At 48.9% G+C, this 71645-nt stretch overlaps 1 protein-coding gene and 1 long non-coding RNA gene across 3 annotated transcripts; both read right to left on the reverse strand.

Moving 5' to 3' along the window:
- Window positions 1-6912: 6912 nt before the first annotated feature.
- Window positions 6913-50425, reverse strand: FAM174B (family with sequence similarity 174 member B). Of its 2 annotated transcripts, XM_055417737.2 has the most exons (4): window positions 49882-50425; window positions 23527-23658; window positions 9404-9610; window positions 6913-7051 (listed from the first exon to the last, which is right to left on the reverse strand). In XM_055417737.2, exons 1-4 carry the CDS (start codon window positions 50226-50228, stop codon window positions 7048-7050), a joined length of 690 nt encoding a protein of 229 aa, XP_055273712.2. In that variant the 5' UTR covers window positions 50229-50425; the 3' UTR covers window positions 6913-7047. The 2 variants fall into 2 exon arrangements, with proteins under 2 accessions (XP_055273712.2, XP_055273713.2); XM_055417738.2 differs by lacking the exon at window positions 9404-9610 and having other exon boundaries at window positions 6914-7051; window positions 49882-50417.
- Window positions 30846-36619, reverse strand: LOC148774575 (uncharacterized). The gene is made up of 3 exons (XR_016035666.1): window positions 34348-36619; window positions 32791-34131; window positions 30846-31006 (listed from the first exon to the last, which is right to left on the reverse strand). It is a non-coding gene; the product is annotated as an uncharacterized LOC148774575 (long non-coding RNA).
- Window positions 50426-71645: the final 21220 nt, after the last annotated feature.

The following is a 71645-nucleotide window of genomic DNA, read 5'->3' on the forward strand; positions in this document are numbered from 1 at the left end:
CACACACACATACACACACAAAGCATTCAAGTCCACGGCCACGCAAAAGTTAGAGCATCATGAGGGAGAAGCTGACCCGTGAGCACTGGCTGGCCTCGCAGTTCTATCAACAAGTACGTGGGGGCAATGTCAGAGTAACAGCCCCTTTTGAGAAAAAGAGTGCTGTTTGCTTCGGGCAGAGGCAGCAAGAGAGGGTATGATCAGGGCTCGTGGAAGGAGGTGAGGTTCCCCAGAGCCTGGGGGAGACCCTCCCAAGGCTCAGCGAAGAGGGTGGACTAACTGTCCCCAATAAGCAGGGGATGCTTTTGACTGAGGGGAAGGGATGGGAGGAGAGCACACAGAGGGTGGGCGAGGAGAGGAGTGTCGGCAAGACTCCACGCGAGGCTGGACGCTGACCGGGGGCCCAGGGGACACTCCAGTGACAAGAGGAAAGAAGGTTTAAAAGCAGCAAACGTCTGAAGCCCCGTTAAGTGTGTGCACATGTGCCTGTAACAGACAGGGTCAGCCCTCCCCAGAACACCCGCCCCTGTTCTTCCAGAAAGTCAGAGCACTGCCCCTGAACATTTTATATGATGCAGTCTTAATGGCATCTCACACCCAGGGTGACCTGGTAAATAAATACAGCAGATGTGCAGAAGGCAGAAACCAGGAGGCCAAAAGGACCCCATGGTCTCAAGCCCGCAGGCGCCCGAGAACAGAGCACAAAGGGCGCTGGCCTCTGAGATCCTGCTGTCTTAGATGCCAAGGGGGCCCGGCCAGCTCGGAGAACAGACCCCTCTGCAGAAGTCACCATGGAGAAGCAGACCTTGAACTGGATCTGAACTGGAAAGGGACGGTGTGTGGCTCATCCAGGAACCACTGAGGAGGTTGGCTGGATGCAAACAAAAGGCTGGGCAGGCGCCTGGGGTGGGGCGGGGGAAAACGGAGGGCCAGGAGGGGCCAGGAGAGGCTGTGAAGAGTCTCTCAGGCTGAGTTAAAGAGTTTGGACTTTTAATCTGTTGGCAGCAGGGAGCCGCTGAAGGTTTATTGACCAAAGCAGCACTTGGGTCCACTCACTCCTTGAGAAGAAGGCGGATAGAGCCCAGGGGCACCCAGGGGCCGAGAGACCAGTTAGGAAACTAGCTAGGAGTTTAGGGTCCCCGGAGGAGGGACCCTGACCGGAGCGGGGGCTGTGGGTGGGAAGGATGCTGGTGGGGGGAAACTCAGGATGCCCGGAGACGCGGCAGGACCGGTGAGCCACCCGGTGGGGGGCGGGAGGAGAAGAGACATTGAGCCAAAGATGACTCGGCTGGCAAGAGGGCCTGGGAAGGTAAGGGGGCGCGCCCAGGGGGCCCCAGAGAGAGGCCGGCGGGGCTCTGGGGAGCCAGCTGGGAGATGCACCTGATGAGTTCACGGTCGGGGAGAGAGAGATTGGGGGAGTGCTTCGGGAGGCTCAGGCTTTTTTCCGGAGCCGACTTGCTGGCGACTGACTCCTCTGCCTTCTCAAGGGCTTGGAGGTGGTGTGCCACCTTGCCCTTCTCTGAGAGCTGCGTCTCATTGGATGGAGACATGTGCAACCCCAGACGGCCCCATTCACACCCCCCTCCCCAGTTCTCAGCAGCTGCATGGAGCCCGAGCCAGGCAGCTCCTCCCCTCTGCCAGTGGGTCCTCCTGGGAGTCAGGCTTGGGGGCCCCCACCCCACTGTCGTCCCCCACGCCCGCTCAGAATCGGCACAGCCACCCATCCACCTGCCTGGTTCTTTTATGCCCCTTCAGACCCACGCTGCACCGGGCGCTGGCGGGGCGCCTGCGGTTCAGCGCGCCTGAGACCTGGCCTGTCATCAGGGACTTGGCAGAGCACTGGGCTCCAGGGAGGACCCAGGCCACTGCCTCCAGATGACCTGGCCTGCCAGACCAGGTGAGCCCTGCGGGACCAGGTGAGCCCTGCAGTGGGCGGCTGGCTTTTAACCTCGTGAGCGAGACACCCTCTCCGACTTGGAGCTTTTCACCTGTAGGTTCTGAGAAGGAAACTCTGTAGTACTTTTTGAAGTTTTTTGTTTTTTCCCCCTGCTCACCAGGAAGAACCCAGATATCCATGTGCGTTGACAACCAGCTCTCCACTCAGACTAGTTTTAACCCTTCCTTTGACATCAGGGCCATCTTACCTGGTACCCAGGAAACTGGAAACGCTGCCCCTCCAAGCAGGATGGTTCTGTGCTCACAGGGAGGGACCTGCCGCCCCTCCAAGTCCCCGCTTTCCCTTCCAAGCACGTCGGGCAAGCCCCTGCCGGCTTTCTGGCCTCCAGTATCTGGGACGAGGGACCATCGGGGGCGGGGGCAGGGTGGGCATCGCGGTAAGGAAGGGCTGTGGTGGAAGACAGGCCAAGGCCTGGCGGGCGATGCCCGGCCTGTGGCCTAAACCTGAGGGGCCAGAACTCAGAAGGCCCGGGGCGGTGGCGCCTGGGCGGGGCACAGGGAGCCCACCATCTAGCTCTCCGGGATGAGACCTCGCCCGGGAGCGAGGAAAGGCAGAGTCCCAGGCCACAGGCCTGCTCTTTGAGGGCCCACATGATGAGCTCCAGCGAGTGCATCGTGGGGCAGCCTCGGCGCCCTCGCCCACCGGCCGGGCGGCTCCTCAGTACCAGGAGACGTGCAGCCGATCGCCGCAACGGAAGCTGAGGTCGGCCGGGGGTGGGGGATGCAGTGTCAGGGTGTCGGGGTGCCCCCACCGGCCGCGGTGCTCTTTGGGCCGGCCAGGTGAGGTTCGGGGCTGAGTCTTGGCGCCTGACTGCCTTTGGGAACGCCCTGACGGTGGTCTCCCTCCGGGCACCGCGCTGTCAATCTGAGGTGTGTTTTGTGTGCGTGTGTGTTTATAGGGGGGTCGGAATCCACCCCCGGCCCCGCGGGCAGTCGCCACAGCCTCTCCAGCCCCCAGCACCCCCGCCGCCCCCGGCCTCCGGCTGGGTCTTGCTTAGGGTTCTGGGTACAGACGCTTCGGGCTTGGCGGGAACTTACCCCGTGGAGGAGAGGACCGAAGCTCCCGCCAGCTCCGGAGCCCGAGTCTCCTCAAGTGTGGACCGACACGACCCCAACCTGAACCGCCGCCCTACACTTCCCGACGTCGTCTCGCTCCGCGGCGTTCCATCCTGGGGCGCGGACTTTGGGGTCAGCCCATCCCAAGGGTGACCATCAGAGCCGCAGAGGTAAGCTGCAAAACTTTCAGCAGAAACCTCTGATGCAGGACGCAGCCGTGCGCGACGGAGGCGGTATTCCATGTCAGTGACGCCTAGATCTTCCGATAGACGTCTGAGGACACGTAAGACTGAATCCTGGCCTCCCTCGACGGCCGCTTCCAGGACAGGGCAGGGGGCGCCAGTGCTCCGGAAACCCCCTGAGCCCCGGGACCACCGGGGACACGTGCTGAGGCCACACCCATGGCGGTTGTGCGAAGCCGGGTAGGGCTCTGATGAGTCTGCTGAGCGCAGGTCGGGAGCCAGGGCAGCAGCTGCCCTTTGTGAGCTCCACTCAGTGCCACACGGACGGTCCCTGAGCTGCTCAACCAGGGTGCAGAGACAGCCGAGGGCCAGAACCGCACCCAGCCGGGCCTGGGCACGAGCAGAGATGATGCTCAACTGCGATGAGCCAAGCTCCCCAGTCAGGTCGACCTCATCCTTCCCCAAGCTCCAGGCTGAAATACCAGAAGGGGCCTAAAAGGGAGGAAAGAGGAGGAGGAGAAAAAGAAACTAGCCATAGTCTGAGCTCTCCTTGGGGTGCAGTTCAGACCCCAGGGGCCTCACTCCTTGTGCTTGGCCAAGGGGCCCTTCCTGTCCTCTGCTTTCACGGGTATCAGTTAGAGATGGAGTCCCTCGGTGGTGCAGTTCTCCAAGATATAATGCCAAGTCTCTTTTTAAAAGTGTTAAATATTTGTGGACACAGGGAAATGCTCATAATGGTAAGTGAAAAAATCAGGTCATATGACCCAAATGTGTAGAGAAGAGTTGAAAAGGCATAGAGGTGTGAACAGAGCTGGCTCCTTCCCTTGTCAAGGCTTCGGAGGCCCCTATCTACCCCCCAACCCTGCCACACCTTTGTCATCCCTCTAGGTCACCATGTCTGGTCTTCCCTTCAGACTCAACTTCCTGAGCCTTCCAGTTAACACAGAGCCCAGCATAAGTGGGTATTCAATAAATGTTTGCAAATGATAAATGCAGATAAATGACCAAAGGGAGAGGAAGGAAGGGAGGGGAAAACACCGAAATGCCATTCGGAGTTATCTGATACCTTATTTTATCTTCTTTATAATTAACAGTCTTCCAAAATGTCCCGCATAAAAACATTTCTTTTATAATAAATTCACTTTTAATCAAAATTTGCTTTTTAAATCAGCCTGAAATGTTTTTCTCATAACTTCCAGTCCTATTTTTTAAGTGAATCCAGAAGACACCAGACTAGGTTGTGTCTCTACAGCATTCACACCTTTCAGATCTGATGCTGGACATGTGATGGGGCTTCCCTGGTGGCTCAGATAAAGCCTGGTAAAGAATCTGTCTGCAATGCAGGAGACCCCAGGTTCAATCCCTTGGGTCAGGCAGATCCCCTTAAGAAGGGAATGGCAACCCACTCCACTGTTCATGCCTGGAGAATTCCACAGACAGAGGACCTTGGCAGGCTATAGTCCATAGGGTCACAAAGAGTTGGACTGATGGACTAACACTTTCAATTTCATGCACTTGTAACAGAATGGGAACCGGGTCTTCGGGATCAGGGTACCCCCATTTAAGGACACCTAGATTTCCACCGAGGGAGGAAAGCAGAGATGCTGGGGCTGTGGGATCCTTTTGGACCATGGGCCCCTTTCACCACGAAGTTGGCCCCTCTGAAGTGCCCAGGAAAAGAGCAAAAAGCGAGAGGAAGACAACCTACCAGGTCTGACATTCCCTCCAGCCCAACTTTGCTTTTCCAAGGCCCAACTCACCCTGCTTTTAAGAAACAGAACTTATCTTCATGAAGGAGGGGCTGGATAATGCAGGTAATGGAAGGGTCCCCCTGTAGCCTCCTCTCCCCACCCACCCTCCCTTCTCCCCACTGCCCAGGACCCCACTCCCCCCAGTTCCGGTCGACACAAAGGCCAGCCTGCCTACCTCACCTTGACGCCTCTCCACCAGCGAGGGGTGCGCAGTGGACAAAGTGGGGCAGTGTGCCATGCCCCCGGGATTTTTTTCTAAACTCCCAGGACCACGGACCTACCCGTGGTCCCCCATCTCTGCCCCTCCCAGCCTCAGGCCCGCCTCTCTGATCACAGAAAGGCACCCTGCTAGACTCCCAGCTCAGAAAACATCCAAGGCGATGCACACAGTTCGCGCCAGAAGGGTTTTTAAGAGCCTGTGGTGCCAGAGCTCTGGCATCCGGAAGGTCATCCTTGGGGGCTGCCTCTGCCAGGCCTGGTGGCAAGCACGTGGCGTTTATGCGTCAGGCAGAAGAACCAGCTTCTCCGAGGATGGAAAGGCAGGTGGGAGCCATGGCTCCAGTTTGAAGGTTCTGAGGGCACACAGCTCCCAGGGGACCTGGCCCACTGAGTCACCCCCGCAAGGACACAGTGGATGGGGGAGACAAAGCTGGCCCAGCCCTCCGGCAAACAGGGCGGAGAAAGGGAGAAGGGAGGCCAGCGAAAGCAGCGCGGTCACGGGAGGCACCAAGGGGCAGCAGGCCCCACCTTCAGGCTGGCCGTCCCCGAGCATAGCCCTCTGTCCCCCACAGGTCGGCGAGTCAGCCTGGCGGGCCCAGCGGGGCTCGGGGGCCAGGGGACCCCAAAGCAGGGCTGCCCCCTTCTCAGGAAACTGAAGAATTTGAATAGAGGAGGCAAGTGGGAAAAGCTGGAGTTTTCATCCCAAGCGGTGGAGCAGCCAATACACAGGCAAATATGGGAACCCTGCAGAATGCCAGGAAAGAGGAGATAGAAAAAATTTGAAAACATCCTTTCAGAAAGAACAGAGTCCCTGGGCCCCCAAAGCACTGCCCAGAGACTTTAGCCAGAAGGACATTGGGAAACAGGAGGCCTCTAGCGTCCTGAGAAGTCAGCCTGAGGCCCCGCTTCCAGAAGCCAGCAAGTGTTGGGCACTCAAGCTGTGGGATAACCCACCACGTGGACCCCTGGCCCCACCTGCGGGAGGGGCCCTCCTGCACTCAGCACCTGCGTCCGGGTAGGCTCCTGGACCAGCCTGGCCTGGACCAACAGTAAACACAGTCTCTGGCAGGGGTTTTTTAATCAGCCAACCAGCTCACCATTCAAATTAACACAGTGATTTTTTTGTTTTAATTCCATTTCTAAGATCAACAACATAGAACAGTGACAGGGCAGAGAAACAACGGATATTACTAACTGAAGACGGGTGAGCACTTTCTCTTCTCTTTGGAGATGGAGAAATTATCTCACGTGTATACACACACACACACTCACTCACTCACTCACAGCAAACACAGGTAGAGGTCTCTCCCTGATATTCAGAATTCTTTGTGAGCTAGCCATGGCCAATTCTGCTGAACCCTTTGGGAAAAGGAAAGAAAAAGAACCACAAGGACTTGTTTACACCTGCTAGGAGCTGAGCAGCTCTACGCCCCGCACTCTAAAACTTGGACGCAGCCACCACCAAAGACAGGCCAGCGATCCAGCAAGCCCAGAAAAACCAATGTCTGAAACGTCGCTGATCCAGGACAGCAGACTCTCAGAAACCCTTAGGTCCTTGGTCACTTCTGATCTCTCTCACTTTTGTCGACAGAGTTGCTTTAAAATTATTTTTAAAATCAGCCTGTTTCTTCCCCTCAGCAAGGCAGAAGCCCTCTTGGGAGGAAAGGGAGGGGTGATGCTTTAAAGGGGTGTCCAGAGGATGGTGTCCCCTGCAGTGACACACAGAGCCGATGTTGCACACACACACAGGAGTGTGCCGCAGTTGCACAAATAATGTTTGTTTTGGTTCCAACACCTCGGATGGGACAGCTTCCAGATCCTTCACACCCCGAGCCTCAGCTGACCAGCTTGCCACAGGACACCAACACACTGGTGAACAGGTTTTACCTAAAAGAAGAGGAAGAACGAGTCAGTGGCCTCAGGAAGAGCTGCGCACCCACTGCGACCCCTCCCTACCCACGGCCATCCCCCAGGCCACACTATCACTGTCGCCGTGGCAGAGCAGATGGCACCCCTCTCCATGCCCCTCCAGCAGCGCCTCCTGAGCAGCCACCCCCACCTCCATTCCCATCACACTGAAAGCCATCTTTTCAGTTCTTGAAAACTCCACCCTCCTCAACCCCAGGACCTTTGAACGTGCTGCCTGCAATGCACACCCACTCCTCCAGGTAACGCCTTCCCTTTGCTCAGCTCCTAGCTCAGCATCCTTTCCTAGGTCCCCACACAGACCTCTGTACACAACCTCTCTTCTGCTTGTAACACTCCTTCCTAGCACTCCTGCAGGTATTTATACCAGCGCTTGGAGAAGGAATTGGTGGTATTCCACTCCAGTATTCTTGCCTGGAAAATCCCATGGACAGAGGAGCCTGGTAGGCTACAGTCCATGGGGTCGCAAAGAGTCGCACATGACTGAGCAACTTCATTCACTCACTCAGCAAGCTCTCCCTGTTTAGAAGTCCAGAGAGTACTAGATATTTTTGACTTTTCAGGTCCTTTAGTTTTTGTGGCAGCTACTTGACCTAGCTGCTAGAAATGCTTGGCATAGCTGAGTTTCAATAAAACCTTATTTGTAGATGCCGAGGTTTTGAATTGCATTTAAGTCTTACATGTCATGAAATGTTACTCTTCTTCTGATTCTTTTTCAACCTTAAAACTGTAAAAATCATTCTTGGCTTGGGAGTCGTACAAAAACAGGCAGTGGGCCGGATTTGGTCTGGGGGCCATAAGCTGCTGGCCCCTGGTTTCTGGATTATGACTGCTGGTTTATGTAATAATCTGATTCATGTCTGTCTCTTGCTTAAACTGGGAGCTCCGTGCAGATGAGACCCTTGTCTGAGCTTGCTCAGCTTTAAATGCCAGCACCAAGCACAGCATCGGGCAACTGTAGGGGGCACGAGATATTTGCGCAATGATCAAGGAAAGTTGAAAGACTAAAGCTACTCAAGACATCATCCAAAGACTTACAAAAGGAGGACAAATCTGAGAGGTGTCCCTCTAGTAATGCTTGAACGTGGGCATTATATAATCAGGGCTTCCCAGGTGGCTCAGCAGTAAAGAATCCACCTGCCAATGCCGGAGACATGGGTTCAATCCCTGGGTCGGGAAGATCTCCTGGAGAAGGAAATGGCAACCACTCTAGTATTCTTGCCTGGGAAATCCCATGGACAGAGGAGCCTAGTGGGCCACAGTCCATGGAGTCGCAGGAGTCGAACATGACTGAGCAGCTAAACAGCAACAATTATATAATCACATGGAAAAATAGTGGGGACTTAATAGAACTTATAAAATAATAAACTTCTCTGCATGATGACGTTGTTGTTCAGTTGCTAGGTTGTGCCTGACTCTCTGCGACCCCATGGACTGCAGCACGCCAGGCTTCCCTGTCCTTCACAGTCTCCCAGAGTTGGCTCAGACTCATGTCCATTGAGTCAGTGATGCCATCCAACCATCTCATCTTCTATCACCCTCTTCTCCTCCTGCCTTCAATCTTTCCCAGCATCAAGGTCTTTTCCAGTGAGTCAGCTCTTCGAATCAGGTGGCCAAAATTTTGGAGCTTCAGCTTCAGCATCAGTCCTTCCAATGAATATTCAGGCTTTATTTCCTTTAGGATTGACTGGTTTGATCTCCTTGTTGTCCAAGGGACTCTCAAGAGTCTTCTCCAGCAGCACAACTCGAAAGCATCAATTCTTCAGCACTCAGCCTCCTTTATGTTCCAACTCTCACATCCGTAGATGACTTCTAGCAAAACCACAGCTTTGATGTTATATGATCCCAAATATAAATATCAGGTAGCTAATTGCTGAAAGATATGGACATCCTATTTTTAGGAAATGCACACTTTATTTGGGGGGAAGGGACATGATACACGTAACTTATCTCAAATGGTTCAGAAAAAAATAATCTGAACACACAGAGCCACCATAAGGCGAATGCGGCAAAGTATTAAAATAGGAAAATCTAGGTAAAGTGTATCTGGGTGTTCTCTATACTCTATTTGTTTTGCAATATTTTTTAACTTTGAAATTATTTCCAATTTAAAAAAGGGGGGTATCCACATATTGACCACTAGGGTCCCCTACTCAACAGAGTAGAGGAAGAGAAAGATAAACCCCCATGGCCATGTCCGCACTGTGAAGGCTGGCTTTCTTAGATCACCCACATGCCCCCTTCTCTGGTTGGGGAGTGGGCGGCTCACTCCCACTGACTGACATCCACGATCCACAGAACCCAGGCACTCACCCCCACTCTATAGACGCAGCCTGAGGACCTCCCAGCGACCCTGACCCCACCATCGGGCCCTTCACTGCATCCGGCTGCAAGTTCAGTGTTGAGCGTGAGGGGCAGGGGCCAGGACACTGGAGATGGAGCAGCAAAGGTTTCCGAAAACAAGAATCGGACCAGAGTAAAGGGACCCGATTCCCAAGAGCTATCCCTGAGCAGACGTGCCTGTAAACAGAAGCACACGCCAGTGAGCCTGCTGAATCTGGGAAAAGCAGACCGTCAGCACTTGCAGAGATGTGAACTTTACCTACCGCCAATGCGCTGAAAATTCCCTTTCACTGGCATCCCCAAATTGCCATTTAGTTGAATTGCCTCTTCTGGATGCCCTGAGGGCCCACCCCCTGATTCTCTGATAGGGTCTCTGCCTGCACCCCATCCCCCGCCACATGCACCGTGTGCAGCCGCTGACATCCCTTGTTTATAGGAATAAATACCCATGTGTGTACACACACACAGAGCCGGTGGAACTGGATCAGGAGGAGGGGAGCCCACGAGGAGTCAAGCACATCTGATTTCTCAGGCTTCCTCTCCAGCGGAACTAAACCTCTGGGGCTGCTCCCGGACAAAGGAAACAGACTCGCTCGCCCACCCCACGGGGAGCTCTGGGGGTGCACACCAGCACCCCAGAGGTCACTGGCTCTGGATCTCAAGTCTGAGCGCTGTGCTCAGCTGTCCTTCAGACTCCAGTGCTACCAGGACTTGGGAAGTTCTGGGGAAAGCCAACATGGGGTTTGGGGTGAGGAGGCTGACCGTAAAGTCCCCACTCTCTTCTTTTCACCCCGCTTTTTCTCTGAGGCCATGAAGCTTTGGGGTGCTCCCCTGGGGAGGGCCCTAGGTTCACAGCTGTAGGTCACCTGGTTAGCTCTGCGTGCTTAAGTCGCCTCCATCATGCCCGACTCATTGTGACTCAAGCTCCTCTGTCCACGGGATTCTCCAGGCAAGAATACCAAAGTGGGTTGCCATGCCCTCTTCCAGGGGGTCTTCCTGACCCAGGGATCAAACCTGCATCTCTCATGTCTCCTGCATGGGCAGGTGGGTTCCTTCTGGTTGGTGCCACCTGGTTAGTCCCACATCTGCTCAAACCTACACCTGTTGACATGCCATTATTTCTTCCTCCAATGCCCTCACACTCCTCCCTGACCATTAATCGGCTCCGGGCTCGCTCCCTGGTCCTTCCTACCCCCTGTAAGCTTCACCTCCACTGGGAAGAGGTGCCAGGGAGACGAGCCCCTCCAGGCAGCCCACAGAGCCCTGTTCTTTCTTCCTGGAGGCATCGACCAGGTCCCCTTGTTAGAGTCTGTGTTCCTGCCGTCTCCCCATCTCAGCTCAGAACCTGCACTCACCATGATCTGGGCACTCGTAGAAAGTGACGAGCAGAGATTTCCAGGAGGGCTCTCTGGGTCCCTTCCCTCCTCCAGAACAGCCAAACCACTGCTAACATCCTTGCTTTGTCATTAAGAGCAACAAGAAAGGGGGTCCATTCTGACCCCGCCCCCACCCTCCCTGGAAACTCCAGGTGAAGTGAAGGCATGTTTAGGCACCATGAGCTGTGTTTATTCCCTTCAGATTTGTAACTATCCTGTATGACCACGCTGGGTTATAGCCATCCCAGAAAAGGAGAGACACTCCCCAACTTGTTCCTGTCCCATGCTTCACAGGAAGCTCATCTGCGGGTACAAAGAGCCCTCCACAGGGGAGCAGCTGTCTGGGAACCAGGATGCCTCAGAAAAACGGCACAGCAGCCGCGGGAATAAACGATGGAGAAGCCGAGGGGGGGACGCCGGGCTGCATGTATGAGACGGGCAGACGGGAGGACCCCACCACCCCATGCCAGGGGCCCCGGGCAGTCCCCCTGCTTTCATCCCACCACGCCAAACACAGAAAAGAACAACCCAGCAACGCGGCAAGCCTCTACAAAAGCTCTGCTGGTTAGGACTCTGTGCGTTCTTTCCCTTTTCCCCTTCTTATGCCTGATTCTCACACCGCACTGTAAACCGTATATGTACGTGAGCAGGGCACTAAACCAAATTCACTTAAAGAGATAATCGTACGAGGTGAAGTAAGTCAGAAAGAGAAAGACAAATACCGCATGGTATCACTTGAAAGTGGGATCTAAGAAAATGACACAAACAAATTTATATACAAAACAGAAACTTATCCACAGACAGAAAACAAACTTACGGTTATCAAAAGGGAAAGGGGAGAGGGAAACATTAGGACTCTGGGATTAATATATGCACACTGCTATACATAAAACAGGGATCCCCAGGTGGCGCTGGTGGTAAAGAATCCACCAGCCAGTGCAGCAGATGTAAGAGATGTGGGTTCGATCCCTGGATCAACAGAAGATCCCCTGGAGAAGGAAATGGCAACCCACTCCAGTATTCCTGCCTGGACAATTCCTGAGACAGAGGAGCCTGGCGGGCTACTGTCCACGGGGTCGCAAAGAGTCAGACACAACTGAGCACAAAGGTATAATATATAAAATAGATAACCAACAGGATCTGCTGTACAGCACAGGGAACTGTACTCAGGGTTTTGTAATAACCTATAAGGGGAAAGAATCTGAAAAAGAATAGATATGCATATATATGTGTAACTGAATCACTTTGGCTGTGTACCTGAAACTATCACAACATTGTAAATCAACTAGACTCCAATAAAAAAGAGTCACTGAGCAGGAAATTTTCATAACCACACAAATTCCTGTTTGCACAGTCTCCCTCCTCATAGACATAACACTCAACTAGTTTTAAGGGGCACAATACCTTAGCTGAGAACTGCCCCCAGAATGCCAGTATTGCAATTCAAAGAAACAAAAATGCCTCCGGAGACACTCATTTACATATAATACGTAAACTCAGCATTCTGCAAGCAAGAGGGCTGGCAGAGAGTTAGTCAGACTGCTTTGGGGATGGCCTCTGAGGTTGTTTCAGGTCCAGGTAGAACACTCTGGGGGAATCCACCTGCCAATGCAGAAGACGCATGTTTGATTCCTGATTCAGGAAGATCCCCTGGAGGATGAATGGCAACCCACTCCAGTATGCTTGCCTGGAAAATCCCATGGGCAGAGGAGCCTGCTGGGCTACAGTCCATGGGGTCGCAAAGAGTCGACATGACTAAGAGACTCAACAACAACAAGGATGCTCCAGCACCCTTGGGGAGCCTGCAGGTCCTCGGGTCCCCTCTGATTCCTTCCAGGCCCCAGCAGCTCAGGGTACCCACTGCCTCTGCAATTGTGCCCGCGCTGACAGTCCAACAGCCTCACTCCTCGTCCTCAGGAGATGAGGGCTCTTGGGTGAGCCAATGGGCCTTCCCAGCTCAAGGATTCTAGAAGTCATTGCCCTGAGTGCACTTAGCAGGGACTTAGCTTTGTCACTGACCTAGTGTGGCCATGGGGACCCAGGTCCCGGACCTCAGTCTAGGATAATCAAGTCAAATCTGTTTTCTCCCTCTCCTACCACAGCCTCCAGGGGCCTCTGGCTGCAAACGTTTTGTTCCAAAGATAAGATGATGCTAGGCACAGCTCCCAGAGGTGCAGGGGACATCTCGTGCATTTCTAATTATATTCCCTCCGATAGCCCTATCCAGGAGAGGGTGGGTGGCAGGCATCTCTGGAACGCACATCGGCACTCCCACAGGTCACATCTTTTCCAGATTTAAGACGCAGAGGAACTGAACCCTCCCTCCTGACCCCAGGGAACCAGTCTGGCGGGAGCCATGTGTTCTCCAAGCAGTGCGCCGTTGGGCTGCACTGGTCACAGCTGCCGGTGTCGCCTACCAGATGGAGAAAGAGTAGCATCCACCTTGCCCCTGGGGTCGCCCAGAGGATGTCACAAAAGGCCTCAGTAATAAACTGGGGAGGCACACAGGACCATAGCATCAGCCACCATATACACGAGGCCAACCAAGCTCAAATGCATGCAACTAGGATGCAAATGTCTTTTGAAATAAGGAACCATTTCAAAACCCCAGGGTTCTCTGCACTCCACTAAACCATCGTTTCTCTCTTCCAATTAGCCTTTTTAAGTGCAGAGTTGGAAACTCATTTCCACAGACTCTTTTCCCTCCCCATATGTGCATGTACGTGTGCTTAGTCGCTCAGTCGTGTCTGACTCTTTGCGACCCCATGGACTATAGCCCACAAGGCTCTTCTGTCTCTGGAATTCTCCACGCAAGAATACTGGAGTGGGTAGCTATTTCCTTCTCCAGGGGATCTTCCTGACCCAGGGGTTGAACCTGTGTCTCTTACATCTCCTGCACTGGCAGGCAGGTCCTCCACCACTGCACCACCTGGGAATCCCCCTTTCCTCCCCGCACCTGGCCCTAAACGTTGGGGGCCTAACCTCACATGTTGTAACATCTCGATGCCACGGGAACCTGGGAGGAGGGCTGCCCACGGAAGCCTTGCCCTGCCTGCCTTCTCTCCACCCCACTTCCTGCCTGGCTGATGCTCACGGGCTCCAAGTCAGGAGATGTTATCCTCCAGCTGCAGGTGTAATACAAGGCAGGGTACCACCTTAACGCCCAGGGGCCAAAAACACAATTTTCCTCTTTGTACTCATTCATAAAACCAACCAACGTCATGATTCAGCCACATCTGATTTAAATGTAGTCTGTTTCCCAGGGGGGACCAAAAACTTTAGCTGAGCTCTGTTTAAATAGGAAAGATGAGGACCGGTGAGCAGACCATCATGAGCAGACAGAGAAGGTCTCAAAAACACTAAAGCCAACATAAAACTGGCCTTAAAATCCTCGTCCTTTCAAATGTATTGACCTGAAAAGTGGTTTGTGACATGGTGTTCAGGTGGAAAACTGTTCCAACGCTGCGTGTGTAACACAGTCCTATTTCTGTAAAAAAAAAAAAAAAAAGGATTCCACAGGCATGTGCTCACACACACTCTAGTGGTTACCGTTGAGTAGTGAGATTAAATGTCATTCTATTTTCCTTTTTTAAGTCTGTGATCTCCATCCATACATTACACGTTGAGTAGTGAGATTAAATGTCATTCTATTTTCCTTTTTTAAGTCTGTGATCTCCATCCATACATTACACGTTGAGTAGTGAGATTAAATGTCATTCTATTTTCCTTTTTTAAGTCTGTGATCTCCATCCATACATTACACCTGTAATAAGAAAAGCTACATCCCATTCTTTGTGTTTTCCAATGACCGAAAGTCTCTGAGCCCGAGGACTAGAGTGGTCTCGTGTCAGGTGACTCAGCCCTGAGCTCACTCACTTTCTCAGAAATAGCACTAACTTCTCAGAGGAACCACTTGAAGTCCATCGTCCTTCACAACAAACAGGGAGGCAGGGTAGTGCCTGACACTGATTAGCAGAGCCTGAGAGAGGCAGCTGAAGTAGATATGATTACAGAATAAATGCTACCATCAAGGCAGCTGAAAACAAAGGAGCTGAATAGCCAATGGTAGAAGTTAGAAAAAAAAAAGAACAGAATGCCCTCAAAGAAAGCTTCAGGAAGAGAAGCAGAAATCAACTGAAATTGAAAACGATAATAGAATAGAAAGGATCAAAGAAATCAAAAGTTGGTTCTTTGTACAGATGGATAAAATTAAATGTACAGCAAGACTGGTCAAGCAAAAGGAGAAAAGGCAAACATAAGCAATATTATTCTTGGAGAAGGAAATGGCAACCCACTCCAGTACTCTTGCCTGGAAAATCCCATGGACGAAGGAGCCTGATAGGCTGCAGTCTATGAGGTCACGAAGAGTCAGACACGACTGAGCGACTTCACTTTCAAGCAATATTAAGAATGCAAAGGGAAGACTTCCCTGGTGGTGCAGTGGCTAAGATGCCATGCTCCCAAGGCAGAGGGCCCGGGTTCGATCCCTGGTCAGAGAACAAGATCCCACGTGCTGCAAATAAAGGTTACACGTGCCACAACTAAAACCTGGCAGAGCCAAATAAACAAATACTTTAAAGACAACAATGAAAAATAATGAAAAGGGGACCATGACTACACATGGGACAAAGAATAAAAAGATGATAAAAAGAGAACGTTGTGAAAACTTGGATGACAAGGACAAAATCTCAGAAAAATAAAACCCATCAAAACTGCCCCAAGAACAGGACCTCCTGGTGGTCCAGTGGCTAAAACTCCGTACTCCCAACGCAGGGGGCCCGGGTTCCATCCCTGGTCAGGGAACTAGATCCTGCATGCCCCAACAAGACTGGGCACAGCCAAATAAATCAATACGTTTAACAAACCAAAAAGTTGCCCCAGGAAGAAACAAAGACTAAATAGCCCTGTAACTATTCAAAGAATTAGATATCAAGTGTTTTCCAGTCTTCAAACAAAGCAAGCATCAGGGCCCAGACAGTTTTAGCAAATTCTACTAAACGTTTAGAAACAAATAATTCTAATCTGATACTATCTCAGAGAAAAGGAAAATAAGGAACTGCCTCAATTTGTTTTATGAAGCTAGTAAAACTTCTACCAAAGCCTGACAGTTCAGTTCAGTCTCTGAGTCGTGTCAGACTCTTTGTGACCCCATGGACTGCAGCACGCCAGGTTTCACTGTCCATCACCAATTCCTGAAGCTTGCTCAAACTCATGTCCATTGAGTTGGTGACGCCATCCAACCATCTCATCCTCTGTCGTCCCCTTCTCCCACCTTCAATCTTTCCCAGCATCAAGGTCTTTTCCAATGAATCAGTTATTCGCATCAGGTGGCCAAAGTATTGGAGCTTCAGCATCAGTCCTTCCAATGAATATCTAGGACCTATTTCCTTTATGATTTACTGGTTAGATCTCCTTGCAGTCCAAGGGACTCCCAAGAGTCCTCTCCAACACCACAGTTCAAAAGCATCAATTCTTTCGTGCTCAGCTTTCTTTATAGTCCAGCTCTCACATCCATACATGACTACTGGAAAAAACCATGTAATGCAGGAATAAGTGGTTTAGCCACTAAGTCATGTCTGACGCTTGCGACCCCATGGACTGTAGCCAGCCAAGCTCCTCTGTCCACGGGATTCTCTAGGCAAGAATACTGGAGTTGGTTGCCATTTCCTTCTCCAGGGTTCTTCCCGACCCAGGGATCAAACCTGGGTCTCCTGTACTGCAGGCAGATTCTTTACTGACTGAGCTACGAAAGAAGCACCATAGCCTTGACTAGACAGACCTTTGTTAACAAAGTAACGTCTCTGCTTTTTAATATGCTGTCTAGGTTGGTCATAACTTTTCTTCCAAGGGACAAGCATCTTTTAATTTCATGGCTGCAATCACCATCTGCAGTGATTTTGGAGCCCCCCAAAATAAAGTTTGTCACTGTTTCCTTTGGTTCTCCATCTATTTTCCATGAAGTGATGGGACCAGATGCCATGATCTTAGTTTTCTGAATGTTGAGTTTTCAGCCAACTTTTTCACTCTCCTCTTTCACATTCATCAAGGAGCTCTTTAGTTCTTCTTCATTTTCTGCCATAAGGGTGGTGTCATCTGCGTATCTGAGGTTATTGACATTTCTCCCAGCAATCTTGATTCTAGCTTGCGCTTCATCCAGCCAAGCATTTTGCATGATGTACTCTGTATATATGTTAAATAAGCAGGGTGACAAAATACAGCCTTTTGGAACCAGTCTGTTGTTCCATATCCAGTTCTAACTGTTGCTTCTTGACTTGCATACAGATTTCTCAGGAGGCAGGTCAGGTAGTTTGGTATTCCCATCTCGTGAAGAATTTTCCATAGTTTGTTGTGATCCACACAGTCCAAGGCTTTGGTGTGGTCAATAAAGCAGAAGTATATGTTTTTCTGGAACTCTCTTGCTTTTTCTATGATCCAACAGATGTTGGCAGTTTGATCTCAGGTTCCTCTGCTTTTTCTAAAACCAGCTTGAAAATCTGGAAGTTCATGGTTCACATACTGTTGAAACCTGGCTTGGAGAATTTTGAGCATTACTTTGCTAGCCTGTGAGATGAGTGCCATTGCGTGGTAGTTTGAACATTCTTTGGCACTGCCTTTCTTTGGGCAAAGCCTGACAAGGATATGATAAAATAGGAAAATTACAAACCAATCTCAGTCTCTAAGAGAAACAAGAAAGTCCTAAGCAAAATATCAGCAAACTGAAGGTAGCCTTGTGAATAAAGACATGACCAGGACCAAACTCCTTTCATCTCAGGAATGTAAAATTGATTTAATATTAGAGGGAAAAAATCAATAATTATAAGTTCACCACCTTAACAGATTGAAGGAAAAAGTACAATATTCTCAATAGAGCTAGGAAATACATTTAATAGAATCAACATTAACAAACTATGAATAGAGGGAAGCTTCTTGGGAAAAAATCTACAAACCCTACACGGTTCGTACAGTGTTTGCTACAGTGAACAGTGTCAGTGTCAGTACTGAAGAACACTGTGAAGATCAAGAATAAGACAGGATGCCTATTACCATCACTTCTATTTAACAAGGACTCAGAGACCAAGAATGAGCATCAGTTCAGTTGCTCAGTCGTGTCCAACTCTCTGCGACCCCATGAATCACAGCACGCCAGGCCTCCCTGTCCATCACCAACTCCCGGAGTTCACTCAAACTCATGTCCACAGAGTCGGTGATGCCATCCAACCATCTCATTCTCTGTCGTCCCCTTCTCCTCCTGCCCCTAATCCTTCCCAGCATCAGAGTCTTTTCCAGTGAGTCAACTCGTCGCATGAGGTGGGCAAAGTATTGGAGTTTCAGCTTTAGCATCAGTCCTTCCAATGAACACCCAGGATCGATCTCCTTCAGAATGGACTGGCTGGATCTCCTTGCAGTCCAAGGGACTCTCAAGAGTCTTCTCCAGCACCACAGTTTAAAAGCATCAATTCTTCAGCGATCAGCTTTCTTCACAGCATAAAAAGGCTTAAAAAAAGGTAAAATGATGAAAGACTTGAGGGAAAGGGAGGCACTCCTATTAGTCTCACGTGACATATCGACATAGAAAACTCAAAAGAATCCACAGTTACACTCCTAGAATTCATAAGAGTTTAATGAGGCTGCTGGATATTTTTAAAATCACTATTTTTAAAAAAGTCAACTGCATTTCCAGACACCATGAACAGAAAGAAAGTGACATTTTAAAAAAGAAGGCTCAGATTGAGGTCATGAATCGTGTGGCAGCGGCTTGCAAAGGTACTTGTCTTTGAAGCTGTCCCCAAAGTGACAGCAGAGAGAAGCCTGCAGCCCCAGAAGCAGAAACACAGGCGTGGAGACTGATCTGGTGGGACACAGGGGTCATTACGGTGGATGATTAGGGATGAAAGGCTAATATGAACGGACTTGCTGGGTCCCAACTTTCTGCCCAGAATTGGGGTGGAGGAGAGGCACAGAGGTGCCTGGGGGACCTTAAGTGATTCCTGTATTAAAAATTACCATGGGTGAAAGGGCCCCATGCTATTGCTGTGTGACTTAGAGAAGAGGGTTGGGGGGGGAGGTGGTGGTATTACTAGAGTGACCAAGGAACACACTCCAGAGCATGGCAACAGACCAGGGAGCAGACTCAGATTCTCAGACAGCAAAAGTATTATCTGCTACCTTAACACCTACCAGGTGGTTCCCTGCAATCATCAGACTAAGTGTCCATTGACAGATGAATAGATAAAGTGTGGTACACACACACACAAAATGGAACACTCCTCAGCACCAAACATAAAGGAACCCTGCCATTTATAAGACCACAGACGGACCATGAGGGCATCACGTTAAGTGAAATAAGTCAGACTGAGAAAGACAAATACTGTGTGATCTCACTTACATATGGAATTTAGAAAAACAAAACTCATAGAAAAGGAGATGAGACTTGCAGTTATCAGAATCAGGGCCCTGGGGATGGGAGAATTGGGCGAAGGTGCTAAGAAAGGTTCAAGCTTCCGGGTAGGAGACTAATACATCCTGGGGAGATAACACAGAACATGATGACTACACGTAACACTGCTGCATGACAGAGCTGAGGGCTGCCTAGAAAGCGGGTCCCATAAGTTCTCATCACAAGGAAAAAATGTTTTTCTCACTGTGTGAGGTGCTAGATGTCAACTAAACTTACTGTGGCAATCATTTCCCAATACATGTAGGTCATATGTATTCCTTCAACTTATACAGTGCTGTGTGCCAATCAACAGCGCAAGAAAACTGAAAAAAAAAAGTTTTAATTTTGCCTTTGCAAAATTATCCATCATTTACCATCATTTGCCTTTGCTGGTGACTGTCCTAGCCAGGAGCAATGCCAACACAGCACTAACTGTTCCAGGAAAGGGACTCGAGCCATTGTCTGAAGCACTGAGAGGCACTGGGGAAGGCTCTTGGCCTGACATGGGTTCAGTACGTTCCTTCTCCTCATGCCATCGGACACGACTTCCACCCAGCCATGTTCAGACCACAGTAATACTTATATCCAGACCCTCTTTCCACCTACACTCAGGAACAAGCCTATAGTGAAGACTGTCCAGATAGACTATTATATTTCTTTGCTCAGTCTTTTCTTATGCAGTCAGATCTGGGGCTACCACAAAAATCACTCCGTCCATCGCAGCCCCCAAGGAGTCATCTCAGACACAAAATACAAATGAGATCCCATTCCATGACTCAGAATCAAAACAGTCCATGATCCCCTAAAGCCATCCAGGGCTCCCTATTGCACAATAACCCCAGCAGGCCTTCAGGATGCAGCCAAGCCTTTCCATTGTGACTTAATGAAGACAGCGTTGTCTTCACATTTCTTTTTATTTCTGTGACTTGAAGGTGAGATAGATAAAATGGCTTAGCAATAAAATCAGTATAACCACTTCTTATGTACACAGTGTTCTGCAGCACAGATGCATATTAGTAATTGTTTTGATTCTTCTCAAAGGGGGCCGTTATTTACCTAAAATGCAAATCATAGTTAATGGTTTGTTCCTCTGTATATAACAAACCTGTCTTAATGTTGTGCATTCTCCATAAAATTTATGTGTGATTCATTAACAACTCTTTTTCCAACATCAGTAGGTACGTGAACACAATAGTGCATTTTTTTTCAGACATGAGTATAAACAAAATAGCATTTGAAAGTAAAGAAATATATATATCAGAATGTAAAATACCTTGGAATATATCTAGCAAAAATTCATAATACATTAATGGAGAAATTTTTAAAAGACATTTCTTAAAATACCTAAATCAATGGGAAGTCATTCCACACTCATGGATGAGAAGAGAAAACATAAAGGGCCTGATTCTCTTTACTTTTTTTTATTGAAGTATAGTTGATATACAGCATTATGTAAGTTACAAGCATGCAATATAATGACTCAAAAATTTTAAAGGAAAAACTTTTAAAGGTTATACTCCACTTACAGTTATTATAAAGTACTGGCTATATTCCCCATGTGTGCACTATATCTCTGGGGCTACTTTTATACCTAGTAGGTTGTACTTCTGAATCCCCGACCCCTATCTTGCCCCTCCCCATTGCCCTCCCCTCACTGGTAACCACTGGTTTGTTCTCTGTGTCTTTGAGTCTGCCTCTTTTTATTTGGTTATATTTACTACTTTGTTGTATTTGTTAATTCCACAGATAAGCGATAGCATATAATATGTCTTTCTCTGTCTGAGGTAGTCCACTTAGTATAAAGGGCTGATTCTCTTTAAATCAATCTACAGAGTCAACACAGCTCTCATCAAAATCCCAAACACTGCTCTCTCGAATCTAACTCATTTATAGCCAAGGACATCCAAGGTCGTGCTAGAAAAGGACAATTCAGGAGAGAGATGGACGACCTCTATTTGCTCCCTGGAAGAGAGACAATGACCAAGCTAGAAGCACATTGAAACGCAGAGACATGACTTTACTGACAAAAGCGCATCCAGTCAAGGCCATGGTTTTTCCAGTGGTCATGTATGGTTGTGAGAGTTGGACCATAAAGAAAGCTGAGCACCAAAGAATTGACGCTTTTGAACTGTGGTGTTGGAGAAGACTCTTGAGAGTCCCTTGGACTGCAAGGAGATCAACCAGTCAATCCTAAAGGAGATCGGTCCTGAATATTCATTGGAAGGACTGATGCTAAAGCTGAAGCTCCAATATGTTGGCTACCTGATGCGAAGAGCTGACTCATTGGAAAAGACCCTGATTCTGGGAAAGATTGAAGGCAGGAGGAGAAGGGGACAACAGAGGATGAGATGGTTGGATGGCATCACTGACTCGATGGACATGAATTTGAGCAAGCTCTAGGAGGTGGCAATGTTCGGGGAAGCCTGGCGTGCTACTGTCCACGGGGTCAAAAAGAATCAGACATGACTGAGTGACTGAACTGACTTACTGACTCTCAGTCATGGGAAATCTGTGTGCGATGTGACTCTTACGGGTCAACCTGACTGGGTGACATGATTCCCAGATAGTCGGTCAAACAGTAGTCTGGGTATATCCAGAAGGGTGTTCCTGCTGAGATTAACAATTGTCTGGGTCAACTCAGTAAAGCAGATTGCCCTCCCCAGTGTGGGTAGGTCTCATCCAACCTATTGGAGGCCTGAATAGCACAAAAGGCAGGATAACAGGAGATTTGCTCCATGCCTGTGTTGAGCCAAGACACTGGTCTTCTCCTGCACTCCCACTGGAACTCATAGCACGGGCTCTCCTGGTTCCCAGGCTTCAGAGCTGGACTTTTGTCACAAACCTCTTCCTGTATGCACATATCCTACTGACTCTGTTTCTCTGCAGCACCCTGTGGGGGAGGGTGGAATCTCCAGATTGGGCCCAGCCTGCGTTTGGGTCTCATCTTTGCCACTAAGACCTGACACCTTGACTGACCCAGGGCCCCTCTCTGGGTCTCCACGCCCTTATCTCTAAACTACATTCGCCAGGACCTCCCTGGCAGTCCAGTGGTGGGGAGTCCATTTTCCACTGCAGGGGCTACAGGTCTGATCACTAGTTGGGGAGCGGGGATCCCACATGGCTCGGGGCAGCGAGGCCCACACATTCTAGCCACTGAGCCTGGGTGCTCTGGAGCCCATGAGCCATGGAGAGCCCGTGAGCCCCTACTACAGAGTCCACACCCACACTCTGGAGAGCCCATATGCCACAGCGAAGGCCAAAGACAGCCATAAATAAATAAAATAAACTGCAGCCACCCCAGCTTTCACACTGAGACCCCCAAAGACCCAAGAGCAGTACACCCCAAAAGGAGCCAAAACCCAAAAGACAATCCTGAAGTCACACAGTCATTCTGACTTTTCCATAGGTAACCTTAAAGAAACACACCTTCCTTTGGAACTCCGCAGTCAGTTCCATCCAAGGAGTAGCCCCCACCCCACATACTCCGTTACCAGCCAAGCAAGCCTGAAAGAGCAGCTGCCATTCAAGTACACGGTGTGAGGCACACGAGGCTGCGTGCAACAGACCCCGCCAGCCTGCGCACGGGAAGCTCATGGTCTGAAATCCAGCCCCGCTTTTGCTCCTGTAAAGCTGGCTCCTCCCAATGAGGGATTCCAGGGTTCAACCCCTGGATCGGGGAGATCCCCCAGGGAAGGAAATGGCAACCCACTCCAGGATTCTTGCCTGGAGAATGCCATGGACAGAGGAGCCTGGTGGGCTACAGTCCATGGGGTTGCAAAGAGTTGGACACGACTGAGTGGATAACACTTTCACTTTCACCTTAAAGTGTTAGCATCTGGAAAGAGCTGAGAATACCCATTTCCCTTCTGGCTTTCTGGGTGCTGTGCATTCCCAGAAGGGATCAGAGCAGTTCTCCCCACATAAGCAGAACGCCCCAAGGTCAAAGACAGCCAAAAAATAAGACTATACTCCTGGCCACACAGTGTCTTCAAAGGTGGGCCACCCCACCTTCCTGAGTCTGTGAGTGCAGGAGGAAGCCTCTGTCCCCACCCAGCTTCTGTTGTTGTTGTTTAGTCACTAAGTCTTGTCTGCCTCTTTGCGACCCTGTGGACTGTAGCCCGCCAGGCTCCTCTGTCTGTGGGATTTCCCAGGCAAGAATACTGGAGTGGGTTGCCATTTCCCTCTCCAGGGGATCTTCCCGACCCAGGGATCGAACTTGCATCTCTTGCTTGGCAAGTGGTTTCTTTCACCATCAAGCTGCCAGGGAAGCCCCCCAGTACCTGTATTTGATGTCAAATACTGTGGAGTCCTCGTCCTCATCATCCTCTTCGTTCAGCGGGGCCATTTCCACTCGCTCGGCAGGAGTGGTGATGATGTCATACTTGCGGGTCTTCTTCAGCCTCTTCCCAGACCTGGACGAGGGAAAGCACACGCCTGAGACTGGGGCGATGCCCACTGAAGTCAGCCACGCTGCCACCCCCAGCCCAGCTCCCAGGAGATCTGGCAAAACCCCAGCCCGCTCCTTCACTTCTGGCCACGGGACCTCGGGCAGGATCCTGACCTCAGCATCCCTCGTTGGTCCTCACCCACAGAGCAAAGATGTGCCCTGAGCGCTGTAAAGCCCAGGTATCAGGATCCATAACACCCAAACACAAGACTTTCAAAAGGCAAAGTAAGGCAAAGGAAACCCACAACGAGCCAAAGATCAGAATGTTCACCATGGATGGAGCTCAGCCACGTCCTGGGCAAGGCCTGAAGCACCTCGTCCCCTCATCCCCCGGCCTCTCACCCTTGCCCCAGCCCTGCTGTATCGGCAGGTCACTGCTACAAGCACAGGCATCCCAGCCTGGCACCACCGTGTGCGCTGCCCCACGGGCCAGCCCAGTGAATCAGAACCCAGGCTGGGCCACTTTCTACCTGTGTGATCACAGGCGAGTCGGTCAATCTCCCGAGGCCTCAGTGAACTCATAAAAAGAAAATGGTCTGAGGACAGGATCTGTGCCTCACAGACCAGGGAGGACGAAGTGAGACAAGGCATTCAATAAGCCCAGGCGGCAGGCTACCGGCAAAAAGGACTGCTGGTGAAAAGAATCATCAGAGAGGGTCTTCCCTCGTGGTCCAGTGGCCAAAACTCCGCGCTCCCAGGGCAGGGGGCGGGGTTCAATCCCTGATAGGGAAACGAGAGCCCACACGCCCCAGCTGAAACATCCTGTGTGCCGCAACTAAGACCCGGCACAGCCAAATAAATAAATTTAAAAAAAAAAAGAATCAACAAAAAGGAATTAAATGGGCTATGGCCTGTCTCAGATGACAAGGAGTTGGACAAATGAGTATTGTTTCCATCACAAGGATTTACGACCATCGGGAGCTGTAACCCTAGGCTTTTAGCTCTGGGATGGTAGATGGTCACTGGAGGCCCCCAGGAAACTGCTGAGCAAGCCTTTCGGTCTCCAGTGTCAGACCTTCTATATGAAGCATGCGGCATTGATCAGGCCATGCTGAGAGTTTATGATGCCACAGGGACCGATATTGTTTTACGACTACTGATGCTCTATGCATTTATTTCTCCACTATTTTGAACTTTTTCCCAAATGCCTTGTATCCTCTGATGTCCCTCTTTTGTAAAAATATATTTGAAACTGTCTGTGAGAAAGCAGTCAAACCACCACCACCCCCAAATCACAAATAGGGCACTGAAGAATCATATTCTCTAAACATGCTTCCCGCAGGCCGTAAGCCGTACCTGCATAGAACCATGTCAAAGACACATGTGGGGTCTCTGTCCCCAGCACACGAAACGCCTCAAGAAGTTTGCAAAATAGTGGAAACAGAAGTTCACCTTCAAGTAAGAATTTCTTAGGAATAGCAACTTGCTCTTTTCTTGAAGAAAGAAAGTGTTAGTCCCTCAGTTGTGTCCAGCTCTTTGCAACCCCACGGACTGTAGCCTGCCAGGCTTCTCTGTCCATAAAATTTTCCAGGCAAGAAGACTAGAGTGGATTGCCATGACCTCCTCCAGGGGATCTTCCCAACTCAGGGATCGAACCAGGATGTCCAGCGTTGCAGGCAGATTCTTCACTGTCCGAGCCACCAGGGAAGCCCAGGAAAGCTCTTTTCTTGCCTGCTGCTGCTGCTGCTGCTAAGTCACTTCAGTCGTGTCCGACTCTGTGCGACCCCATGACAGCAGCCCACCAGGCTCCCCCGTCCCTGGGATTCTCCAGGCAAGAACACTGGAGTGGGTTGCCATTTCCTTCTCCAACGCGTGAAAGTGAAGTCGCTCAGTCGTGTTCAACTCTTCGTGACCCCATGGACTGCAGCCTACCAGGCTCCTCCATCCATGGGATTTTCCAGGCAAGAGCACTGGAGTGGGCTGCCATTGCCTTCTCCGCTTTTCTTGCCTAGTATTCATCAAAAACATGATTTGTGAAAGGATTATTACATAGAAAATATATATATTTATCTACACTTTTGACATAAAGCAACCTACATAGTCTACAGTATTTGCTGCCCGTGGTTCTCTGTGTAGAGACTTTGGGGCATCAGGTATACAGCCTGACAACCCCCTAGCCTCATTACAAAGCAATCTGTCATTCTGCTTCCATCACAGGCACTGTGTGTGTGTGTGCGTGTGTGTAACCACATGGATTTCAAGCACGATGCAGCAAGGTGCAAACACCAAGCCAGGTGGTTAAGAGATAAGAGGGGAACATCCAGTGGCCTCCCCGGGACCACAGGACAGCAGTATTTTGGAAGCAGGTTTGTGCGGGAACCTAAATGCTAATGTGATAAACCCCACTAGTCCAGATTCTCACCATCAAGATTCTTGTTTTCTCTCCACCTCCCAGCAATGGAATAAAATAGATCTTTTTGTTGTGCCTCAGAGGAGTTATAAACCCTGACCAATTTAATCTCCAACACTGGATGGAGACATTGAAGCCCACAAACAGCTCCATATGCCACAGGCAACCCACGACAAAGCCACAAGGAAAACCACCCACCCCCAAGCCCTCTAGACTAGGGACAAGCCCCGAAAGTACGCTGACCCACACACCACACCTTTCTCAGGAAGTCTCCTATCTCCGCCCTGACAGCTGTTCGGAGGAACACCCGACTTTGCATAGGAGCTTTACAAAGGACTTGCCCTTCTGTTAGCTGTGCCCAGTGCCAGGGCTGCCCACTGGGCACACACACCTGCACGAGCAACTGGAACACTAGAACAGGAGGCGGCCTGTGGACCCGAGGGCTCAAGGTGCCCAAAAAGACTAGCACCCAGATGATTTCTGGATGAAGACACCACTGCTGGTGACCATTTTTCAAACATCATGAGGCTTAGAGAATGCAAAATCTGGACTGTAAACCTCAGGCTGCACTTGGAACCTGAAACCTCACTTAGTCACTGGTTCTGGAGCAGGACTGACTGCTGACCCTGGGAGAAGATTCTGGGGGCTCTGACTTCAGCCCTGCTTCACGGGAATGAATCCCCATCACCCACAGAATCACCTTCCTTCTTCCTGACTGCTTATACAGAGTCTTGTGATGAGAAAATTAACCTACTGAGCTTAAAATAAGACTCTTGAACAGTCACCCATGGGAGAAGCTAGAACACACCCCAGTCTCTAGAACACCATGGCCTACTTGCTTTAACACCAGCCATTCCAAACCAGGTCACCTGAGAAGATAATTTTAAACCTCAAGATTATACCAAAGGTGTGACAGTTAATTTTATACATTGACTTGACTGGGCCACAGGGGACCCCAACATTTGCTTAAGCACTATTTCTGAATGTCCGTGAGAGTGATTCTGGTTGAGATTAACCCTGGAATCAGTAGACTGAGCAGAGCATATTGCCCTCCCCAATGCAGATGGGCCTCATCCAATGAGTTGAAGGCCTGAATAGACAAGAAGGACTGACCTCACACAAGGAAGAGAGAATTTCTCTGCCTGGGGGCTGAGACACCATTTTTTTTTTTTCTGCCTTCAGAATTGAAATCTTAGCTTTTCTTAGATTTCTGGCCTGTGTACACAGACACACACAGAGACACAACACACACACACTCTCTTGGTTCCATTTCTCTGGAGAACCCCATCTAACAACCTTCTGCAGGAACCCTCATGCATACATCAAACACCAGTTCCGAAACAATGAAGACATTGCATTTCCAACAACTCTCTGAGACAGAACACCCTTCACAAAAGAGGAGTAATTCCTGCTGTTTTGCTTCTGGGTCTGTTAATAAGGGGAAAACAGCATTTGGGAAAGGTTGAAAGAGATTCAGCTTCATCTGTGGCAGAAGCTGTGAAGCTGGCAGGGCCGCACTGGAGGGAAACCAAGGCATACAACTGGAGTCAGCCGGGATGGGGCAGGGGTGGGGGTGGCTCGTGTGTTTCTCAAATTGAAAAGTGAGCTCTTTCTTTACCGTGTGTGAGTCAGAAACAGGGAAGTGCATGAACAGGGTCAATCGGCATTTCCTGCAGACCCTCTGACTCTTGACCCTCGCTGGACTGGAGTCAGAGAACGGAGTCATCCTGCCTCGGGGAGGAAGACGTGAGATAAGGGGAAAACAGACTCACTGAGAGTGTATACAACGGCGCCGAGGCCTGCTGTCTCTTCAGAATGCTCTAACACAGCCATCCCCAACCTTTCTGGCATCAGGGACCAGCTTAAGGGAAGACAACTTTTCCATGGAAGTGGGGAGGGGCAAAGTAGTTTTGATTTCACCCACTGCTCATCTCTTGCTGTGCAACCAGATTCCTAACAGGCACGAGTCAGTTAGGGTTGGGGAACTCTGGTCTAACTCATCTTTTTCAATAACTCATCTTTTCCAATCAACTCACCTTTTCCAACTGGCACAAGCCAGTTAGGGTTGGGGACCTCTGGTCTAACTCATCTTTTTCAATAACTCATCTTTTCCAATCAACTCACCTTTTCCAACTGGCACAAGCCAGTTAGGGTTGGGGACCTCTGGTCTAACTCATCTTTTTCAATAACTCATCTTTTCCAATCAACTCACCTTTTCCAACTGGCACAAGCCAGTTAGGGTTGGGGACCTCCGGTCCAACTTATCTTTTCCCTAAGAGTTGACCTCCTCAGGAGGAAGGCTCCAGTTCTCTGCTTACTGTTTCTGCAAGCTCACTCCACACTCCACTAGAGTCCACCTTCACTTAACTTTAACACCAGGAAACTCTGCCCTTGGTATACATTTTTCTGGAACTTGTTGCTTAACACAGCTCACACGTTCCTGTTTCAAAGCGATTGGGGTAGACTGCTCATAATAGACTCTTTCTAACAGTGACTCCCTCTGGACGCGAGCTGGTTTGGGACAGGCCAGCCACCATCTCCTCCCTCCTTTGAGCATCTGTATCCTTTGTGAATCCCCCTGCCCCATGGTCCCTAGGGGATGAGGAGGCCTGACCACTGGCCACACCCCCAGTTCCAGGAGTGGACCTGGAACTTAAGTCTGAGTCAAAATTAGTGTATTGCCACCCCAAGGCCGTGACTGAGAGGTTGGGGGGAGTATGTGACTAATCGGAGCTAGTGACCTTTGCTGGGAAGGCAGGAAAGGAGGCAGGGAATCACCCAAGTGAGAGCCACCTTGCCACCTTCTAGACATGGAAAATATCCTTTTCAGGTAAGCAGTCTCTGAAATGACCTCTAAAAATGGTTCGCCATTCACCTAACCCAAAAACCTCCACAAAATCATGCAAACCAAGGGGTTAAAATCTTCGCATTCACTTTAAGAACACCCGTGAAACTGCCCAGCCCATGAAGGGCATGCATGTCTGGAAAACCACCATGAATGTGATGGACGTCACGTTAAAGGCGCAATGTGTGGCATTTCAGTGTTACAATGGTAGAGTTGGCAAGCGTGCACAGGCCAAACAGTGGGGCTGGATGAAGGGGCGCTGGTCCAAAAAGAGTGCTGAATTTTGACAGCTCAAGCTCAGAAATGCAAAGAGTGGTGCTGAATTTACAGGTTTAGATGTAGAGTCTCTGATCATGGAGCAGGTCCAGGCAAACCTAGCCCCCAAGACGCAGAGCAGGACTTACAGAGCTCAGGGTCAGATCAACCTGAGCTCTCCCTGCCACGCGGAGAGGATCCGCACTGAGAAAGAACCGACTGTTCCTAAATCAGAAGAGGAGGTCATACAGGAGAAAAAAGATACGCTGGAAGAAACTCAAGGAATAAAAACTTAACAGCCCAGGAATAAATGCCACACATACACACACACAAAAAAAAAAATAAAGCAAATAAAAGTTCTTTTATTAAAAAAAAAAAAAGGAATGGAAAATAAACCAACATGGTAGAGGACAGGCTGGAGGGTGAGACCCTACTCCAAATCTCCTATGACGCCAGCCCTCCTTGACACCAACAAACTACCCTCATTGTCACCAAAGCCCGTCCAGCCAAGGCTTTCAGTCACACACAAACAAGGAACTCTGACCGTCACTGAGTCTCCAAGGAATGCAAGCACAGCTGTGAGGATAAACACCATCTTCTGATTCTCCCACATTTTAACAACAAACTTTCCGTGTATAAGTAGAATTTTCCCATTTCGTCAAACCCTTTAAAACCCCAGGACCCTTGCTCTGGTTCTAGAAGCAAAGAACCATACATATGAAGGATCTCGGTGACGATGCCGTCCAAGTTTTCATTCATGGCCTACCGGTCAACTGGTTTTCCGAGACGACCAACGGCCCCTTCCCACGGGGCTGTTCACGACCATCCTGGTCTGAGGAAAGGGCAGAGGGGACGTGGCTACAGGGAATCTGAAGCTCCCCGAGGGGCCCTGGGGGCAGAGGGTCAGCCTCTGGGACACAGCTTGAGAAGGAGCATCTGGTTCTAGACAGAGGCCCGGGTCAGAGTCAGACTTGGGTTCCGATCCTGGTGTCTCTAGTTACAGATCTGCTTCCTCTGAACCTGGGGGCAGCCACGGGATGCGGGGAAGACCAGTGGGAGGGCAGCTTGCCACAACTGTCACAGCACCCTCTGCCCAACAAGGGGGAGATTCGGGGGAAAAGGGAGGGAAATAAGAAATGATACGGCTGGCCCATGCTCAAGAGCATGCACCCCCCGTGGCGGTCTCTTTTCTCTTCTGGTGCCAGGTCCAGCTAAACCAGGAGGCCTCCGCAGAAAGACAGCAAACGGTGGTTTTAAACAAATGCCTATGTTGTGCTTCACAGGACCCAGAAAGACCAGAGAAGTTCTAGAAGAGACAAAGGACCCTTCCACTGGGGCCGGAATACACATTTCTAACAAGACAGAGAAGTCCCAATTCCTTTCCTCGGAAATGTAATCCTACAGCCAGAGGGTTTGTTTACTCAAAGGCTTGCTGGACAGCTGCTCAGAAGCTGGTCTCCCCATGCGCCCTGGAGGCTGGGGCACGAGGGGAGCCCAGAGGACCCACATGGACAGGGGCCTGCTTGCCCCAGCCTCCCCTGCGAAGACACACAGAACAACGCAAAGCCGGATGGGCTCGTTTGCTGTCAAAGTTTAATCTGGGGGCACAGCAATAGGTTCCACAGGCCGAGCGTCTAGAGGCTTGACTCCATCTCAGTCCTTCCAGCTCCTCTGTCTGGGAGCCTCCAGCCAAGTCCTCACCTTGAACCTGAATTTCGTATCCACGTTGACCACCTGCCAAGCACTGCTGGGGTTCCAAGAGCACATCTCACCGCGGTGGGGGGTGGGAGGAAGGCAGGGAGTGAACTCGCATTTCTTTCTGGAAGGATCTTCTACCATGGACCGAGGTGACGGCGCACAACTCTGTGAAAGTACTACAAAATCATGATCTGGGCACTTTAAATGGGTGAACTGCAAGGCATGTAACATCTTACGAAGCTGTCATTAAAAACAGGGCAAAGACGGGGACTTCCCTGGTGGTTCTGTGGTTAAGAATCTGCCCTGCAATGTAGGGGATGCAGGTTCGATTCCTGGTTGGGGAATTAAGATCCCATGTACCTCGAGACAAATAAAGCCCCTGCTCTGCAACTGCTGAAGCCCACACACTCTGGAGCCCATGTGCCACAACTAGAGAATTCGTGCACTGCCAAAACATCCCGCAGGACGCAAGGAAGAGCCTGTGTGCCACAGTTAAGACCTGACCAACCAAATAAATAAATATTTTAAAAAATAACAGGAAAGATAGATATATCTGTATGCATACATATCTACCACATTCATTCATTTCTGTATTTATAAAATGTCTCTCAAAAGAGTCACGAGAAGCTGACAGCATCCAGAGAAGGAAGTTGGGTGGCCCAGGGGCAGGGCTGGGAAGGAGACTGTTCACTATGCACCCTGGCTCCTCATGAATTTCAAGCCATGTGAATATATAAGGTATTTTTAAAACACATAAACAACTAAATAAAATTCAAAGGCAGTAATTCTGGTAAAGATTTAAACAGGCCAGGGATGTGTCAGGCCTGCCTCTGGGGCAGGAGACCCTTTTCCTGGAGAGGCCCGTGGCCTGCCCCGCCATGGCCCCATCCCACCCAGAGGCTGCCCGCCACCTCCTGCTCACCTGCTGATGGGAGGAGCCGAACCCAGTATCTCTGGCCTCTCCTCCACCCAAGCTGTGCCCACTGTGAAGCCAGTAAAGTCAACAGCTCTACGGCCCAAGGGCCAGCTTTCTGCTGAAACCACACTACTCGTTCCAAGGAACACACCACCTTTGACATTTGGAAAATTAATAAAGAAGATGAAAACGGAATGTGTAGGGAGAAACCAAATCGAGCAGCTGCTGAGAGTCAGCTGCCCGCCTTCGTGCCGGGCTGAAGCTTCCGAGGTCCCGAGGACACAGGCCTTTCCTGTTTTTAATGTTTTTGGCTGTGCTGGGTCTCCGTTGCAGGGCAATCGCACAGGCTTCAGTGGTTGTGGCACACAGGCTTCGGTGCACGTGGGATTTTAGTCACCAGACCAGGGATCGAACCCGTGTCGACCACAGTGAGGCAGATTCTTAACCACCGGGTCACCAGGGAAGTGCCTAAACTCTGACCTCTAACCTACATCTTCTCCCTAGGGTCGCGACATAACTGAGCCTTCCCTAGACAGCCAGGCAAGCCTAGAGAAAGAACATGGCCCCCAGAACCACTCTCCAGCCCCACCATGGTGGGAAGAAGCAGGTGTAGGAGAGACAGCAACAACAGTGCCACGTTTCCCAAGAAGGGGCAACGGCCTGGCATCAACCCTGGGCTCAGTGGCAGACTCAGGGCTGAGGAAGTGAAGAGGGAAGTGGCTCAGTCGTGTTGACTCTTTGCAGACCGCCAGCTTCCTCCATCCATGGGATTCTCCAGGCAAGAATACTGGAGTGGGTTGCCATTTCCTCTTCCAGGGGATCTTCCTAACCCAGGGATCAAACCCGGGTCTCCCACACTGCAGGTAGACTCTTTACCGTCTGAGCCACCAGGGAAGGCTGGGGACTGGGGGTCAATTCCTGGGCACTGGCCTCCTCCCCTTCCTGCCTGGGGCACGGCCTCCAAGCTCTGCCCATCACTTTCCTTTGAAAGCGGCTTAAACCGAGCCCAGGCCCAGGGTGATCTGACTCTCACCTGGCTCCGCTCCAGAGAGGCAACCTGAGGCTCTTGGTCACAGGAGACAAAAGCAGAGAGAGCTTCAGGGCCTTGGGCAGCCCAGCGCTAACAGGGCTCCGGCCAAGCCCTCCAGAACGCAGGCGTTCCAGAGCCTTCTGGGTACAGGAGTATCGGCGTCAGGCCCGACCCCTGACCAGGGGCCTCCCCTCCCCACCTCACCGGGCTCTCTGCTCCAGTGCCAGCACCCAGCCAGGAGGAATGACGCAAATGCCCCAGAGCCCGAAGGCACAGGAAAGCAGAGAAGCGAGTCCGGCGTGATGTAAACAAACACGGTGACGATCGGCTGCCAACCTCCGCCTTGGAGTCAAGAAGACACAAAGATGGGGTCTCGCAAACCCGGATGAGATGGGATCGCGCCTACCCAGCTCTCCCCAGCCCCGCACACCACTATTCTCACTTGTTACAGGGGCCGGGTGTTTCCATAAATATTCCCATCTGTTGAAAAAAGCAGATCTAGATATTCATGTGAAGACTCCCAATTTGAAGTGTTCTCAATTATCTCAGTTGTTAAAAACACTGTGTGTTTATGTGGAATCTAAAAGAATGACACAGATTAGCTTATTTACAAAACAGAAATAAATTCACAGACTTAGAAAACAAACAGTTATCAACAGGGAATTATATTCACTACAGTAAGTCCCCTACGTATAAACAAGTTCCATTTCAAGAGCATGTAGGTCCAATTTGTTCCTAAGTCCAACAAAGCCTCAGTACCCGACTAATACAATCGGCTATATAGCCCTGTATTGCAATAATAGGTTTATAATAGTCTTCACACAAATAATACATCAAAAACTAACACCAAAAATAAATAAAACATTTGTAATCTTACAGTATAGGACCTTGAAAAGTACAGGAGTACAGTACAACAGCTGGCACTCAGGGGCTGGCACGGAGCGAACAGGCCAGAAGAGTTTCTGATGGAGGAGGGAGAGGGGGTGGGAGATGGTAGAGCTGAAGGGTCGTCAGCAACAGGAGACAGAGGGCAGGCTGCAGTGTCACTCATGACTGATGTGACTAGACATGCAAATGCACATTTGCATTTTAGAAAGTTTGCAACTTGGTTCATATGTAGGGGACTTACCATACTTTGTGATGACCTATAATAGAATCTGGAAAAGAACATATATGTGTGTGTGTGTATAACTAAATCACTTTTCTGTACACCTAAAACATTTCAAATCAACTCTAACAAAAAAACAAAAACGTTGTGCTGATCAAAACAAAACACCAAAGCATACCTGTGGGCCATCCGTCTGCAACCCCTGACTTAGTTTCCTGACCACAGTTTAGTTGGACCTGGGTGCCATGCATGAGTGATGAAGAACAATACAGTTAAAATCATGGGCCCAGAGAGGTGGACTGATATGCATGGTCAACTGAGGTCTGGGATCTGCTCAGCAGCAGCTCCATCACCAGGAAGAGGAGGTCATCACCTGTACAGCTAAGCAGTTCCTCTCCTGGCACCAAGGGATTAACAAAGTGACACCACCATCAGCTGAGCCCAAAACCCACCTGGAGCCCCGAAGGCCCAGTGTTCCTGGGGCTTCCATTCACACAGGACCAGAGGCAACACAGGTCAGCGAACCCCAACCAGCTCAATGACGGGCCTTGGGGTTCTTCTTCATAACACCTCAGGGTTACACCTCCACCCGCTCCCCTTTCCTTCCCTCGGTCCCTGAGGGACAGATCCACCTCTCGTTCGTCCAAGAAAAAAAGAAGCATGCCCCGGTCTGACCTGTTTGAGGAGTCACGTGAAATGTGGTAACAGCAAATGTCCCAAGACCTGCTCCTCCCTCCACCTCCCAAGTGTGTTTGCAAAAGGTTGGGTCCACTCTGCCCACACGGGAGGTGCCAGGCAAGGGCAGTGAGGCTAAAGGCAGGGGGAGGAAGCCCCTCAGGGCAGCTCCGCTGGCTCACGGGCAGCAGCATGAGGAACAGGAGGGACTCTCTGGTGGACCCAGGGGGCCCAAAGACAGCCTGGAAATTCAGGGGTCGCTGGACTCGTGACACACATCTTAAATGACCCTCTCAGCATCCCTGTGCCCCTGCCACACAGCACTGGGTCGGCCCTTGCCACCACCAGCCCCACGCAGGGCCAGCCACTTCTCAAGGGCACTCCCAACCTCTCCACCTAAGGCCGAGACATCCAGCTGCGTGGCTGGCATTCCTGTGGCATTTCTGTCACCCTCTTTCTCACCGAGCCTTCTCCCCTGCCAGACCACCACTTCACCAAGGTGGGGAGGATGTTGGATAAGAAATCAGACCCCTGGGACTCCCCTGGTGGTCCAAGGACTGAGCATCTGCCTTCCAATACAGGCGACCCTGGTTCCATCCCTGGTCTGGGAACATGCCACATGCTGCGGAGCAACTAAGCCTGTGCCCCGCAACAACTGAAGCCCGCACAGTCTAACGTCCATGCTCGGCAACAAGAGAAGCCCCAGCAGTGAGGAGCCCACACACAGCAATGAAGACCCAGCACAGCCATAAACAAATCCATAAAGAAAGAAAGAAATCAGACTCCTGTCCTTCACCAGTCTCGCGGCCGTGAGCAACACACCCCCTCACTCTGCACCTTGATTTACTCATCTGTCAAACGGGATTCAGACAGTACACTCCGAGGAATAGAAACATATACAATGTGTGACACAGAGCCTGGTACACAGTAAGGGCTTAATATTAGTTGCTACTATTATTATTGTCACCATGATTCCCAAGTGATCGTTTTCACAAACACTGTCCACCCCAAAACCTGCTCAGCCAGCTGGTCCTGAAAGAACCTCTACTTCTCCTCCCACCCCGTCTAGTCCTAATCTTCCTCACTTCTCCCCACATGCCTTTCCCTGACCGCTGTGTCCCCCACCAAAGTCCCTGGGGCTTTGATAGGTCCTTTTGCAACTTATCAAGTACTGCTTTTGACACATGACTCCCTACAGAATTGGAGTGTTTTTTACCTGCCAAGTAAAATCACACAGAGGCATTACCCTCTCTCCCAAGCTGAACTGGAAACTCCTCACTTTGACTGTTTCATCCGTACCTTCTAGTCTTCCAGTGAAAGTGAAAGTGAAAGTGTTAGTCCCTCAGTCGTCTGACTCTTTGAGACCCCATGGGCTGTACCTCTGTCCATGGGATTCTCCAGTCAAGAACACTGGAGCGGGCTGCCATTTCCGTCTCCAGTGAGTCTCATTAAACACACTGGAAAGATCTAGCCATCCATTCAGCCATGCTTTCTGCCGGCTCCTCAGCTGAGCTTCGGAGAGACCCAAATGACTGGGCTAAAGCCAAGCCCAGCACATCTGGCATCAGCATATCTTCCAACAAACTCACTGTGACTTTAACAAACCCTTCCCATTTCTGGGCCTCAGTTTCCTCATCTGTACTATGGGTAGAAAGAGCAAGATCAGTGGAGCTCTGAGTGCAAAGAAACCCCACACCCAAGAGGTTACAAGGCCCCGAGGCCCTCCCAGGCCTGAGGAGCCCTGTCCCGGCTCTGCCACGGCCCCTTTTCTGCTCCACACCTCCCAGCGAGAAGGCATTGCCTTCTCCCTGCACCCTGGGGATGAAGTCTGGATTCCTGGCAGATCACCTCAGATTAAATACAGATTTTTTAATATGAAACCACGCCAACAGGATTCTAAATTCATGGTTCCAGAATTTCCCTTTGTAAATAGAACCAAAACATCAGTCATAAAACTAAAATTCCATTCACAACCCATGAAACCTTCTCTGCTTAAATCCTGGAGGGCTTCCCTCCTGAGACACTCTCCTTACAGAATTTCCTGTAGACACTGACACTGGAGACCCCCACCCCACCCCTACTTGTGCCCCGCTATTCCTCAAGAAGAGCCTGTGTTTGCAAAGCCCCCAAACTTAATGGGTACATGGATATGAGAGTTTGTGAGCAAAGTCAGCTAATCCAGAAGGCTCAGGTTTAAATTAAAGAGGGATTTTCGTCCCTTTCCAATTTGAGAGAAGAATTCAGTGGCAGGTCCTGGGGCCTCACAGCCCTGTTAATAAGGACAGTCATGAGGCACTCCTTCCCCAGGGAAATTCAGTAGTGGAGGGGACGGACCGTATATGGGGTCCTCAGTGTCCAGGGAGGCTCACACAGGCTAAAGAAGCACCAGCTTCTTTTCTGAAAGGCTCAGAAGCAGATGCACCTGTCTGATGATCCTTGCCATATGGCTGAGTCCTCATTTAATGGCAGAAGCAAGAACAAAAGGTTAGGCATAAAGTGTGTCTGCTTTCCGAATCATTTTTTCAATATAATAGGAGACACCTGGCTGCTCAAAGGTGAGCCAGGGACTTGATGGACCCCAGTCTCACTGCAGACACCCCAACAGCCCTGAGCAGCAGGTACTTTAATCAGCACTGGGACGCAGAAGCCCAGAAAAGTTAGGTAACCTGCTCACGGAGACAGCCAGGAGGTGCCCGCCTGCAGTACTGGCATCAGGGGCTGGCATCCCTGCTGCGCGGGTCCGTCCTGGGCACTGGAGGGTGCCCACCAGCAGCATCTCTGGCCACAAAAGGCCCCATCCCCAAGTCTGAAAACTGAAAGCGTCCCCGGAAATTGCCACATGATTTGAATTCTGGAGATAAAATAGACATATTTTGGTCAAAAGACATATTTGGTCATTTGAGGCCAAATGACCCCAAGGCAGGCAGAATCCACCCCAGGGAAGAAACACTGAGAGACTGTATTCCTCCCACATGCAGAGCTTTACAGTGTCGTGTTAGTCTCTACTGCACAGCACAGTGAACCAGTCCTGTGGACACCTGTACCCACTCTTTGTCTAATTCCTTCTCATCTAGGTCACCACAGAGCATGAAGTAGACTTCTCTGTGCTGTCTGTACCGTAGAGCAGGTTCCCATCAGTGACCTGTTCTCTGTGCTGTCTGTGCTGTACAGCAGGTTCCCATCAGCGATCTGTTCTCTGTGCTGTCTGTGCTGTACAACAGGTTCCCATCGGTGATCTGTTCTCGGTACTGTCTGTGCTGTACAGCAGGTTCCCATCAGCGATCTGTTCTCTGTGCTGTCTGACCTACAGCAGGTTCCCATCGGTGATCTGTTCTCGGTACTGTCTGTGCTGTACAGCAGGTTCCCATCAGCGATCTGTTCTCTGTGCTGTCTGACCTACAGCAGGTTCCCATCGGTGATCTGTTCTCGGTACTGTCTGTGCTGTACAGCAGGTTCCCATCAGCGATCTGTTCTCTGTGCTGTCTGAGCTACAGCAGGTTCCCATCAGCGATCTGTTCTCTGTGCTGTCTGAGCTACAGCAGGTTCCCATCAGCGATCTGTTCTCTGTGCTGTACAACAGGTTCCCATCGGTGATCTGTTCTCGGTACTGTCTGTGCTGTACAGCAGGTTCCCATCAGCGATCTGTTTGTGCTGTCTGAGCTACAGCAGATTCCCATCAGCGATCTGTTCTCTGTGCTGTCTGTGCTGTACAGCAGGTTCCCATCAGCGATCTGTTCTCTGTGCTGTCTGTGCTGTACAGCAGGTTCCCATCAGCGATCTGTTCTCTGTGCTGTCTGAGCTACAGCAGGTTCCCTTCAGCGATCTGTTCTCTGTGCTGTCTGAGCTACAGCAGGTTCCCATTGGTGATCTGTTCTCGGTACTGTCTGTGCTGTACAGCAGGTTCCCATCAGTGATCTGTTCTCTGTGCTGTCTGAGCTACAGCAGGTTCCCATCAGCGATCTGTTCTCTGTGCTGTACAACAGGTTCCCATCGGTGATCTATTCTCGGTACTGTCTGTGCTGTACAGCAGGTTCCCATCAGCGATCTGTTCTCTGTGCTGTCTGAGCTACAGCAGGTTCCCATCGGTGATCTGTTCTCGGTACTGTCTGTGCTGTACAGCAGGTTCCCATCAGCGATCTGTTCTCTGTGCTGTCTGTGCTGTACAGCGGGTTCCCATCAGCGATCTGTTCTCTGTGCTGTCTGAGCTACAGCAGGTTCCCATCAGCGATCTGTTCTCTGTGCTGTCTGAGCTACAGCAGGTTCCCATCAGTGATCTGTTCTCTGTGCTGTCTGTGCTGTACAAAAGGTTCCCATCAGCGATCTGTTCTCTGTGCTGTCTGTGCTGTACAGCAGGTTCCCATCAGCGATCTGTTCTCTGTGCTGTCTGAGCTACAGCAGGTTCCCATCGGTGATCTGTTCTCGGTACTGTTTGTGCTGTACAGCAGGTTCCCATCAGCGATCTGTTCTCTGTGCTGTCTGTGCTGTACAGCGGGTTCCCATCAGCGATCTGTTCTCTGTGCTGTCTGAGCTACAGCAGGTTCCCATCAGCGATCTGTTCTCTGTGCTGTCTGAGCTACAGCAGGTTCCCATCAGTGACCTGTTCTCTGTGCTGTCTGTGCTGTACAGCAGGTTCCCATCAGCGATCTGTTCTCTGTGCTGTCTGTGCTGTACAGCAGGTTCCCATCAGCGATCTGTTCTCTGTGCTGTCTGAGCTACAGCAGGTTCCCATCGGTGATCTGTTCTCGGTACTGTTTGTGCTGTACAGCAGGTTCCCATCAGCGATCTGTTCTCTGTGCTGTACAACAGGTTCCCATCGGTGATCTGTTCTCGGTACTGTCTGTGCTGTACAGCAGGTTCCCATCAGTGATCTGTTCTCTGTGCTGTCTGAGCTACAGCAGGTTCCCATCAGCGATCTGTTCTCTGTGCTGTCTGTGCTGTACAGCAGGTTCCCGTCAGCGATCTGTTCTCGGTACTATCTGTGCTGTACAGCAGGTTCCCATCAGTGATCTGTTCTCTGTGCTGTCTGAGCTACAGCAGGTTCCCATCAGCGATCTGTTCTCTGTGCTGTCTGTGCTGTACAGCAGGTTCCCATCAGCGATCTGTTCTCTGTGCTGTACAGCAGGTTCCCATCGGTGATCTGTTCTCGGTACTATCTGTGCTGTACAGCAGGTTCCCATCAGCGATCTGTTCTCGGTACTATCTGTGCTGTACAGCAGGTTCCCATCAGCGATCTGTTCTCTGTGCTGTCTGTGCTCCAGCGGGTGCCCATCAGCGATCTGTTCTCTGTGCTGTCTGTGCTGTACAGCAGGTTCCCATCAGCGATCTGTTCTCTGTGCTGTCTGTGCTCCAGCGGGTTCCCATCAGCGATCTGTTCTCTGTGCTGTCTGTGCTGTACAGCGGGTGCCCATCAGCGATCTGTTCTCTGTGCTGTCTGTGCTCCAGTGGGTTCCCATCAGCGATCTGTTCTCCGTGCTGTCTGTGCTCCAGCGGGTGCCCATCAGCGATCTGTTCTCTGTGCTGTCTGAGCTACACCAGGTTCCCATCAGCGATCTGTTCTCTGTGCTGTCTGTGCTCCAGCGGGTGCCCATCAGCGATCTGTTCTCTGTGCTGTCTGTGCTGTACAGCAGGTTCCCATCAGCGATCTGTTCTCTGTGCTGTCTGTGCTCCAGCGGGTGCCCATCAGCGATCTGTTCTCTGTGCTGTACAACAGGTTCCCATCGGTGATCTGTTCTCAGTACTGTCTGTGCTGTACAGCAGGTTCCCATCAGCGATCTGTTCTCTGTGCTGTCTGTGCTGTACAGCAGGTTCCCATCAGCGATCTGTTCTCTGTGCTGTCTGTGCTCCAGCGGGTGCCCATCAGCGATCTGTTCTCTGTGCTGTCTGTGCTCCAGCGGGTGCCCATCAGCCATCTGTTCTCTGTGCTGTCTGTGCTCCAGCGGGTGCCCATCAGCGATCTGTTCTCTGTGCTGTCTGTGCTCCAGCGGGTGCCCATTAGCAATCTTTTGCTGTTGCTGGTGCTCAGTCGCCCAGTCGCGTCCGACTCTGTGACCCCGTGGACCGCAGCACTCCAGGCGGTGATGACGCCTCACCACCTCCCGGAGTTTGCCAGAGTTCATGTCGATTCTTTCGGTGACGCCCTCCAGCCATCTCATCCTCTGATGGCCCTCTTCTCCTTCTGCCCTCAGTCTTTCCCAGCATCAGGGACATTTATATCGTGTGTAAAACAGAGGCTATTACACGGAGCATCAGTAGTGTGTGTCTGCCAGCCCCAGTCTCCCGATTCCCCCACCTCCCTTTCCCCCACTGGTGTCCATACACTTGTTCCCTTCATTCTCTGCATCCGTGTCTCTATTTCTGCTCTGTAAATAAGATCGTCTTTGCCAACTGTTTTCAGATTCCACATATATGCATTACCATACTACATTTGTTTTTCTCTTTCTAACTTACCTCACTCGGGTTGACAGTCTTTTTTTAACTTGGTAGAGATCTCAATCAAGGGCATGCTCCCTCCCTTCTCTGCTTTTAATCTGGATTTTTGCCGGGTTAGATTTATTTAACACTTCCTTTACTGTGGTGTATAAAATTAAACACCCATGCGAACTGGATGAAAGTACAAACTTCCAACAAGACCAGTAAGTCCTGGGGACAGAGTGCGTACCAGGACTATAGCTAACACTGCTGTGTGACAGGCAGGCAGGTTGCTAGCAGAGTAGACCCCAAAGTTCCTCATTATCAGGAAAACAAACCATCTCCTTTCCTTTTTGGGTATCTATCAGAGATGATGGATGTTAACCATGTTTATTGTGGTCATCATTTCATAATGTACATAAACAAGTCATTATGCTGTCCATGGAAACTTACATAGTGTGGTATGTCTGTGTTATCTCCATAGAACTGGAAGACAAAGAAAAAAGGAAATTACTTTGCAAAGCCAAAACTAAGATAGATATGTTTCACAGCTATCACTCTTGCCTTAATTCAAAACTTTAACCAAGCAATTAAAAAGGACCTCCTGATAAACAACGAGGTATAGCACAGGGAACCATTTTCAATAGCCTATGATAAACCATATGGAAAAGAGTATAATAAAGAACATCTATGAGCATAACTGAGTCACTTTGCTGCACAGAGTAATTAAACACAACACTGAAAATCAATCACACTTCAATCTTTTTTTAAATGACCTCCTGGTGCTACTCACAAGTGCCACAAACCCAAAGTCATAAAAAGGAGTTTAACTTTGAGACTAGGGCCCTGCCCCAAACTCCAACTTATTAAAATAATATTTATACAGTAATGAGCAATAACTAAAAACATTTCAGAATATGTGCCCCCAAATCCTGAAAGTATTAAGCTTCTATATTTTCTCTTAAATAACTTTCATTCTCTGGACAAACAATGGGAGATGTGGGGATCCCAGGAGAAGCAGGAAATGTTCTGGCTCCTTTTCAAAGACCTGGCTTAGTAATTAACTAAGCTCCCGCGGTTCCAGCGTCTTCAGGCTCTGATGGCATGTGTCTTTGCCATTGATCCAAGTGCGACAGCTGGACAATATCAGATCACCTAGAATTTGTCTTCCTCCTCGTCCCCCAGGAAGCACCAAAACAAACCTTCCTTTCAGATAAGACGATTTTACAGAGCTTTTGAAATAAGGGGGTGGGCACGCGGCCAACAGAGATCTGGGAGAAACCTGGCCTGGCAAGAGAGCCGGGAGCTTCCCAGGATGAGGAAAGGAGAGCCGTAGTTTCAGGTGGCACTCTGTGACTTGTCTCCACCTTGTTCGTAAGACACCACAGAGTAAAGTCAGATTCCCCCTGGCTCTCAAAGGGTAGAGCCTGATTGCAGAGAGCATGGGGCGCGGGAGGACAAATGCTCTGATCAGCAGCTACTGGGCTTTACACGCGTTATCCCCAAGTCCATGCGACCCCATGAGATGCTTCCTAACATCCAAACCCAGAGGAGTTTTCTACTTCCTAAACACAGCTTCTTTGTTGATTTCTTTCCAGCTCTCATAACTATGTAACCAGTAACAGACCCAGGAGGGCTGTCCCTACTACGAGCCAGGCAGAACTGCACACACACACACACACACACACACACACACACACGAAGGTACCCTCACCAGCGGGCACTAAAACTGCCTTTCCCTCCTCCAAGTTTGTCTCCAGTCTTAAAATAGTTTTCCATAATTATTCCAATACATGAAAAAGCTGTAAATGATTATGCAGATGGAACATCAGATTGATTAATACATACAGGAAATAAATTTAATTATAAAAATAATATGTATGGGAAGAGACAGCAGCTCAACCTCAGGAAGAAGTGGAGATCTGCAAAACAAGCAGAGAGATACCCAGTCATACCCGGGAAAGGACAGATGAGAAAAGAGAGCAACTAAGAGGTCTGGCTAAGAGAGCAGGCCCCAAAAGTTCTCACTACCAGGAAGAAATCTTTTTTAAAAAAACATTAGAAAGTCAGATAATACTAAGTGTCAGATATGATGGGAGGATCTGAGAGCCCTCAGATACTGAGGGTGGGAGGGTAAGCTGATACATCCTCAAGGAAACCAAGTAAGAGCACCCCTGGGGCCCAGCAGCCCCCCTGCAAGGGGTCCACCCCAGACTCTTACACAGGTTCTCAGGAGAACACATTTCAGGGAGCAGCGAACAGCTGAGTGCACAGAGAGCACATGAATGAATGTCCGTTGAAAGGAAATTCAGACAACGTAGAAATATATCATAAACAATAAGTACATGATAAATAAATGATAAAGAATCATGCGGACACAGAACAGACGAGTGCACACGGCAGGGGAGGAGAGTGTGGGACGAGTTGAGAGAGAAGCATTGAAACATACATGACCATGTGTAAAACAGATCGGCGGTGGGAAATCGCTGTATAACACGAGGAGCTCAGCCCAGCGCTCTGTGACAACCTAGTGGGCTGGGGTGGGGTGGGGGGTAGGAGGGAGGTTCTAGAGGGAGGGACGTGTGAATGCCTAAGGCTGATTCATGCTGACGTACAGCAGAAACCAACATAACATGGTAAACCAATTCAGTTCAGTTCAGTCGCTCAGTCGTGTCCAACTCTCTGCGACCCCATAAATCACAGCACGCCAGGTCTCCCTGTCCATCACCAACTCCCGGCAATTACGCTCCAATTAAAAAAAAAAAACAGTCACACGTGTACACACAAAAATTTCTTTGCACATTCACATATATATATAATTTATCTATTTGATGAGATTATACTACACATGCTTTTAGGAGCCTGTTCCACTTAACAGTATATAGTGTTACTAACAACGAGAAAATAGAAAGAGAAATTAAGGAAACAATTCCATTCACCATTGCAACGAAAATAACAAAATACTTAGGAATATATCTACCTAAAAAGCAAAAAACCTGTATATAGAAAACTATAAAACACTAGTGAAAGAAATCAGAGAGGACACTAATAGATGGAGAAATACACCGTGTTCATGGATTGGAAGAATAAATATTGTGAAAATGAATATATTACCCAAAGTAATTTATAGGTTCAATGCAATCCCTATCAAGCTACCAATGGTATTTTTCACAGAGCTAGAACAAATAATTTCACAATTTGTATGGTAATACAAAAAACCTCGCATAGCCAAAGCAATCTTGAGAAAGAAGAATGGAACTGGGGGAATCAACCTACCGGACTTCAGGCTCGACTACAAAGCCACAGTCATCAAGACAGTATGGTACTGGCATAAAGACAGAAATATAGATCAATGGAACAAAATAGAAAGCCCAGAGATAAATCCATGCACCTATGGACAACTTATCTTTGACAACGGAGGAAAGAATATTCAATGGAGAAAAGACAATCTCTTTAACAAGTGGTTCTGGGAAAACTGGTCAACCACTTGTAAAAGAATGAAACTAGAACACTCCCTAACACCATACACAAAAATAAACTCAAAATGGATTAAAGATCTAAATGTAAGACCAGAAACTATAAAACTCCTAGAGGAGAACATAGGCAAACCACTCTCTGACATAAATCACAGCAGGATCCTCCATGACCCACCTCCCAGAATATTGGAAATAAAAGCAAAAATAAACAAATGAGACCTAATTAAAATTAAAAGCTTCTGCACAGCAAAGGAAACTATAAGCAAGGTGAAAAGACAGCCTTCAGAATGGAAGAAAATAATAGCAAATGAAGCAACTGACAAAGGATTAATCTCAAAAATATACAAGCAACTCCTGCAGCTCACTTCCAGAAAAATAAACAACCCAATCAAAAAATGGGCCAAAGAACTAAACAGACATTTCTCCAAAGAAGACATACAGATGGCTAACAAACACATGAAAAGATGCTCAACATCACTCATAATCAGAGAAATGCAAATCAAAACCACAATGAGGTATCATTTCATGCCAGTCAGAATGGCTGCTATCCAAAAGTCTACAAGCAATAAATGCTAGAGAGGGTGTGGAGAAAAGGGAACCCTCTTACACTGTTGGTGGGAATGCAAACTAGTACAGCCACTATGGAGAACAGTGTGGAGGTTCCTTAAAAAACTGGAAATAGAACTGCCATATGATCCAGCAATTGCTCTCCTGGGCATACACACCGAGGAAACCAGAATTGAAAGAGACACATGTACTCCAATGTTCATTGCAGCACTGTTTATAATAGCGAGGACATGGAAGCAACCTAGATGTCCATCTGCAGACGAATAGATAAGAAGGCTGTGGTACATATACACAGTGCAGTATTACTCAGCAATTAAAAAGAATACATTTGAATCAGTTCTAATGAGGTGGATGAAACTGGAGCCTATTATACAGAGTGAAGTAAGCCAGAAAGAAAAACATCAATACAGTATACTAACGCATATATATGGAATTTAGAAAGATGGTAATGATAAATCTGTATACGAGACAGCAAAAGAGACACAGATGAATAGAACAGTCTTTTGGACTCTGTGGGAGAGGGTGAGGGTGGGATGATTTGGGAGAATGACTTTGAAACATGTATATTATCATATGTGAAACAAGTCGCCAGTCCAGGTTTGATGCATGATACAGGATGCTCGGGGCTGGTGCACTGGGATGAACCAGAGGGATGGGATGGGGAGGGGGGTGGGAGGGGGTTTCGAGATGGGGAACACATGTACACCCGGGGCAGATTCATGTCAATATATGGCAAAACCAATACAGTATTGTAAAGTAATTAGCCTCCAATTAAAATAAATTAAAACAAAAAAAAAACAGTATGTAGTGTTATACCATGGAGAAGGAAATGGCAACCCACTCCAGTGTTCTTGCCTGGAGAATCCCAGGGATGGCGGAGCCTGGTGGGCTGCCGTCTATGGGGTCACACAGAGTCAGACACGACTGAAGTGACTCAGCAGCAGCAGCAGCAGCAATGTTATACCAACATCATTTTTCACAGCTGCACAGTATCCCATTATAAAGACTGCCATAATTTGTGTAATCAACTGTTAGATACCAAGCTTACTTAAACATTTTCACTATTAAACAGAACTGCTCTGAACTTCATTGGTCATTCCTCTTTGAAGTAATGAAATTTGAAGTAAAGAAAAGATATCGCAGTGACAAATGCGCGTCCCTTACAAATGGAATTGCTGGATTCTAAGTTTAACAGTTTCCTTGGATCCACATCCTTTCTGCTGTCTGGTAAAGTGACTCTGTCGGGGAAAACAGATATGTGGGCTAGGGTTCTACATGAGCAATAACGTGTGCCACACTCTCCCCTCTTCTCCGTACCCATCGCCATGGAAGTGGTGGCCCCATCCAAACTCCTACCTCACAGGCTCCCGGCACCAGCCACATAGCTCATCACAGAGACATTCTGGGAAGCACCAACAAGGCAGAATACTTAGGGGTTCATTCATTTGCTAAAAATATCCATATTAGAGGACATTTTATATCCTCTTTATATCCAGCTTGTGCTTGGAGCCCCAGGAGGCGTGAGAGAGGCACAAATGGGTACGGGCCAGTCTTGCTCTTAGCAGCCCTCCACCTGGGACGTCCAGTGACGCCCTGGACCCCGAGTAGAAAATTCAAACCTCGAGTGTGCTCTGGGAGCACTGGCGGGCCCTGGCTGGGGGGCTTCTCCGAGGAGGTGACACACAGGCAGGCAAACAGGTCACGACATCTTGATGGCGGAGGGGACTTTAGCAGATGATCAGAGTGACATGCAGAGCTAAGGCCACAAGACGCCCCTGGAGGACACCTGGACGTCCAGCAGGGCTGGGGCAGCCGGCAGAGCCGAGAGGGAGGCTTGAGAGGGAGCGGGAGCCCAGGTACGAAAAGCCAGCTGGTAGGTGCACTAAGGAGCCCGTGCCTGCGGGGATGGGAGGGCAGAAGGGTGAGAAGAGAGAAGGAGGGTGCACGGGAGTGGAGACAAGGCTGGCTGCAGGAACACCGGCCTGAAGGACACTGCTGTGACTCTGGAGACAGAGCAAAGGGAGCCGGAAGCACAGGCGGAGGGCGGGGGTGCCCCCGGGGGAGGGGTGTGGCCCAGGTGAGCCGTCTCAGGGAGACCGGGGGCAGAATGGCCAGGACATGTTCACCACAGGCAAAGGAGCTAGGAGGACGTCCACCCAGGGCAACAGGCCTTCAAGAAGCCTGATGAAGGCAGCCTGCAGGGGCCGTGGAAAGGTCACAGTATACGCCCTCGGCTTGCAGTGTTCTAGAACCTACTGTAAAACTTAGAATCTACTGTATAACTTAGCCCACACTCCCTGGGTTTCCCTGGTGGTTCAGACAGTAAAGAATCCGCCTGCAATGCGGGAGACCTGTCGTTCAATCCCTGGCTTGGGAAGATCCCCTGGAGGAGAGTACGGCAGCCCACTCCAGTACTCTTGCCTGGAGAATCCTCACGGACAGAGGAGCATCGTGGGCTGCAGTCCACGGGGCTGCAAAGAGTCAGACATGGCTGAGCGACTAACAGTGTCAGTGCACGGAGATGCAGTCTTCCTCTCTGCCAAGGAGCGCGCGGGGCCGGACTGTCTGCCATCAAGGCCTTTCCCAGCTGTCCGATGTTGTAAGTTCCACATCAGAACAGGGGTGCCAGCTGTCCCCCCTGAAAACTCGACCCCGCAAGAAGAAGGCTATAACCGGCCTCTCCTGAGGAGTCGGACCCTCTCTCCACAGTCGGCTCACTGGCCGGCAAGGGCCCGTCCTCTCCAGCTCAGACGCGCACCCTCACATCTGGCCGCAGGCTGCTGAGTGTTCTCCCCCCTCTCCTGGGTAATAAGGAGCAGACTGGCAAAATAGTTCAAATACCTTCTGAAAAAGTACACCGCCTTGTGGGCTGGGCGGCCTATTTTGAGCAAAATGTTTCAAACCCCCAGGCTCAGAGCTGCTCTGGGGCATCCATGTTCAATGTAACCGAGCGATCAGGAAGGTAGTAAAGGGTGATGGCTGCGTCCGATGATGGCCAGGCTGCGCCTGGGCACAGGACGGGACGTGCCCACCCTCCAGGACCGTCTGCTGAGCCAGGGAGCCACCAGCCTGACGTGAGAAGGGCCATCTGGAGGATGAACAAGGCTGGGGCTGGGGGCGGCCAGGAAGGGAAGTGACCTCCTGGCCCCTAAGTGCAGGAAAACGACCCAGAGGATGGGGCGTGGGAGCCGGGCCCCAGTGGCCGCGTGCAGTCACGGCAAGCGTGCGGCAGGGACAGGCCCAGGAGCAGAAAATCCACAAGCCAGCAGCCGGGAGTGCAAGGAGAGAAGTGACAGGCGGTCCAGAGGACTGGCGGATGGCCTCAAGGCGCTCCAGGGCTAATTTCAAGGCGCCCGAATGCCACACCCAGGTATTGGCTACAGGGAGCCACTGAAGTTTTCAAGCAGAGGAAGGAGGGCAGGGGGAAGGATGGGGTGCAGAGGGGATCAGGGGTCAGCACAGAGAGGAACAATGTGGCTGGAGCCAGGAGAGGGGAGGAGAGGGCATGGGGGAGGGGAATGTGGGCCCACAATGCCCCCTTCTCCATTTTTTCAGGACCACAGGCATATTTAATCCCACACCTTGCCTCCAAGTCACACAGCAACCAGCTGGAAACCTCAAGGGAAAGCTCCCAGACCTGCCTTTGCAGATCTGGTTTCTGCTCCTGCTCTGAAAATGCTTGCAAGCCCCTGGCCCCAAACCTCCAGCAGCTGATCAAACACCCAAGCGCTCTGTATAAACTCAGAAAGGGAGGGAACAGGCTGTGAAAAACTGACACACATACGCCCAGATTTCCGGGAGGCCCGCCTGAGTAACAGGATACATTTGGTTCATTTCCTGCAAAACTAGAATTTCCCAGCCATGGGGGGAAACACAGCCCTCCCTGCATCGCCTGTAGCCCTCTCCAGCTCCCTACTCCAGACAGTCTTCCTAATTTCCCACTTTCTCCCTGAACTTGAGAAACCTACAACGGCCTCTCTAAGATCTCTCACATCCCTGCGAATCTTCACTGCGATAGTTCATTCAGGCACAGAGGTAGGCAGAAAGTCACTGAGGCCACCAAGGGCCACCACACATCCTGGAGCCCAGCTCCAACTCTCTGGCTCAAAAAAGTGTGCCTCCAACAAGTATCCTGGAATCAGCCCACCCGACAGACACTGCTGTTTTTGGTAGCAGAACCAATGAAAAGAAAAAAAGCAGGTGGCACATCAGGGACCCTCAAAGGAAACAGAGGGTGGGGCAGCAAGATGGGTAAGGTGGACCTGGGTTCCAGAAAATTTTTCATCTGTGAAATGGGTATAAAAATAAAATCTGCGTAAGGCTGTCAAAATTCAAAGCGCTACTGTTAGTGATAAGCATTAGTGCAAAGTTAAAAGGAATTCAATATTTTATATATGCATAATTTTACGTATACATACGCATGTATTACTTCCCTGGTGGCGCTAGTGGTAAAAAAATCCACCTGCCAATGCGGGAGACATAAGAGCCATGGGTTCGATCCCTAGGTAGGGAAGATTCCCTGGAGGAGGGCATGGCCAACCACTCCAGTCTTCTTGCCTGGAGAATTCCACGGACAGAGGAGCCTGGTGGGCTACAGACCATGGGGTCGCAAAGAGTAGGACATGACTGAGGGGCTGATCACTATACATATGGATACATTTATCATTCAAAAGGGAGAAAATTCTAGTGTGCAAGAGAGAAAAAGTCTGTGGGGCAGGGCCGGGAGTCCCGGGGTAGCACAAGCGCAGCCAGGCGCCGGGCGGGAGCGTCTGATGTGCGCGCCGATGCCGCGGGGGCGCGGTGACAGCGGGGCGGCGGGGCGGGCTGGCCCGCGGAGCTGCCGAGGGGCGGCGGACCCACCTGAAGACTCGCAGCAGCAGGCAGGCGATGAGGAAGGCGGTGAAGGCGCACGCCACGATCACGGCCGCCTTCAGGGTGGGCAGGTCGCGGAGCAGGCTGGAGATGCGGGTCACCAAGGCGTCGCCGCTGCTGTTGGAGCCGCCGCCGCCGCCGCCCGCCGCCTCCCCGGACCCGGTGCCGGTGGCGTTCCCGGGCCCCGGGCCGGGCGGCGGCCGCGCCTGGCGCTCGGCTCCGGGCTGCGGAGGGGCGGCGGACTGGGCTCTGCTGGCGCGGACGGCGGGCGCGCCCAGGAGCGCGAGCAGGAGCAGCAGCGGCAGCAGCCGCGCGGGAGGCGGCGCGGCGCGCATGGTGCGGGCCGGCGGCGCGGGGGCCGGGCTGGGCGCGCGCGGCGGAGCCCCGAGTCCCGCAGCGGCGCCGAGGCCTGCCCCGGGTCCTCCCGCGGCGGAGCCCGGCGGCTGCGCGGTGCTTGGCAGGAAGCTGCGGCGCCCGGAAGAGTCCGCGCCGCCCGCGGCCGCGGCCGCCGCCGCCGCCACCAACACGTTGCACCGAGTCATTCGACGGGCCGCGGCCCCACGTGGGCGGGGCAGGCCACCAAGGCCGGGTGCGGGCTGCGCTGTTCCCCGGGGACCTGGGACACCCTGGGAGAAGCCGCAGTCTCCAGGAGCTGTGCTGCACGGTACACATTTTATCTGTTTGATATCATCAGCCACCTTAGGAGACAGGTATTGCTTTTACCCTCCTTTAAGAGCGACTGAACTGAACTGAACTGAACTGAAGACTTGATTTAGCTCCCAGCAACTCAGATTGTGCCAGACAGAGAATCAAAGACTCCATTCTACGGATGCGGAAACCGAAGCCTCCGAAGTGAATGAAGTGTGCGGCCGAATGCCCTGTGCACTGTGTATATTTATAGTTAAGCGTCTCCCCAATTAACTTTTTTCCTAAGAGTTTCTTATCTCATGGCTTCGCTATTTCAGACATTTTGCACCTCTCCTTCTGAACTGGATTGTGCTGCGTGCTAAGTAGCTTCAGTCGTGTCTGATTCTTTGGGACCCTGTGGACTGTAGCCCGCCAGGCTCCTCTGACCATGGGTTTCTCCAGGCAAGAATACTGGAGTGGGTTGCCAGGCTCTCCTCCAGGGGATCATCTTCTCAACCCAGGGATCCAACCCAGGTCTCCCGCATTGCAGGTGGATTCTTTACCATCTCAGCCACCGGGGAAACCCAGTGTGCATTCCTGCCTTTGTACCTTTGCTGTAGAATAGTCTTCCTCCTAGGTTGAAGTTTCAGCCCCCAGGGAGTAATTGGCTTGCTGCCTCTGGTTTGCAAGCTAGATGATAACTTCAGTGGAGAGAGACAGTTGTGTATGTTCCAGTGTGAGACCCAAAGGTGGGAACTGACGGAGGGCACAGAGGACCTTCCTGGATCGCTGGGAACTATCCTGCAGGCCTCAGGTTCCACCTTTCAGCATGAGGCTGAATCCTGGCTGGAAACTCTCTGGTGACAATGACAAGTATTCAGTGACCTTAAACAGCTCACTCCTGGTCCTATTTTGTAAAAAAGCAACAGGTAAATAAAATATAGTACAATGCATCAGTTAACTATTGCTACCTAACAAATTATCCCCAAACTTCTCAGCTTAAAACACACACACATATTTTATCAGGGTTTCTGTGGTTTAGGAATCTGAGCATAGCTTCGCAGGGTCCTCTGCTTCAGGGTCTCTCACAGAGCTGCAGCTGATGCCGGTAGCTGGAGTCTCACCTGAAGGTTCAACTGGGGAAGGATCTGCATCTAAGCTCAGTCAGTGGTTTTTGGCCAGATTCAGCTCTTCATGGGCTGCTGGACTGAAAGCCTCAGTTCCCCACTGGCTATTGGCCAGAGGCTGCCCACCGTTCTTACCATGTGGGCCTTTCCAGCATGGCAGCTTGCCTCATCAAAATGTGCATGTCTAGGCCTTCCTTGGTCCAGTGGTTGAGAGTCCACCTGCCAGTGCAGAAGCCACAGGTTCCATCCCTGGTCTGGGAAGATCCCACCACAGAGCACCTAAACCCGTGTGCCACAACTACTGGGCCCAAGCTCTAGAGCCTGCAAGCCACAACTACTGAGCCCACGTGACCTAGAAACCATGCTCTGCTGCACGAGAACCCATCGCAATGAGAAGCCAGAGCACCAGAACTAGAGAGCAGCCTCCAGTCAGTGCAGCTAGAAACAGCTGGTGTGCGGCAACAAAGACCCAGCACAGCCATAAATCATTTTTTTTTTAATATGTAAGTCTAGAAGGCAATGGAGAAACTCTGTTAGCAAGACCGAAATTGTTGTCTTAGGAAACCTGACAACGGAAGCAACATCCCAACACCTTTGCTGTTGGTTGGAAGCAAGTTACAGATCTCATCACAAGAGGAAGGGGATATACAAGGGTGAGAGTATCAGGAAGCAAGGATCATTGGGGCCATCTCAGAAGCTGCCAGGAGACCCAGGTTCAATCTCTGGGTTGGGAAGATCCCCTGGAGAAGGGAATGGCTACCCACTCCAGCATTCTTGCCTGCAGAATTCCATGGACAGAGGAGCCTGGTGGGCTACAGTCCATGGGGTTGCAAACAGTCAAACATGGCTGAATGACTAACACACACACACACACAAGAAGCTGCCTGTCACTTCAGTTCAGTTCAGTTCAGTCGCTCAGTCGTGTCCGACTCTCCGCGACCCCATGAATCACAGCACGCCAGGCCTCCCTGTCCATCACCAACTCCCGGAGTTCACTCAAACTCATATCCATCGAGTCGGTGATGCCATCCAGCCATCTCATTCTCTGTCGTCCCCTTCTCCTCCCACCCCCAATCCTTCCCAGCATCAGAGTCTTTTCCAGTGAGTCAGCTCTTCACATGAGGTGGCCAAAGTATTGGAGTTTCAACTTAAGCATCAGTCCTTCCAATGAACACCCAGGATTGATCTCCTTTAGAATGGACTGGTTGGAACTCCTTGCAGTCCAAGGGACTCTCAAGAGTCTTCCCCAGCACCACAGTTCAAAAGCATCAATTCTTCGGCGATCAGCTTTCTTCACAGTCCAACTCTCACATCCATACATGACCACAGGAAAAACCATAGCCTTGACTAGACAGACCTTGGTTGGCAAAGTAATGTCTCTGCCTTTTAATATATTATCTAGGTTGGTCATAACTTTCCTTCCAAGGAGTAAGTGTCTTTTAATTTCATGGCTGCAGTCAGCATCCGCAGTGATTTTGGAGCCCAAAAAAATAAAGTCTGACACTGTTTCCACTGTTTCCCCATCTATTTCCCATGAAGTGATGGGACCAGATGCCATGATCTTTGTTTTCTGAATGTTGAGCTTCAAGCCAACCTTTTCACTCTCCTCTTTCACTTTCATCAAGAGGCTTTTGAGTTCCTCTTCACTTTCTGCCATAAGGGTGGTGTCATCTGCATATCTGAGGTTATTGATACTTCTCCCGGCAATCTTGATTCCAGCTGGTGCTTCTTCCAGCCCAGCGTTCCTCATGATGTACTCTGCATGTAAGTTAAATAAGCAGGGTGACAATATACAACCTTAATGCACTCCTTTGCCTATTTGGAACCAGTTCCATGTCCAGTTCTGACTGTTGCTTCCTGACCTGCATACAGGTTCCTCAAGAAGCAGGTCAGGTGGTCTGGTATTCCCATCTCTTTCAGAATTTTCCACAGTTTATTGTGATCCACACAGTCAAAGGCTTTGGCATAGTCAATGAAGCAGAAACAGATGTTTTTCTGGAACTCTCTTGCTTTCTCCATGATCCAGTGGATGTTGGCAATTTGATCTCTGGTGCCTCTGCCTTTATAATGTAATAAATTTTGATTTACTGGGATGAACAACAAGCAGGTTATCAGAAGTCAACACCCAGGAGGTACTATTTGAAATGCATGCTGAACAGTCCAGCATGCCCCAGTGGTGAGAAATTTGGACAGATCACAAGCTTTAGGTCTCTTCCAACTCTCTAATATACCACTTTATGTCAAAAAATGTTGTGTTGATAGAGAGTCAGCATTTTCTCATATCATCATGATAGAATTCAGAAAAGAAATTTCTTAAAGAACCACTGCTGACGTCCATGATTTTGCAGGACTGCCTTATAAGGCATAAACCTCAGATATCATAGGCTTAGATGTTTGTCCTTATCAGAAATCCCTGCATGGTGACTTAAAGAAGTCCTGGGTTTTGGAGCCTCTATTCAGGATAAGAGGTTTGACCACTGAGTGGCCTTTGCTGAAAACTTACCCACAGAATACAAATCTTTAATGTCTAAAGTGAGGATGGCCATACTTAGCTCATAAAGGTCACTGGAATTATCCCTAAGAAGGAGGAAAGCATTTTTCTCCTTATCCTTCTTTTACCACAATTCATGGACTGGGGTAGACTTGCTTGATTGTTTAACACCAAGAATTACATAACTTAACACCAAGAATGTACATAACCTACCACCAAGAACGTACATAAATGTTAGATTATTTTAGTAAAGTGAAACTTTAGAACCTTTCTTTCTTCCTGATTACTTGCTGTGCAAATCATCACAATGAAGAACTTACTTATAAACTGCCCTAGAGTTCCTTAAACGTTTTGAATCAACTGTTGACTTAAAAAATATTCACAGCCTAAAAGTTAAGAGTTATGTTTTATTCAGTGGGAAATTTTAGGACTTCAAGCCCAGGAGACAGCATCTGCAGTAACCTTGGAAGAACTGCTCTGAAGAGGTGAGGGAAGGAGCCAGGTTATATAGAGGTTTTGCCACAAAGTGCAGGTAGTCTGAATGTCAAAAGATGATTGCTGATTAAAGAAAACCAGATATCCCAAGGTAAGGAATTTAGCACTTCTCTATGTATGGGAAGATGCAAGAGTCTGGGCTCACTGAAATCATTCCTTTTCTATGCACCTCATCTCTCTGGGGCCAGTATCCTCTGTTTTTTACATCCTGAGCTTCCTTGGGGCTCACCGTAGGGAGTGGCTGCAGGCTGATGCCTGCCAGGTAGCAGGTTTTCTTCTCCTTCCTGGATGTCCTTAGGGCTCACCAGCTCATGTTGGAGGGCTGCAACTGCTGATGACTGTGACATCCTTATTTACCGATATGGCAGGAAATGCTTCATTTCTCACAACCAACCACAAACAATAATCTTTTTAACACGGAACACTGGTGACTGGCAACAGAAAGCAACTTGGGCTGATTTCAGGAAAAGAGAGTTTATCGGAAGCATGTTGGATTGCCTCTAGAATCAACGGCAAGCTAAAGCAGAAGTTCTAAAAATGTGGTCTGGGGCTCCTGGGGTCCCTGAGACCCTTCCAGGGAAACTGCAAAGTCAAAATGAATTCTGTAATAACAGTAAGATGTTATTTGGCTTTTTCATTGATGATGCAAAAGCTATTGTGATGAAAACTGATGCTTTAGTTTGAAACAAGACAAACTATACTCATACTAATTGCATTCTTTATGACCATGCACAGCAGGAAAAAAAAAAGAGTCACTTTCAGTTTATAGTGTCCATGATAGAGCCATGAAATGATTAAACCTTGACCCTTGAGAAGGGAACATTTTACTGTTAGACATGATGAAATGAGAAATATGCATAAACCACTATTGCTGCATTCTGAGCCATGATGACTGTCTTGAGATAAAGCATGTGTGCGATTCTTACAGCTGCAAACTGAACCAGCCACTTTTTTCATAAAATGCCATTGTTAATCAAAAGAGTGCCTGACAAACTTCAGACCTGGTCCTTGGCAGTGCCTGCTAAGTTGCTTCAGTCATGTCTGACTCTTTGCAACCTATAGACTGTACCCCACCAGGCTCCTCTGTCCATAGGATTCTCCAGGCAAGAATACCGAAACAGGTTGCCATTACCTCCACCAGGGGATCTTCCTGACTCAGGGATCAAACCTGCATCTCTTATGTTTCCTGCATTGGCAGGCAGGTTTCTTTACCACTAGCGCCACCTGGGAAGCCCCAGGTCTTTGGTGAGCACTTTCTCAAAAAATGAACAAGAATGAGTCTGTCATTTCAAGGATAGTTACTGACAGTATTGTAACCAATGATAAAATTCAAACCTTCAAGCTAAAATCTGAATTTTGAAGAAAAACTTGTCAATTAGGAAACTTTCTGCTGTGAGCTGAGCAACCTCCTAATGCTGCAAGACTTTTCTGATGAGCTTGGTAGTGTTTTTGATATATAATGAAACATGTCAGAATTCGGAAGATCTGCTTAAATCAGCAAGCCAATTCTTTTCTACATGGCCAAAACACAATGTTACAAGATTATGTCTGGCTGAAAGTTCCATTCGAAGTGCAAGGTAGATCAATGGATTTCAATGAAACCGAGTACAAAATTTCATTGATATGGTTCCAGACTTCACAGTGGAACTAATCTTTAAGAAACTTCTTCAAGAAACTACTGCTCACAAATTTTGGTGTCAAATTAAAGGAGTATATCCATACTATCTGAAAAGTTTATTAAAATTCCCTTCCCTTTTCTAACTGCATATCAGGGCGAGGCTGGATTTTTTTCATTTTTCAACCCAAACAACAAATTGCAACACAATGAATTCAAAAGTGAATGTGAAAACCGAGCTATTTTCTATTGTCAGACATTAAAGAGTTTTACCAAAAAATGTTAAAACAATGCCACTCTTCTGTGTTTTTAAAAAAAATTATTTTCATAACAATGTATCAATGTTAACATATTTGTTACTTTGTTTCTAATTGAATTACTATTTTTAAGATGTTGTTGTTCAGTCACTAAGTTGCGTCCAACTCTTTGCGACCCCATCAACTGCAGCACGCCAGGCTCGTATGTCCTTCACTATCTCCCAAAGTTTGCTCAAAGTCATGTCCATTGAGTCAGTGATACTATCTAAACATCTCAGCCCCTGCTTTTGTCTTCAATCTTTCCCAGCATCAGGGTCTTTTCCAATGAGTCAGCTCTTCGCATCAGGTGGCCAAAGCACTGGAGCTTCAGCTACAGCATCAGTCCTCCCAGTGAATATTCAGGACTGATTTCCTTTAGGATGGACTGGTTTAATCTCCTTGCAGTCCAAGGGACTCTCAACAGTCTTCTCCAGCATCACAATTTGAAAGCATCAGTTCCTCAACTCTCAGCCTTCTTTATGGTACAACTCTCACATCTGTACATGACTACTGGAAAAACCATATTTTTGACTATACGTACCTTTGTCAAATATGCAGATGATACCACCCTTATGGCAGAAAGCAAAGAACTAAAGAGCCTCTTAATGAAAGTGAAAAAGGAGAGTGAAAAAGTTGACTTAAAACTCAACATTCAGAAAACTAAGATCATGATATCAGGTCCCATCACTTCATGGCAAATAGATGGGGAAAAAATGGAAACAGTGACAGACTTTATTTTGGGGGGGCTCCAAAATCACTGCAGATGGTGACTGCAGCCATGAAATTAAAAGATGCTTGCTCCTTGGAAGGAAAGTTATGACCAACCTAGACAGCATATTAAAAAGCTGAGACATTACTTTGCCAACAAAGCCCCATCTAGTCAAAGATATGGTTTTACCAGTAGTCATGTATGGATGTGAGTTGGACTATAAAGAAAGCAGAACGCCAAAGAATTGATGCTTTTGAACTGTGGTGTTGGAGAAGACTCTTGAGATTCCCCTGGACAGCAAGGAGATCCAACCAGTCAGTCATAAAGGAAATCAATCCTGAATATTCATTGGAAGGACTGATGCTGAAGCTGAAACTTCAATACTTTGGCCACCTGATGCAAAGAACTGACTCATTAGAAAAGACCCTGATGCTGGGAAAGATTAAAGGCGGGAGAAGAAGGGGACAACAGAGGATGAGATGGTTGGATGGCATCACCGACTCAATGAACATGAGCTTGAGTAGGCTCCGGGAGTTGGTGATGGACAGGAAGGCCTGGTGTGCTGCAGTCCATGGGGTCGCAAAGGGTCAAACATGACTGAGTGACTGAACTGAACTGAACTTTTGTCAATGAAGTGATATCTCTGCTTTTTAATATGCTGCCTATGTTTGTCATAGCTTTCCTTCCAAGGATGAAGTGCCTTTTAATTTCATGCCTGCAGTCACCGTCTACAGTGATTTTAGAGTGCAAGAAAAGAAAATCTGTTACTGCTTCCACTTTTACCCCTTGTATTTGCCATGAAGTGATGGGACCAGATGACATGATCTTAGTTTTTTCTTTAGTGCTGAGTTTCAAGCCAGCTTTTCCACTCTCCTCTTCCATCCTCATCAAGAAACTTTTTAGTTCCTCTTCACTTTCTGCCATTAGAGTGGTATCATCTGCATATCTGAGGTTATTGATATTTCTCCTGGCAATCTTGATTCCAGCTTGTGCTTCATGAAGCCTGGCATTTCTCATGAAGTACTCTGCACATAAATTAAATGAGCAGGTGACATTATACAGCCTTGATGTACTCCTTTCCCAGTTTTGAACCAGTCCATTGTTCCATGTCCAATTGTAACCTTTGCTTCTTGTCCTGCATACAGTTCTCTCCGGAGGCAGGTAAGGTGGTCTGGTATTCCCATTTCCTGAAGAATTTTCCACAGTTTGTTGTGATCCACACAGTCAAAGGCCTTAGTGTAGTCAATGAAGCAGAAGTAGATGTTTTTCTGGAATTGTCTTGCTTTCTCTATGACCCAATGAATGTTGGCAATTTGATCTTTGGTTCCTCTGCCTTTTGGGAACCCAGCTTCTACATCTGAAAGTTCTTGGTCACATACTGCTGAAGCCTAGCTTGAAGGATCTTGAGCGTTACCTTGCTAGCATGTGAAATAAGACCTCTTGCAGTGTGAATTCAAGTGAGCCTTAGGAAGGATTACTATGAACAAAGCTAGTGGAAGTGATGGAATTCCAGCTGAGCTGTTTAAAATCCTAAAAGATGATGCTGTTAAAGTGCTGCACTCAATATGCCAGCAAATTTGGAAAACTCAGCAATGGCCACAGGACTGGAAAAGATCAGAGAAACTATAAGAGAAGCAATTTAGTCCCATAAACCTGTTATGCCTCCATTTCCTCACCAATAAAATACATATAATAAGGGAACCTGTCTTACGAGAGGATTTTCAGAACTAAATGAGTTAACACTTAAAACATGCTTAACATAGTATCAAAGAAATGGCACATGGTCAGCAAAGGTTAATTATTAAGATATCAGAGCAATGAAGAAGGAACATTGCAATAACTGAAAATACTTAACTATAAAATTGTTTTTCCAACCTTCAAATCTCACCAATACGCAAAGGAGAGAGTTTCCAATTCCCTGCATGGGACACCTCCAGGGACAGCTGCTGAAGAGCAAAGCTAGCTACCTAAGTCCTTGGATTCAGAGCAGGAACAACCATGGGCAATTGGCACCTACTCTTGGTTTCACATATATCAGCCCTGAGGAAATGGATCTCAAGCAAGTAACCCAATCCTTCAAAAGATCTATGTTCTCTTTCCCTGGGAATGAACAGGGCTTCCCAGCTGACACTAGCGGTAAAGAACCCACCTACCAATGCAGAAGACATAAGGGACATGAGTTCAATCCCTGGATCGAGAAGAATCCCATGGACAGAGGAGCCTGGCAGGCTATAGTCCATGGGATCGCAACGAGTCGGACATAGCGATTTAGCACTCATGTAACAGCTGACTTAAAATGGAAGGATGCTCAAGAAAAAAGATTAGAAGGAAATATATCAACATGTAAACAGAAACTATCCCTAAGTATGTGGTCAGTGTGAAAGTGAATGTTAGTTGCTCAGTAGTGTCTGACTCTTTGTGATCCCATGGACTGTAGCCTACCAGGCTCCTCTGTCCATGGAATTTTCCCAGGCAACAATACTGGAGTGGTTGTCATTCACTTCTCCAGGGGATCTTCCCAACTCAGGGATCAAACCTGATCTCCTACATTGCAGGCAGATTCTTTATTGAGCCATGAGGCATTTATATTTTCTTCCTTTCCTTACCAGAATATCCTAGTCTCCGCAGTAACCTTGTATTCGTTTTGCATTTATTTGTTAACTTGTAGTATATATTTTGAATCTGAACTGTTTCGTTGCCTAAAATGGATAATGACAGGAATCCCCTTAATAAACTCTGAGGGAAAGGTCTACAAAGCTGACCAAAGATCAGACATCAGAGCGTGAGTAAAGGAAAGGGGAAAGGTGGACTCAGGACCCCAGAGCAGTCCCTCTCCACTTCTGTCCCACACCGACCCCTGACACTCTTTATCGGAAATAATTTTTAAGGGCAGACTTAATGGGAGTGAAGAAGTTCCAGGTAATAATGGCCAGCATTCACTGAGCTTTTCATGGATAATCGCACTTAACCTTCCAACTCTATATGACAGATTGGAAATGGCGGCTCCCAGCAGTTTCTCAGTTCAGGGACTTGAGAAGGATACGTGAGCTTGGGCAATGAGAAGAAGGACTGGCTTGGAGAGGGGTCCCTATAGGCTTTGGGAGGGTTATTTCTACTCCAGTTTGCAGAAGCAGGTGACCAACCATCTTCCTGAAGGGTGCCTGAGGCAAAGAAGTAGAGGCAACTCAGCAAGAAATCTGGAGGGGGCGGGGGCGGGCCCACAGCCACTCGGCCGTCTTTCGTCTTTTCCTCACTGTGTCGTTGGAGGGAGGGCTTCTTGCCAGAGCGGCAGTTATTTCATGGGCTGGGCACCGTGGGGAGGGGAGAAGCACGTGACGCGCTGCCTCTGGTCTTAACGAAAGCCATTCTGACTCGCAGACAAGACCTACTGGCTGGTAATCCGATCACTTGTAAACAAAGTTTCCAGACCCAAGAGAAAAGGGTCAGGGAGAGCAGGTAATGGATTTTACGTGTACCATACAATCATTACTGGAGAAGTTCCGACAGGGAACTAATACTCATACAGTGCTCACTGTGTGCCAGGCTCCCCCTCACACTCGGCATTTCTTCAGTCTTACCAGCAACCCTCTGTGGTCTGTTTCCCTCCCCCTACGCCTGGGAAATGCCCTGTTCTCCACACAGTGCTGTGAATCTCAGAATGCATTTAAAATAATAGTGCTGGCTTAGACAGAGAAACTTCTGGAAACCCGTTCCAAATCTCCTTTGTACTGGCCCCGGTCACTGCTACAAAACATACTCCTGAAATACCAGGGAAATGCTACAATCAAGACAAATTCTAAAATGGGCTCCTTTAAAGCCAAAAAGAAATGATACAAATGAACTTATTTACAAAACAGACTCACAGAGAACAAACTTATGGTTACAAGAATGAAATAGCGTCATACACAGCAAAATGGGGGGACCTAGGGATTGTCATACTGCGTGAAGTCAGACCGAGAAGCAAAAGCATTGTGTGACATCCCTTATATGCAGAATCTAAAAAGACATGATACAAACGAACTTATTTACAAAGCAGAAACAGACTCACAGACCTAGAGAAGGAACCTATGGTGACCAGGAAGAGAGAAAGGGATAGTTAGGAAGTTCGGGATGGACAGTACACACTGCTGTGTTTAAAATGGGTAACCAACAAGGACCTCCAGGATAGCACAGGGAACTCTGCTCCGTGTTATGTGGCAGCCTGGATGGGACGGGAGTTTGGGGGTGAATGGACACATGTACTTGCATGGCTGAGCCCCTTTGCTGTGCACCTGAAACTATCGCAACATTGTTCACTGGCTATACTTCAGTATAAAATAAAAAGTTAAAAAAGAAATAGGGTTCTTTATACACAGTTTCTGCCATCCACATAATAAAAGGAGTTGTATTTCTTCCCCTTTTCAGTGCTTGCACCGTTTCCTCCCATTTCTCCTGGGTCGGATGGGAGGTCTGCCCCCGAGGAAGCCCCCGAGGGGAGGCTGGGGGCAGGTGGCCAGATGGAGGGGGACGCCTCACTTCTTGGCCACTGGGTCACATAGTCCTTGACCAAGTGGCCAGGCAGGCGGAAGGGGTCCTGCGGAGCTGGTTCCCGGCAGGTAAGGCGGCTGTCCCCTTCCCTTTCTGTGTGCCAGGTAAGGGAATGTCCTTGTGACCCCACACATGCTGGAGCGCTGGCCCCATGACACAGGCCCTGGTGAGAAGACGGAAGACCAAAAGAGGACAGAGTCAACCCAGTCTGACTCAGGAGGGTGATCAGCCACCGGCGAGGCTGCTCTGGAGGTTCCCATGGTGCAGGGCTTTCTGATTTAAGTTTATGTATTTATTTATTTATGGCCGTGCTGGTCTTCATTGCTGTGCAGGCTTTTGTCTAGTTGCGGTGCTCAGGATCCTGCTGTCGTGGAGCACGGGCTCGTGGGCTCGTGGGCTTCAGTAGTTGCAGCTCCTGTCTCTAGAGCACAGGCTCAATCTTTGTGGCGCACGGGCTTAGTTGCTCTGCGGCAGGTGGGATCTTCCCACACCAAGGATCGAACTTGTGTCTCCTGCGTTGGCAGGTGGATTCTTCACCACTGAGCCACCAGGGAAGCCCAGGACTTTCCATTTTGAAACCAAGTAACTATATAGTGATGGATGGAAGCTAAATTTTTCGTGGTGAGCTCACTGTAGGGATGAGGTAGCAATATAATGTTGTACATGTGAAACTTACGTTATAAACTAATGCTGCCTCAATGAAAACCAGTTCTGATGTAGAATGAAACTTAAAAAAATAAAAAATAAACCAGTTGGTCCTGGACAAACCAGGAGGAGTTGGTCACCTTACCCGGCTCCCTGTTCAGACTGTGATCTCTCCCCACGCGCACACGCCACCCTGTGTGTTCCCCAGCGGGCATGCTCTGGTAGCAGCTAATGTTTATTGTTTGCTCATTGTTGGCGCGTTCCCTATCTGTCCCCTTTCCTCCTCATCACAGGCCCAGGGAGAAGATATCATTAGCCCCGCCTTCCACTGATGAAGAAACTGAGGCTGAACAACTTGAATACGCACAGTTATAAAACCAGCTTGCTGACCACACTTGAGTTCAGGAAGGATTTCCGTACTCTGCTTTCTGCAGTTTGGCAGAGCGAGATGGAGGGGAAGGGGGAGGAAATGAAGGAAGGAAGAGGAGGGACGGGGAGGGGAGGGGGCCAGGGACGCGGGAGGGAAGAAGGGAAGCAGGCTGAGGGAGCACGAGTGAGGTGGAGGCGCCCTGACCACTCTCCGGGGTCCACGGTCCACCACGCATCTCAGCCGCGTCCTCAGCGGGCCTCGCCCGCGGAGCCGACAGCAGCAGCGGCAGCGCATTTGACTCCCTGCGAGAACCGAGGGTATTATCCTGTGATACTCATACCTATTTTCAAAAATAGTTCACCTTTTTTCTTTTTTGCACGGAAGTAAAACAGCCTGAAGCTAGAACATTTAAAAGGGACGCTGGTGCCTTATTCATAAAAGAATAATGTGCTGGTTTGCCAGACAGTTTGTAAAAAGTCCCGAAGCTAAAATACGCCGAGCTCTAGGTCTATTTTTAGCCTGGAAAAGGCCTCCCTAGGTCTTTCGCAGTTCACACTTGATAAGGGCAGTTGTTCTGCTGTCTCTGAAACGGGGCTTTCCCCAATCGGTTGCATTGGCACAGGGAACTCTTAAAGATAACTTGGTGGATAAACACATTTATGAGATTCAAACACCCGGGACACAAATGCTTTTTTTAACCATACAAAAATAAATTGTAAACAAAAGGATAATGGTCAACCACGCCTATGGGAAATGGGGGCCACAGAGGTCACCGTTTAAGTGACATTTTTCCCCAAGCCTCGCAGGGAGATTTCTTTTGCAGAAGAATAGCAATTCCAGGGCTGGAAATGCTTAAAAATAACGCTTAGACAGTAAGAATTGTGCCTCCGTGTTATTATGGTTTCCTCCTTCCTCAAAACTATGAGCTAGTTGTTTACAACATCTTTGTCACCTGTGATGATTTTTTAAATAGTAAGATCGCTCTTGTCAAATTACATACCTCTAGCAAAGAGATCCAACCAGTCCATTCTGGAGGAGATCAATCCTGGGTGTTCATTGGAAGGACTGATGCTAAAGCTGAAACTCCAATACTTTGGCCACCTTATGTGACGAGTTGACTCACTGGAAAAGAGTCTGATGCTAGGAAGGATTGGGGGTGGGAGGAGACGGGGACTACAGAGAATGAGATGGCTGGATGGCATCACCAACTCGATGGACATGAGTTTGAGTGAACTCCGGGAGTTGGTGATGGACAGGGAGGCCTGGCGTGCTGTGATCCATGGGGTCGCGGAGAGTCGGACACGACTGAGCGACTGAACTGAACTGAGAAGGACACACAACAGACTCATAATCTCAGTTATGCCTGTGACATTGGGTGACCAACCAGTTTGCTAAGGACTTTCAAGGCTACATCAGAAAGCCTCAGACAAACCAGGGCTAGCTCGACCCTGCCTTTGCAGAGGGAGCTTGAATCACTGGGACGAGTCCAGGGGAAAACGGTGGCTCCATATCCCTTCATGTGTGGGTGTGCTTAGTTATTCAGTTGTGTCCGACCCTTTGCAAGTCCATGGACTATAGTCCGCCAGGCTCCTCTGTCCATGGGGATTCTCCAGGCAAGAATACTGGAGTGGGCTGCCATGCCCTCCTCCAGAGGATCTTCCCAACCCAGGGGTCGAACCCAGGTCTCCCTCACTGCAGGCAGATTCTTTACCATCTGAGTCACCAGGGAAGCCCTTCATCTGTTTGGAATATTAAACCCTGTGAGTTTTCTACCTGTTCAAAAAAAATTACGTTAAAAATATTCTGTCAGATGAATGGATAAAGAAGATGTGAGATATATGCTGCTGCTGCTAAGTCGCTTCAGTCATGTCCAACTCTGTGCGACCCCATAGACGGCAGCCGACCAGGCTCCGCTATCCCTGGGATTCTCCAGGCAAGAATACTGGAGTGGGCTGCCATGCCCTCCTCCAGAGGATCTTCCCAACCCAGGGGTCGAACCCAGGTCTCCCACACTGCAGGCAGATTCTTTACCATCTGAGTCACCAGGGAAGCCCTTCATCTGTTTGGAATATTAAACCCTGTGAGTTTTCTACCTGTTCAAAAAAAATTACGTTAAAAATATTCTGTCAGATGAATGGATAAAGAAGATGTGAGATATATGCTGCTGCTGCTAAGTCGCTTCAGTCATGTCCAACTCTGTGCGACCCCATAGACGGCAGCCGACCAGGCTCCGCTATCCCTGGGATTCTCCAGGCAAGAACACTGGAGTGGGTTGCCATTTCCCTCTCCATGTGAGAAATATATGTGTGTGTATATACACATATACAATGGAACATGTATGAATGTTGTTATTGTTCTTGTTCAGCCAGTCAGTTCAGTCGCTCAGTCGTGTCCGATTCTTTACAACCCCATGGACTGCAGTATGACAGGCCTCTCTGTCCATCACCTATTCCTAGAGTTTACTCAAACTCATGTCCATTGATGAGTTGGTGATGCCATCCAACCATCTCATCCTCTGTTGTCCCCTTCTCCTCCTGTCTTCAATCTTTCCCAGCATCAGGGTCTTTTCAAAAGAGTCAGCTCTTCACATCAGATGGCCAAAGTATTGTGAGTTTCAGCTTCAGCATTAGTCCTTCCAATAAATATTCAGGACTGATTTCCTCTAGGATGGACTGGTTGGATCTCCTTGTAGTCCAAGGGACTCTCAAGAGTCTTCTCCAACAATTCTTTGGCACTCAGCTTTCTTTATAGTCCAACTCTCACATCCATACATACAAGGCTATGGAAAAACCATAGCCTTGACTAGACGGACCTTTGTTGACCAACTAATGTCTCTGCTTTTTAATATGCTGTCTAGGTTGGTCATAACTTTTCTTCGAAGGAGCAAGAGTCTTTTAATTTCATGGCTGCAGTTACCATCTGCAGTGATTTTGGAGCCCCAAAAATTAAGTCTGTCACTGTTTCCACTGTTTTCCCATCTATTTGCCATGAAGTGATGGGACGGGATGCCATTATCTCAATTTTCTGAATGTTGAGTTTTAAGTGAAGCTTTTCACTCTATTCTTTCACTTTCATCAAGAGGCTCTTTAGTTCTTCTTCACTTTCTGCCATAAGGGTGGTGTCATCTGCGTATCTGAGGTTATTGATGTTTCTCCCAGCAATCTTGATTCCAGCTTGTGCTTCATCTAGCCCAGCATTTCTCATGATGTACTCTGCATATAAGTTAAATAAGCAGGGTGACAGTATACAGCCTTGACGTACTCCTTTTCCTAATTGGAACCAGTCTGTTGTTCCATGTTCAATTCGAACTGTTGCTTCCTGACCTGCATACAGGTTTCTCAAGAGGCAGGTCAGGTGGTCTGGTATTCCCATTTCTTGAAGAATTTTCCACAATTCATTGTGATCCACACAGTCAAAGGCTTTGGCATAGTCAGTAAAGCAGAAATGATGTTTTTCTGGAACTCTTTTGCTTTTTCTATGATCCAGTGGATGTTGGCAATTTGATCTCTGGTTCCTCTGCCTTTTCTAAAACCAGCTTGATATTGTTCTTGTTGATTAGTTGCTAAGTCATGTCTGACTCTTTTGCAACCCCAAGGACTGTAGCCATGGAATTTCCCAGGCAGGAATACTGGAATGTGTTGTCATTTCCTTCTCCAGGGGATCTTCCTAAACCAAGGAGCGAACCCCAGTCTCCTGCATTGGCTGACAGATTTTGTTTTACCACTGAGCCACCAGGGAAGCCCACCATGGAATATTACTCAGCCATAAAAAATAATGAAATGATGCCCTTTGCAGCAATATGGATACACTTAGAGATTATCATACTAAGTGAAGTAAATCTGATAAAGACAAATATCACATATCACTTATATGTGGAATCTAAGAAAATAATACAAATGAACTGTTTACAAAATAGAAACAGCCTCACAGACACAGAAAACAATCTTATTGGGGGGAAAAAAAAAACTGATAGTTACCAAAGGGGAATGGGACAAAATTAGGAGTTTGGGATTAAAAGATGCATACCGTTATATATAAAACAGATAAACATCAAGGTCCTACTGATTGCACAGGGAACTAAATTTAGTATCTTATAATAACCTACAATTGGAGAAGGAAATGGCAACCCACTCCAGTGTTCTTGCCTGGAGAATCCCAGGGACGGGGGAGCCTGGTGGGCTTCCGTCTATGGGGTCACACAGAGTCGGACATGACTGAAGTGACTTAGCAGTAGCAGCAGTAGCAATAACCTACAATGCAAAATAATCTGAAATTTTTATATATATAAAAACATTGCTGTACATCTGAAACTAACACAATGTAAATCAGCTTTATTTCAATTTAAAAAATATATTCTGTCCATATGAGGTGAGAAGATTATTTACTTAAGTTATTAGATCTCTAAGAATGACAGTCTATTAGATCCATATGAGATTAACATCAGCACATTTAAGTTCTGCTTTGTGACTTATTTCATTTGTTTCTAAAATATGCCCTCCAGGGCTTCCCTGATGGCTCAGTGGTAAAGAATCTGCCTGCCAGTGCAGGAGACACAGGTTCAATCCCTGATCTGGGAAGATCCCACATGCCACAGAGCAACTCAGCCCCGTGGGCCACAACAGTTGAGCCTGTAGACTTGAGCTTAGGAGCTGCAACTACTGAAGCCCGTGAGTGAGCCCTAGTGCCTGTGCTTCTGCAGCAAGAGAAGCCACCTAAATGAGAAGCCTGCTCACCGCAACTCGGGAAAAGCCAGTGCTGCAATGATGATGCAGCACAGCCTAAATAAATAAATAAACAAAATCATAAACTATGCCCTCCAAAGGACTTTACGATTACTCTTTATTAAAGAACTCAAAATTTTGCAAACTTCTTTAACCGCTCATTCTCACACCAGGAGGTAATTAGATCTCCTATTGTTGTTCCACTTCAAAGATGAGAAAAAAGGAAAGGGGCCATAAGCTGTCCAGGGCAGGATGTGAGTGTGTGAGGGTCTCCGATCCCCCATCCCCCGGGGCAGGCCTCTCCTTTGCTGGTCCACTTTGCATCTGGTTAGTATTTTCAAACCATGGAAACAGCCGGCTGTTGCCAAAGAGAAATGTTTCTATCAAAGTTTCTCAAGTGTCCCGGAGGAGCCCCCGGCCAACAACCAGTGATGACATAATGTTGGCTGATGAAGCCCTCCAGGCCAATCAGGGTGCGGAAACAGTGCCACCCACGGAGGAACTTTTTATGGGATTTCATAGGAAACAGCCCCGAGGTGCACACGGAGCCAGGCCCCGGCTCTGAGCGGAGCGCGAACAGTCCGCAGCTCCTTCTGCAGTTCAGGTATTTGTCTCCTACACATCAAAGTCACCTTCACTTGTTTTCTTCTCAAAATGGAGATGTTGAGAGGCGTAGACCAGCTGGGCAGAACTAAACAGACTCCAGACTGATTTCCTCGGAAAAGCTGAAAGGGCGGGGCAGGCGGGCGGGGCGGGGCGCAGTTCACCCTCGCGCTGGTTGTTTGTAAAACAGCGAATGGGACGCCGAGTGCGGGCTGGCTTGCTGAAAACACACCAGCTGCTGTCTCTGCGGCGCAGGGCCAGCCCCTCGTCCGGAGACATCCCCTCCAGGTCTGCCCCGCTGTGACCCCACAACTGAAATCCTCAGCCTCTCGGTGAAGGCCAGAGTTCAGGCTCATACTTGCACAAACTCGTGTTTGAATTGGGCTTCCCTGGTGGCTCAGCACAAAAGAGCCTGCCTGCCAGAGCAGGACACACGGGTTAGATCCCTGGGGTGGGAAGAGCCCCTGGAGGAGGGCATGGCAACCCACGCCAGTATTCTTGCCTGGAGAATCCCACGGACAGAGGAACCTGGTGGGCTACAGTCCATGGGGTCACAAAGAGTTGGACACAGCTAAGTGACTAAGCACATACACACACACACACACACACACACACACACACACACACACACACACACACATATCAAGTAATCAATAGGCATTAGATGTTATTGCTGCTGTAGTCAGTATTCTTTCCAGGCCTCGGTTCTCACCTGTATCATAACCATCTTCCAGTTGTAACCCCCACCCTGCTCTCATAACCAGCTTCATCTTTTTGAATGCAAAATCAAGCATAATTCTCCTTTGCTGAAAACTCTTTTGATTTGTTTTATTAATTTGATTGGGGTATGCTTGTTTTACAAAGTTGTGCTAGTATCTGCTTTCCAGCAAGGTGAATCAGCTGTCCATATACACATACATCCCCTCTGTTTTTGAAAGGCAGCTGTGTTCACCACTATACCACCAATGCCCACCATCTCCTGTTTGGATTTCCTTCTCAGGTAACCCCACTCAGTGCTGAAAACTCTTTAGGTGAACTCTTTGCCTCTAGAATCCCAGTTCCTTAATACTCTCCCAACTTCCCCATCGCCAGCTTCATTGACCCCACACACCCCAAACTCTAACTTCACTAAATTACTTGCTATCCCTCCCCTCCAAGGCTGGGCTCCTTCCTGGTTCCTCCACCAGGGACACTCGCCTCCCTCTCGCCTCCATTTTTAACCTAAAGAACTCCTAAGCCTTCTACAGAGAGACTTAGCGTTCTTTGTGAGGTTCCTGACCTCTTCTCTACGAGCCCCGCCGTCCCATACCAGCCCCAGCCCACACACAACTTCCAGGGTGATCAAATGTCCTCGTTCGCCCAGGACAGAAGAGTTATCTGGAATTAAGGATTTTAGTGCTAAAACCAAAGAATGTTGGGCCAACAGGGATATTTGGTCACCCCAATAGCATTGATCACATGGTTTGGGAATTAGCTGTCTTTTGATAAGATTGGAGAGCAGAAATTTTGCCTTGTTCATCTTCACATCCACAGTATCTACCCTAGGGTCAGGCACATATAGGGCTTCCCAGGTGGTTCAGTGGTAAAAGAATCCACCTGCCAATGCAAGAGATGTGGGTTTGATTCCTGGGTCAGGAAGATCCCCTGGAGGAGGAAATGGCAACCCACTCCAGTATTCTTGCCTGGAGAATCCCATGGACAGAGGAGCTTGGTGGACTGCAGTCCATGGGTTTGCAAAGAGTTGGACACGACTGAAGTGACTAAACAAGAGGCACATATACGGTAAAGTCAATAAATATTTGTTAAATGCGTTGAGACAGCAGTTAGTTGCATCACCAGAAGAACTAAAGGCAGTGGTTCACATCCAGTCCCCCTACAAGACCTTGGGAGTGTAATTGCTTTCATTTGTATATTTATGTATTTGCCCTTGAAAGATTTGAGGCAAATTCCTTGGTCTTGCTGAGCCTGCATTTGTAAAAGGGAGATAATAATATCCATTTCGCAGAGGTGTTGCGAAAGTTCAACGGATGTCAAGTGGTTAACACAATGCCTGGCATATAACAAGCTTTAATAAATGCTAGCTGCTATTACTATTTATTATTATTATTTAAATAGTGAGCACCGTGCAGTCAATAAGGGTTGGCTCCCTTCCCCCATTAAATAAATGAATACAGGTGGCCTTAAAATGTAATTATGCCGTAGAGAAAGCTTCCCTTCAAACACTGATCGGCCACCTTGCCCACACATTAGAATCCCCCAGGGACCTTTTACAAAGACTGATGCCGAACCCCAAGCAATTAATTCAAATCTCCAGTGATGGATGCATGCATCAATTCCTTTAAAGGGCTCCCCTGGTGAGGCTAATAGGCGCCCAGAGGTTGAGAACCTCTGCCTTAGGGCACTAGGTTAGCTGCTTTTTAATTCTTAATTGCTGCCCTGGGTCTTTCCAAACAGTTCCCCACCCCCACCCAATCTAGGTGTTGGAACAGCAAGTGCTTAATTCCCTCTGTCCCCCTACCTTTGTCATCAGGGCAAGAACTGGAGAATTCTCGCCCACCTGAGGGGAAACTTATTGCCTCTCCTCTTCAGCATTCCAGGCTGGGACCCTCATTCCTAAAGCCCTTATCCCTGCGGCTCCCTGCTTTCCAGAACCTTCACTGTTTGTATTCTCTCTGGAATTTGGAGAAATGAAAAAGAGATCACTTCATCTGTGTCTCCCTTAAGGATACAGATGTTTTATTTTCTAGCCAGTATCTCTCAAACTGGGGTCTACAGACATCTTAGGGATCCACCTGGATCTGCGTGACAGCTTCCTGTCTGCATTTTCGGTTTGCCAGTATATGACTATTGTACATTATGTAGTCGCCACCCACTGTGCTTGTGTTTTGTAGCATAAAGGCACTCAGTGCACATACGCAGATTTTGAAGTCGTCCAAACAGAAGGACCAAGGCACAAAGCAGGAGAAGCCAATAGATTCAAAGTGACCAGACAGTAGTCATTAGTGTCAAAATAACTGCAGAGTTTGTGTGGCCTGTCTACACATAACAGTTTGCGTGCATGTGTGTGCATGCACAGTTGTGTCCAGTTCTTTGTGATCCCACGGCCTGTAGCCCACGAGGCTCCTCTGTCCATGGGATTTCCCAGGGCAAGAATTCTGGGGTGGGTTGCCATTTCCTCCTCCAGGAGATCTTCCCAACTCAGGGATCAAACCTGAGTCTCCTGCGTTTCCTGCACTGGCAGGTGGATTCTTCACCAACTGCACCAACTGGGAAGCCCTAACAGTTTGCAGTAAGTAGTAACTATACGCTTGAGACATTTTCTTCTCTCTCCAAAAACAGTAGGAAAGGAAACCCCATTCAAAGTTGATTCTAATAAGGCTATCATATCATTTTGCAAATGTGAGTGAACATGAGTATCTACCAAGTGTTTGGGGGACTTCCCTGGTGGTCCAGTGGTTAAAACTCCATACTTCCAACGCACAGGCACAATGGGCACAGGCTTGATCTCTGGTCAGGGAATTAAAAT

Source organism: Moschus berezovskii, chromosome 21, assembly GCF_049115385.1.
Source record: "Moschus berezovskii isolate FMDL1 chromosome 21, NW_MosBer_1.0, whole genome shotgun sequence".
NCBI classification, from domain to species: domain Eukaryota; kingdom Metazoa; phylum Chordata; class Mammalia; order Artiodactyla; family Moschidae; genus Moschus; species Moschus berezovskii.

Bases quoted from the DNA above. Each gene is read 5' to 3' on its own strand.
- FAM174B (XM_055417737.2), bottom strand. From the start codon at position 50,228: ATGCGCGCCGCGCCGCCTCCCGCGCGGCTGCTGCCGCTGCTGCTCCTG. The intron at 23,659-49,881 runs GTGGGTCCGCCG...TCCCTCGTCCAG, and splicing joins CTGCTGCTGCGAGTCTTCAG to GTCTGGGAAGAGGCTGAAGA. The intron at 9,611-23,526 runs GTACTGGGGGGC...TTCTGTTTACAG, and splicing joins GTATTTGACATCAAATACAG to GCACGTCTGCTCAGGGATAG.